Below are 72,089 nucleotides of genomic sequence, written 5' to 3' on the forward strand. Positions count from 1 at the left end.
GCCAAGATGAACAGCAGGTAGCGCGCGTGAAATACAGCAACATTGGTGGAGCTAAAACACAGACAGACGAGATTAACCGATTTCTGGGACTCTTATCTCAACGGAGGCCAAAACTAAGCCTCACCCACTTTGCCAAAACTAAGAGAGAATCGAGAGCTAATGAAGTTAATTACCGCATCATTGTGGGAGGTTACAGCCTCGTCTGAAAGAGGCTTAATCTGAGGGGAAAGCTGCAGTGCGGAGGCTTGCCTTCCTACCTGCCCTCGCTGTGCAGTAAGTGTGCTAATTAAGGTTGGTTTGAGCCTACAACCACCCCAGTTAGCTCACTTAAAGGGCCAGGCACCGGGGGTTTAGAACAACACGCATAAGGACTCTGCAAGTAGGACACTGAGTAAATGTGTGCAGGAAAAAGAGAAAGAGGCTGTATTTCCCGGTAGACAGGTGACTTTTTTTTCTTGAAATGCAACCTATGTGGTTTTTCTAATGGCCACTGTTGAGACACGCCCTAGCTCCCCGTTGCCTCTCTTATTTATTACGACCTAATTATATCAGTGTGTCAGCTAACGCAACCAGCTCCTTGCCCTAAATGCAATGCTCTCGTGGCTGAGCTCGTTCTTGCAGACCTTATGTTTTCTGAGGCGTGTACCATTTAACCACGGCTTCTCCAGGCACACAGGGTTGTTTAGCCTGCACTTTCCCTCCCCCACCCCCCCACACACTCAGTCCATCAAGAATGCAATGGACAAGACAGATGAGCACCCGCAGTGAATAAAAATACAGTAACAACATGAGCTGAAGACTGGCAGGAAGAGGAGGAGGAGGAGGAGTGAGTCTCGGACGAGTTCCCCTCCTCATCATCAGCGTGTCGGCCTGAGCGGGCCGGCGAGGTGCCGGAGCTGGGGCCCTATTAAAAAAACGAAGCCCAGCTTGCCGGAAAGGATCCGTCCTCTCACCTCGGAAAACAACAACCCCGCTCGCTCCGACAGCGAGACAATCAACCGTGCGCTGCTCGGGGTGAGGCGGCGGTGACCCGGCGTGCCGAGTTGAGGCCGGTTCTACACACTGATGAGCGCTTTCGCAGACATCAAACGGGGGGGGATGGAGGGGAGGGAGTGCAGCAGACCTCCTCACGACCTGCCTGCGCTGCCTTGTCTCCTGCTCTCTGCCTCTATTTGAGGTTGATACGGGCAGACGGATCGGCAAATATCGATCAAGGAGTGCTCTGTAAAATTCTCCCTCCAGGTTTGAGAGGTGATTACAGGCCCTGGACCCAGCTGATGCAGACGGTGTGTGTGTATGTGTGTGTGTTTGCATTTAGGTTTTTCCTACCCTACCTGTCAGACAGGCCGAGGACAGCAGCCCCATATTCTTTGGTTCGAGTGTCTCCAATCATCTGCAGAAGAGAGACATCTTTAGAAAAAAAAACAGAAGGGAAAAAAAAAGCACCCAGACAGGCAGGCGGGCACACTGTACAACACAGAAAATAGGTTATAAAGCGCGGAGAATAATGCATGTGAATCCCAATCATCGAAATTCAAATGATTTGGATGCATCCCCAACCAGCCCTCCTCTCCTTGTCTGCCTTCTGTCGCGGCCTCAGAACTCACCAATAGGATCGGAGGGAAACAGGCTGCAGATTCAGAGGGTTTGCATTAGGAATGGCCCGTTATTAATTAAGCTTGTGAGGGGAAGAGTTTTTTGACAGCGGCTCCCGAGGCGGCGAGCGGTGTGGATCTTGGCGCTGACCTGGCCCAGCAGGGGTAGGAGCTGTGTCTTTGAGGTGGTAGTGGTGGTGTGTGGGTGGGTTGGGAGAGGGGGGGGAGTAGAATGGGTGGTGGGCGGGAGAGAGGGGAGGAGGGGGGGGGACTGGCTCCATGCCGACAGCCAGGCCTGCCACGTCTGCGTGCCCGCTTTGAAGTGTCACCTTGAGGGAAGAGCCGATGGCCGGGAAGCCGGGAGGGCGGGAGCCGCGGAGAGGAGTGGCACGGTTGGCATTGCCAGACATGGCGCTTTAATATTGCATGGGCTCCCGTCCATCTCTGTACACACTCAGGACATTCCTTCTGCTTGATTTAGTTTGAAAGTAGATCTTTGTTTGTTTGTTTTTTCCCCCCCACCCTTCTCTCTCCTTTCCCCCTCCTCTCTCGCCACGCTGTGGCTCAACACCTGTGCCTGGATTTGTGCTCATTCTTTGCCTGAGCAAATGTCAAGCGCTGCAGTCGGAGGAACTTCAGCAACTCCCCGCGTTATCAGAGTTGACAGTGTTGCATTTGGCCCGCTGAGCGATGTAAAGTGGATGCATACGGTGTCTTATAATCACGTTAAATAATTACACTGCAAAAAAAATACATAATAATCATCTCCATCTCATCGAGTCAGTTCTATCTAAAACTGATTTGAGAAGAATAATGACAGAAATAATGAAAACATTTACAGATTTTACTTTTTTTTTCTTCTCTTAAAACAAGTCAAAAACTGCAGTCTGCTGAGAATATTTAAACAAGTTTCCATTAGAAAGCCAACCTTTAAAAAAAAATCTATTTGTATCTTGAAACGCTCAGGAAGGCATAATTAAAAGCGCCTGTTTCTGTGTCGAACATAGAAACTGAAAGAATACTGCAAAACTAAAATGCCATTCTGACTGATTTGAGTGCACAAATGTTTTGTACTTGTTGGACTTTGAGTTACACCCGACTCAACTATTTCCCTCTACCTTCAAGCACCGTGCAACAAGAAAGAATAAGACGGCAGGAGATAATCTGCAGAGGAACGTGACAGACTTCCTTCACTCCTTTCAAGAAAATTAAAGATTAAAGATTATCTTTTGCCTCTGAATGAAAGTGCAGAGATTGGTAAATCGATAATGATGCGCCTTGAGGAAATATCCACTCTGGTGTTGCTAATTGCTAATGCTGCTTTCATCACTTCCTTCAAATGGCATCTTCCTTTATGAAAAACGAAACCGTACCACCGGAGACTAAACTTAAACTTTGAATATTCCTTTCCAGTCGCGCCGTGTTTGCCTGACCCGCTGCCAGCGCAGTTACGCAGAGCACGGCGGAGAATCAAACATGGCGTTAGTTTGAGGAGATGCATGAGAGGGAGCTGATCAACAGAGGCTGCAGGAAGGAGGTGTTTTGAAGTGAGGAAAAACGTATCAAAAAAAAAAGAAAGGAAACACAACACTCGCACTGCACGCACTTTCTACCCACTTTAACAACCGTCCCAGTTCACAAATAGCAGTTTTAACTCCCCTGATTAGCGCTGACATCTGCAGCCTTTCATCTCTCCCTCCATCTTGTTTTTTTAATCAGATTAACCCAAACGGGCATCCTTTAATGGCCTCTTTCTTTTTTTTCAGGAAAGCTGAAAGAGGAGAGATAATTAAAATAATTAAACCGCAGGGACCGGTCTGTGCGCACTCATCTCCCGCTCTTTTCTTTTCTTCTTGCCTTTAAGTTTTGATTCCGCCTTGCTTAGCGATTCAAGCAGCACACAGAGAGAGAGACTCATCATCCTCACTTAATTGCATTAAGTTGACTCTCGGAGGTCCAATTTTTCCCTCCGAAAGCAACAGCCAATGTAGGATCTGATCTTTAGGTGCATGTCAGCTATCTAAATGTGGAAGTAGAGGGGGGAGGGCACGCTTCTAAACAGCCTTTATGGAGCATATTTATTTAGTCAGTGAGTGTATTTTGCATAAGGCCGAAGATAAAAAAATAAAAAAACGGGGGAGAAAAGTATCCTCTTTAATTATTATTTATTCATGGACTTTTAAGCTTTTAATGAGGACAAATGAAGCCGTTTTCCAGAGTGTCAGTATGTAGTATGCTTACCAAAAATATTCTTGTTTAGCATTTTCTTTTGCACTGCGTGCCCATGAGGAATAAACACTAACATTTAAATATAACTAGGAGTTTGGAGCAAGACTTTTTAAGCGATCAGTTTATCTTGATTTTGCATGAATATAAAATTCCCCACAAGTTTTGATCAGACTCTGTGACGACGATGATGATTTATTAATTCTCACTAATGCTCGTCGTAATTGAAGCTTAAATAGATCAAATGTAATTAATGACCACTGTATTTTTTGAAAAATGGGTCAGTCTGGATTCCTTTTCAAAATAAAAGTGTAACTTCTTTCAAACTAAAAACATACACAGCAACTTTATCAATCAATGATCTCCCGAACTTGACAAAGGTTTGCTTCTTTCAATCAATTATTCACCGCTGTGTAATTTATTTCCACTCATACGAACACATGTGTTGTACGATTGTACCTTCTAACTTCTACGCTTCTTCTTTGAACCCGAGTAGAGCAAGAAACAAAGTAGGCTATACGGCACAGTCTGAGTTTTATTTTTGCGCTATAGGTGTACATATCTTGAATATTATAATTACAAGTCTTCAGATGAAGTCTAACTTTACTTCCTGTCAAAAAGAATCTAATGAATTCTTGCATGAGGATTTTACCAAGAGCAAGAGCCCCGACATCATCCTCGGAGTGCAGCCCCAACTTTACACAAGCTCGCATGTCTTACCCCCTCCCTTCATACACTTTCACTTCATTCAGATCATTTTCAGAGGGCTTCATTTCAAGTTGGCACAAAAAAAGGGGGAAGAATCCCTTTGCTGGAAATACTTAAGATTTATGTTTAAATTTTCATGGAATCTTTGAGAACATTGAGGAGCAATTTCACATTTGCACTGACATCTAATTTCTCAAGTAGAGTCTGAAAGCACAAATTGCCAAGGATTCCCTATGTGCCCAATTATCCTGCATCAATTTCCTTGACCCTGCGGAATGCTGGTAAATTAATCATACTACTTTTTTTTCCCCTCTTTTTTTTTTGGACTCTCTCTCGTGAAATACATATGCACACGTTTGATAAACTAATCATACTTGGTCGGTTGTACTCACAAAAAATGATTCAGTCCTGGAAGCAGGATGAGAGTTAACAGCGAGGCCCAGGGAATTGAGAGCTGATATAAAAACACACACACACATACATACACACACACACACACACACACACACAAAACAAACACACACATACAAACACAAAAAGACAGAATGCTGTTAGTGAACAAAGTGTTTAAAATTCTCTTTTCATACATATTTGTATAAAAAAATAACTCATGATAAATTCATGAATTAATAAGACGGATGTAATTGTATAAATCAAGGTGAATTGGCTTTTGTTGAAGCATCAGTAATATTGCTGGTTTTAGTTTACCGTCTGCTGTCGTTACAGAAGGTGTTTTGTTTTGTTAAACCGGTATGATACTATATGTCCTTTAGTATCGAAAGTAAACTGTAATATTGAAGGAAAAAAAAATACATGGACTCAGATAAATAAATGAATAAATAACACATAACAGCATCGGCAATATAATCAATTCTGCCGTCATACATTGCACAGCACCGTTAGCAGCCTAAGCATCTGAATCCTCTCCGATCATAAACACCTCACCAGACCGCCTGGCGCACCTGTTGGTCCCGCAGAGCCTCGGCTGCTGGTCCGCTGTTTCTGGAGCAGCAGTGTCCTCTGGTGGCCACGGGACAACGAACCGGAGACCAGTCGACAAACATGGGAACGGGGACACCTGCAGTATCTGTGAAGAACAGACATGTTCCCTTTCTTTACAAGGAAAGTGAGCAGGAAGTAATGGGGGCTGTTTCTTCTAGAAATGTCAAACAATGAACCTTTAACTTGGAAGTCGACACATTTCAAGCACAACTTTCTTTGGTACAAAAACAATTGCCATAAAAGGCTGGACTGCAGAGACTTTTATGACTTAGCTTATGTCCATATTGGACGCTGAACCAAGATAATGCACGTTATGTAGCTAGCTAAACACGTCGGACTGACGCACCTCTGTTTTTAATGTGTTTACTTAAGGAAGAACTCAACATGCGCTTTCCTGTGCTTAGCTAACGCTAGTTGAGAAGACATACCTTTGTCATATCTGCGCATTAAATATGAAGCTACAAGCTAGCTAGCTTGTCCAGCCACGTGACGCAACACGCTAATTGGCGAGCTGAAAGCAGCTGCTGGTATCGTGGATGGGGCTAGTTGATGCTAAGCTAACGGCGGTCACGCGAGACAGTGCGAGAGGCCCAATGTTGCGCTATAACTGGTCACGACAGCAATTCTTCACAAATTACTTTTACTAGTCTTATATATTTGTTACTGTATGTTCACATTTTGGAAGTATTTTACAAGTGTGTATTTTCCTTCTTCTATAAAGCGCTATGTAATACGGCAGGGTTGGCCACCCTTAAATTGAGGGTCATGTACAAGACATAGATCACGTCATCCGAAGATAATTTTATTTTATTTTTTTAAATGGCCACCCTAGTCCTACCACATCTACAAACTACTTCTAATACCTGTTATAGCGGTAATAATTAACATTTAGAGCTGTTTTGGTGTTAAATCGTTCTTAATACCTCCCCTCTGAACCCTGATGGCCTCTAGCCAGTGTTAAATGCATATGAACACGCTTTTCTTAAATTAAATCTAGCAAACTGTAATTGGAAAGGTTTACGGATTTAGATTGGGAAAATCTAGTCAAAGAATGTATACAAACCTAATGATCTTTAAAAAAAAATATTTTAAAATAAGTGAAAAATGACCCATATCAATTTCCCCAGCGCCAGACGGTCCGACCAACAGTCCAAAACCAAAGATATTCAGTCCAGCATGTCATGTGACGAAGACGAGCAGCAAATACTCACATTTAAAAAGATGGAAAGCAAATTAAATAAGCTATTTTTGGTTGTTTTTTTTAGCTCCAGGGCTTTTGGGCCTCAGTGTCTGTGTGTGTCGGAGATGACCACTATCATGCGAGAAATTAGACATTCATTCCCTTTTCATCCGTTTTTCTATCGAGCTGTAAACCAACCACAGTTTGGGAGGATGGACTGACTTTTTAAAAATCTACCAACATCTGAAAATGTTGATAGTTTGTCTTCCCAAAAGACAAACTCGACCGTCACTAAACAGAATGACAAACACCTTGATGCTGCATCGTCCACAGGAGGTACAAAGGGGCGACTTGCATTCAGAAGAAGAAGAAGCAGAACTCAGAATTGTAGTGCAAAACATTGAAGACGATCTTTATTGTTCACAGTTAAACACAAGCCACTGCTTTAAGAACTTCCTTTTCTCCGGCGTTTGATCCCAGATTCTCCAGCTCCGGTCAGAGTCTTGGTTTCTTGAGTTTGTGCTGATTGTACCTTCTGTCTTGGTTTGCGGTAGTTACTACGGTTGGAATTTAAAGTGGATTGTTGAACATGCTTTAGATAGCGAGGCAAAAGGAAGTGACAGCAGCAGTTCCCGGTGGACAACAGGATTTAGGCGGCTTTCGATTGCCGCGGTTTACTTCTAAGACTCAGAGGAAACTCCCTGTTTTCTCAGACCTGCACAAAGGAACATGATTGGACAAGATGTTTTCTTTCCCACGCTGTAGCAGCTGAGTGTACAGGCAGCACGAGAAAACAACACTCCAGTCCAGAGATGTTTGAATTCAGCCAGAACACAAACGTTTGCATGGGACTTTGAAACGGTCGGCCGGTCGTCCTAAACAGAAAAACATGATTTTCTTTTTTTTGTAAGCTTGGGCTTGTGTCATTTGTCAGGTCTGATTCAAATTTAGGATATGTACTTCATGGCTGAATAAATACAAAATAATATAGGAAAAAAAAAGAAAAAAAGTGTACAACAGATTGTGGAAAAGAAATGCATACAATTTCATCAGTTTCAAAAATTTTAAAGCGCTTTCCTCAATGCATCGTTGCTGAAATGCCAGAACCAACACGACCGCATCGCCGACGCGCTTCCACAGTCGCAAAAAAACTCTCAGTGTTTCGTTTGGAAATCTTTGTTTTCCCCAATTGAGTCCACACCCAAGGTTTCCCCAGAACAAACCAAACACCTCCCCGTGCTCATCCCCTCCACCGCTCTGATGCAACGCTCAGCATGCACATCAAAAACATATTTCGGTCCCGTGGTCGACGCCAAAGCGCGCCGAACAGATGATCGTGACAAATTATAACTCCTGCTCCTCTGGTGTTGATTTGGTTTTAAAGGGCGGATACACCCAAACTACAAAAAAAAAAAAAACCTAAACACTTAGTTTCAGTTTTATTCGTCCAAATGTTGAGATATTGGAGATTCCCGTCTCCACATGTAACAGAATGAGGCGGCTTTACTGGCGGTGCCAACAGCATTTACAGATCACATTAACATTATGCGAGCAACTTGTCTTTCTGGAAAACGTGTCCCGATCAAAAGGGACTATTTCCTCAGTAGAAAGTAGTGCCAAAGAAAACGTTGGTTTATCCACGGTAACAGTGACACCGATTTTTTACTTTAAAGATCGTTCAATGCTGCGAGCGCCACAGAACTAACCTCCATTCATTTCCATTGTGCCAGCTGTGCAGGCAGAAATCTCAGAGCGACTTCTCACGGTTTGGACAAATTAAAGTGAAACTATCCAACCAGGTGGGATGTTTTGCAGTTTGGATGAACTGACCCTTCAAAACATCGTGCTCCCCGTGTCACATGCAAGTTATTGATCACTTTGATCACTGTTCGGCGTAGTTTTGAGCGTCTGTCTCATAATCAAATTCATAAGACTAGCATCTTCACTGGTAACATCAAATCCACTTTGTATCCCTGTCAAAATTCATCGGGGGGGGGTAATGACTCGGTAGAAGAAAAAGAAAAAGAAAAAAAGTAGAAAAACATTGTGGGAAATCCTGTTGTCCACTCAGAGGAATGGAACAAATAACACTGAAATCCAAAGAGTTGCTGACGCGTTACTCTTTTCGCTGATTTGTAGCTCTTCTCCGTCGTTAAACTCGTCTCTGGCCTTCCGCCCTGCGTCCCGGCTCAGTCCAATGTCTCTAACTGGGCTCCTGATGCGTTTCGTTGTAGTCCATGATCTTTAGCTGCTGCTGCCGGGGCCGCCCCCCACCCGCCTGGCCCCGCCCTCCACCCGACCCGGCCTTCCTGCGGGGGCTTTCCTGGCTGGAGGCCCGCTGCTTGGGCTCGGCGGGGGGCTCCTTGGTGGGCACAGTGAGAGGAGTGCTGAGGGCGTGGGCGGGAGGAGGGGCCGGGACGAGGGAGTGCGCGGGGGCGGCGGGGGCGATGCAACCCGGGCAGAGCGGCTCCACGCACTGCTCAGTCTTCAGGCCGTGGGCGAGGCCGGCCAGGCGCGACGGCGGCAGCTGCTGCTGCTGCTGCTGCTCCTCTTCGTCGTCGCACTGGCTCTCGCTCTTGTTGCGGAACAGCTCGCGGGCCCTCATGCCCAGGAAGCTCTTGGCGCTGGGGTAGGAGCCCACGGTGAGCGGCGCGTCGGAGGTGGGCAGCGGCGCCAGCGACTGGGCGTAGGGACAGGACAGGCCGGGCTCCACCAGCCGGGGCGGGGCCAGGTCCTGGCTGCCGTTGACGGAGTTGGACTTGGTCTTGGAAGAGTTGCTCGCCTTTGGTTGCCGTGACGATAAAGTGCTGGTGTTGCCCCGAGGGGAGTCGCGCGGTGGTCTACTGCCCACTTCTTCGTTGGTGTGAAGTTGTCCGCCTGGCGCCATGACACTGAGGACAAGCAAAAAAAAAAAAAAAAAACACTCAAGTACTAAGAAATGAATTGATAGATCAGATGATGCCAAGTATTTGTGTCTGTCAAGACAATAACAGTAAGCGATAAGATACATAAACGCATGCATTACATTTAGAGCTTTGGTTTATCAGGCATCACTTATTAGACACCTAAGCCTGGAACAAGTTGCACTATTCTTTGTGACCAAAAGAAGATGGTTCTTTCTCTCTCTCGTACACTTGGATTAAACTGACCTGTGTCTACTTTTGTCACATTCCATAAAGGTTGGGACCATTGTAAACATGTAAGTTACGAGTACATTTGGCAGTCTAAATGCAAACGAAACAGCTACACACAAAAAAAACAAAACAGCGCTGAGCCTGACCTGGAGCCGCGTGGGTCAGCTCTGCCCCCTGGTGGCGAACTGCTGGCGGTGCCGGCCGGAGCCTCCGTCTCCACTCTGCTGTAGAGCTGCAGGAGTTCAGTCTGCAGCAGCTGAGTGATTCCCCTCTGAGCCTGATACCTGCTGTCTGAGGCCTGCAGCTCCGCCCTGCAGAGAGAGTAGAGAGAGCAGAGAGAGGAACAAAAAGATGAAGTCGCACAGAGAGAACAAGAGGAAGCTTGTGCTGAGGACTCGGGAGGTTCGCACTCACTTCGCTTGACACTTCACGTCCTCGAGGAACTTCTTCTGCTCGGTGATGAGGTGCTCCTTCTTGGAGTGGTGAGTCTCCAGCTCGCCGACTCTCTGCTGCGCTGCCTCCAGTTTCTGACCCTGAACCAGCAGGCTCTGCTTCAGCATCTCCACCTCTTTCCCATAAGACATCTTCAGCATCTGGGCCTCCTAGGTGGTGGTCGTCGTCGTCGTCCACACAGAGGTACAAAGCGCAGGAAGCAACGAGAAAATTAATGAGGGGGCAAAGAAGACACCGATAAGGATATGGCAGCTTATAAAAATAAAGTGGGAAAGCTGCTTGTTCGGTCTACGAGGAGTTTTCAATGTGGGTCACTATTTTTCTATGCAATAAATGCTACTACCTGAATGTGGTTATACTCTGAGGTTTAAAAATTATTACATTTAAAAAAGTACCACAGGCTTCTCCCCGTCATTCAGTGAAGCTCTGGACAGTCGAAACTTGCGCGTCAACGGAGAATGAAATAAAATACTAACTGTTCTGCAGCAAACTGTTGAGCAGCACCCGGAGTGTAGTTTACAATATGACAATTAAACAAGTGACCAATTCACTTTTAATCTTTTGTGTGGAGTACAGGATTCAAAACTAGAAGAAAAAAACTAAACATTCTCAGCTCTCCTAAACCTACCTGGTAAAAAGCACTGTTACTCACATGTGAATAGTTGTTCACTAAGATGGAATAAAAAGCCAAAAAACAGAGGTATTGAGAAAATGTGTAGAACGTGAAAGGATAACATCTTGTTGCATGACGAGTAGGGCGGCAAATATACACGACTTTCAATACCATGCCAAATATATTTTATAACTCAAATGATTACTCTCGTCAGAAAAAAAAAAAGAAGGCAAAAGGGCACTCAAATGACCTCAAAAGCACGAGCTGAAATTATGATTATTTTGTATTAATAATGATATTACTAATACTATTTTCTATTGAACTTAATCTTTGGATGATTAACCAACAACCAAATCGCATTCAAAAGATTAGAATATGCAACTTAAACACGGACGTTAGTTCATTTTAACACACCTGAACTTGTCGGGTGATTTCTGGATTTACTTTCCTTCCTTTTACTTTCGGTGTAAGAAGTAAGAGGAATTTACAGAGCAGAATATATTTTACAATAGACTGAAGAAGAGTCGTTTTCTCACACTTTTGTAAATCTATGATGACCATGACCTCGACAGATGATCTTACAGTGAAGCTAAAAACACTTCAGTGGGACGGTGTGACTTGGTGCCCAGCAAACCCAATTAGTGTCCCTTTTTTCACCTCAGTAAGTCTTCTCCACAGTTCCCCTACGAACACACAGACACACACACACACTTGCTCCCACCGTACCTTCGCATTGTTGGCGCCTGCGTTGGGTAACTCCTGCATGGACAGCTTATGCGCCTCCCCGAGGAGCAGCAGCTGCTTGTTCAGGAAGCTCATCTGCTGCTGGGTGCTCTCACTGTTGCTCAGCTGAAGGACACACGAGGCAAACAATGACGCCGGAGGGCAAAGCAGCAATTAAGCTACAAACCACACCTGTCCGGGAATATCTTGGAGCGCATCGTCAAAGTGCGCTGCGGCATTAGTCATTGATGATCGCGCACGGAAACCAGGCCGAATGTTAAACAAGCTGCGGCCAACGATCCGTCTAAACGTGCCAGAAGCAGATCTGCAGATATTAATCCACGCACCATGCGGTCTATTCGTTCTGCCTGAGCGTCATAAATGAGGACATTTAGTCATCTAACAGTCCGTCATCCTGAATCAACGGCTCCACGTTTGTCAGGATTTTGGGTCCAGCCTGGGTCAGGGGAGGAAAACAGACTTCAGAGAAGCTCCAGGAGGGAAAAAACACCCGGACCCCCCCACTGTGCTGCTGACCCAAAAATAGAGCGGGAGAGACGGCATCTCCAAGGCAACCGAGCGCTGGCACAGTCTACGGAGAGGTGGCAGGGCGGGGACATTGTTGTTGTAACCCAACCAAGAGAGACCCAACTGTCCTTCAGCGCCATTCCTCCGTTTAGAAAGGCAGAAGGGAGCACTCAGGAATCTTTTGGGATTTAAATGTTACACTAGATGAGCCAGAAGAGTCCTGCTGATTTAAAAAAGGGATAGCTCAACATGTCTAGATGTCTTAAAGCGGGGTTGTAGGTACTCATTTATAACAGTGTGTTACCTACAGTACATGGCGGTCTACGTGTCTGGAACAGCCTTTTAATCAACGACCTGAAACAAGTGCACTCAGACCATTAATCAGGTCTTCCTTTACCTTGATAGTCATCTGGTTGAGGAGGTGACCAGTGTGGCAGACTTTGTTGTTGGCCCTCTGAAGCTCCGCCTCCAGTTCATCTATCCTCTTCTGACACTCCTGCAGCTTGCTCTGGAGACCCCAAACAGACCCAGATTAAACAGAGTCGCATTACGTTTTATAAGAGATACTACAAGGGACAAATATAGGTGTACTGCATCATTATCATGATGCTGCATGGATAGTTATTAATACATTTGTGTGTGTGTGTGTACCTGGAGCTCCTGGTTCTTGGTGTAGTAGTCGTCCCGCCCCTGCTGCAGCTGTCTGATCTGACTGTGCAGCCGGGTCACCACCGTCTCCCGGTCGTCCCACAGCTGCCTGTACCGCTGCTGCTCCACCTGCAGACTCTCCCTCAGAGACACGATGTCCACACTCTGCAGGTTCAGCTGGTCCTTCTGCACGCACACACAAACACACAAACACACAGAGAGATGCACAAGTTAAGTACAAAGTGTACGGGAGTTTCTAAACGTCTGTCAGAAAGAACGCAAGTAGTAGGAAGTGCAGGACGCCCTGGCATCAAACCTGTGACTCTAGTTGCGCGACAGACCCTTTAACTGTCCTGCATCTCAAAAACTATATCCGTTTCTTTTTATTCATTGATTTTTTTTTTTCAGTTAACAAAATGCGACAACATCGTAAATGACAAAAAGAGGCCAAAATAAATAAAGTAAATTAATGGGGGGTCACCAATCGCTCTTTACAATTTTTGATCCATTCTTTTCAGGTCAGCTGAGAACATTACTAATCTGTTACTTTTCAACCGGCTCCTTGTGATGGCCTTTTTACTTGCTAGTATCAGGATTTTAAAAAGAGGTAGCCGTCCTTCTTTTGAATTAAGTCGCCAGGTATCAGTCCCAGGTACACAGTCCGTGGGTCCCTGGGGATCTTTTTAGCATAAGATCTCCCCCAGAGTCGGAATAACTGTCCCAGAATATTTGTATTTTTATAAATGTCCAGAAAATGTGTGTACTACATCTGTTTTTTTGCTAATCTGTGACAATGAGCGTGCGCCGACTTGCCATCGCGTTGTTCTGCTCCTCCAGAGCGGTGGCGTTGATGATGCGTCGGAGGAGGCGTCGGTTGCGGACGGCGTGCTGCTCCCTCTTGTAGCGCTCGTACAGCAGCTGGTTGTGCAGCAGGAGCAGCTGGCTGCGCAGCGTGTGAAGCTCGTCCAGCGGAGCCGAGCCTGGGGAGGGCACGGTAATAACAATGTAATTAATGCGGTCATGCGCCCTGACACACACACACACCACTACAAATCATCCTAATTATCACAATAGCACAGGTGATGCAATGAGATTTCGCCAAGGCAGGAACGCCAATTCTGGTCCAAATGTACATCATTCGCCATAAACAAATTTCTCACTTCACAAAAGGGAACATTTGCTGAGGAAGGAACGATACAAAACTATTCTAATAGCTGTGTGTAATCCCTTGAACCCCAAATAAAAAAAAAAAAATCTAATCTGGATCCTTATAACAAACACAATGACAATCATGTGATGCATATATATATTTTTCTTTCAGATTATTGCTGTAAATCATTTATATTACTTATTTTCACAAAAGCTGGTCTAACCTTAAATGGGTACAGTTGTATGTGTTAGTGTGCCTTTGATGAATCCAAACTAACCAGATAAAACACCATAGACACAGTTCAGCAAGGTAAAATTACTGGTTTTGTCCAAAGGAGTCTGGTAGCTTTGACAAGCTTGTTATGGCTTCAGCTCCCCGTTTGAAAGCGCCGTCTGACTGCGAAGCAAAGCGCTGAAAATATACTAAATCCTGTCCTATCCTGTGCTCTTAAATAGAAATTATCATGAGAATTTGACCCAAGAGCTCCAAGTTGAGTTTTCTTTGAGGTGCAATCGAAATGACGTGACTCTTATCAGCCAACCGGGAGGGGGATAATTCAATTCTAGGGTTGTAATTGCAAGTTGGTCAAGAGTTTTAAACAAAAACAGGCTCAGACTGTGGGAATTTTGTGTGTTCCAATAAACTTTCGCTGAACAAATTGCCTGTCTGGACGGGAAACATTTCAATATGCTGTTCACATCTCGGAGCTCGTGACGAATCACTAGTCATGCCTGAATAACGCTGTCTGCAGTCTTCATAATGGCTTCTTTTATCAGTGTACGGCAGCGCTATGCGGCCAGCGTTTTACCTCCAAAGTGCGTCCAGTCTGCTGACTTACTTGGCAAAGGTAATCTGGAAAAGGAGAGAACGAAGAAAAAGCATTTTTAGAAGGACGATCTCCCTGGTATGTTTGCCTCCCTTAAGTGACTCATGTCAGTCTGGATGTGTAATATATGACATCATCATTTTCAGCAAGCAGAAGCACCATCAAAAGCAATTTAAATATGTGTATACAAGTTTCTGGTGTTGCGAATGGGGGGATAAATATTCTGTTATTTCATTGTTGTTGCTTGCAAATTCAAAACATAGTGCATCTCAAACCAGGTTTTACTACTTAAAGTTTTAAGTACTGAGGTGTTCGTAAGGAAACACTGCAGCGGCTGAGGTCAGCTTTAGACGGGACCATACTATGTTGAGACAACTTGGGTGAAAGATTGGGGAAACACAGGTTAACACACAACAGAAATATAGGCCCCATGTTTCAATGCCTGGCTCTGTCCACACATAACAAAATCCCCTGACCAGCACCTCTAAAAAAGGTCCCTAATATTTTAGTAACTCCAAAATATCGTTGCTTTTAAAACATAAGATTTTGCTCTCCTGAAATACACTTAGATCCATGATTGTAAATAAACTGCCCTTTCCGCTGATTTTATTCCCTCCATCCAGCCGTGTTTGTCTCCGATGAAGACTGACATGGTGGCAGGTCACTGCAATGAGGGACGCCAGACTGTTCTGTGCCCAATGTTGACTCTGCTGACACGGTTGTAATATTGGCCCGGTGGACCGGCTCACTGTGCGTGTGTGGGATAAAGAAAAAAGGGCCGACGGATTCTGAACAATGTCGCACTTGTTCTAAACTGGGTGTTTCCTTTCGGCCGCAGTAACAGACTGGAAAAACCCCCGGCAGGCTGTGCACAGTGACCAGCACACCGAAAACTCACAACACACTTTTTTAACACCGACAGCTCAAAGTCTAGAGAGCAGTCGGATAGCAAATTGCCTTCTCCGCGGTTACACAGACCTCTACATGTGTTCATTTATTACCGGGAAACTCGACAGCACATGAACAAACTGATCGATCGCGGGTGAATCATTAAAATAAATGGCTAATAAATGAGATGAGACGCTGTGACCTCTTACCTCTTCAGAACTTTATCATGGGTGTCGCTCCCCTGCTGAACAAGGCGATCCAGCACCTCCAGTGGCGAAGCGGTCGCTACCCCCTCCTCCTCCCCGTCCTCCAGCCCCTCCTCGCGCTGCAGCAGCCTCTCCAGCGCCGCCTTGTGCACCGCCTCCGACGTCTTCTGGCCCACGAAGAGCGAGGCCGCCCTGGGCAGGGCCAGGTCGAAGAACGATTCGTAGGGCACCGCCGCCGGGGTCGTGCCGCACGGGGAGAACATGCCGAACTTGGCCACGGTGTCGTCGTCCGGGGCCGAGGGGCTCCGGTGCAGGTGGTGCTCGATGGGGGTGAACCCCGACTGGAAGGACCAGGACTGCTCGAGGCCGAGGGCCGAACTCCGGCTGTCCCCTGCCACTCCTCCTCCTCGGTCACTCCCGGCGCCGCTGGTACTCGCGGTGGTCTCCCCTTTGTCCGGCGTCGATACCACATGATGGGCGTCCCTGCCGGCCCCTCCGTGCCGGGTGTCGATGGTCTCGTCTTGCGCCTGACAGCCGGTCAGAGTCTCCGTGGTGAGATAGAACGGGGAGTCGAAGCCCCTCAAACCCGACAGCTCCTGCGTGTCCTCTGCGATCTTCTGCAGCTCCTCGGTGATGGCAGCTGCAGCAGAAACAGTTAGAGAGTTGGACTCAAACCTGCGTTTATGCTCCGAATGCCAAAGTCTCAGCTGAAATACTTCAAGTGCGAAGTACAGATAAAAACAACAAGGTGTCTGGGATTCTGGGCTTTTTTCCCCCCAAAGAGAGAAGGGAAGTGTTTAAGCGTAAGCAGCCGGCTTCGGCAGCAAGAGCTTGTGCCATTTGGCAGGTGCTTCCACGCAAAGGGCTTCACAGCACTGTAGGTGCATTTATTTTTAGTTACGAGTGACTCAAGTGGGATTTAAAACCAATGACTGTGCAGAGATAGCTGAACACAAGCAGGGATATAAACTGAAGTGCGTTAGCATCCTGTATGTTTAGTCAAAGTGCATGAGCGCAGGTTCATTTAGCTCATGGGATCCAACTCAAACAAAATACTGTAATGAATGACTCGCCGATCTTAATCTCATGTATGTACTCTGCACAGGATATCTCTTTGCCTCAGGCTGTTTAATGTGGAGCCAAATAGTTGCATGGAGTCAGCTAAAGAATGAATTTTGGCACATTGGTTCATCTATACTGGAACAGGGTGTGGTTGTTCTTGTCGTCGTTCTACGACAGCCTCATGTGCAGCATATTTTGGTTGTTTGAAGATACCACAATGTGACCGGTGTGTTCCATACCGAGTCAGATACCGACTGCATTTTGGTTCTTGGATCTGCAGCAAGTCGACACTCACCTTCTTCCCTCTCTTTCTCCGTTCTCAGCTGAAGCTCCAGCTCCTGTTTCTTCATGAAGACCGACAGCTCCGTCAAAGTCATGGTGACGTTCTCCGCAGCGCCCGCATCTGATGAGGGAGGGTCACAAGTGTCACAACCGTTACTGAACCTTTTAACCACGACTGTGAGTTCACTTCCTATCCGGGTTAAATTATCAATTGGTATGACATTGAAAATTGAGGCGCTTTGGAGACCTTTACTTTGAAATTATGAGTTCTGAGACCCGTACCTCTGTGTGTGGCTACTTCTGCACTCTTCTCCGAGTCTTTCACTGGTTCCTGTCTCACCAGTGAAGGCTTGCCACTTTCTCCATGTCGACGATCCTGGAAAGTCACAGTTTATAGTTATTAATTCATTTTCATTAACACCTTCACGTTGTAGTGAATGATGTGGGATTAAAAACCTCAAGGGAAGGCTCTTATTGCCCATTTCTACATTTATGCACAAAAATAAAGAACATTTGAGACAAAAGGCCCCTTCAAAAATAAATATAAATCAGAATCCTGCTGAGAACCAATATATTACACGGTGATATTATAATAATAATAATATCACGTGTTGATGATTTCAACTCTTTACTCCCAATGCTTCGCTTCCAATTCAAAGCATGTTTGATTAATCAATTTGCCTCCCGCTGACTAGGAAATTAGTTTTCAAGCTGATGCAAGTTAAGATAATTTGAATTGGCTGACATGTTTATTTGCTTGGACGTTCCTAATTAAGCAACATAAGAGGAATAGTCTCTGAATAACTATTGTGAAATTCAGAAACGCAGCAATTGCAACTCTGTTGTGCTGCAAAAAAAAAGTTTTTGTGAAAGTACAAATATGCTATAATGAGAATTAGAAAGATAGAGGGGCGAGAGCATACCTTTCTTGGTGGACTGGACTGGACTGTGTTGGCTGGTAAGGAGATTATGGGGAAGTCGTCTGATAGGGAGGGAGGTGGGGAAGAGGTGGCTGGAGTGCTGGAGGCCGGCGTTCCTTTTCCTCCTGCCAAAAAACAAATCAGCGGTCATTGGAAAAGAAAAATTCCAGACCAGTACACCCAACGGCTCTGTCGTTAACGTGCCAGTGCTGACCTGATGTGCTGTGGAAGCGGCCGGGAAGGTGCGAGGCACTGTGCGAGAGCTCCGAGTTGGGCGACATGCCTCTGGAGGAAGGGGGCGTGGCCATGCCGCACAACGAGGAGGGGCTCCACAGAGGGTCCTTCCCACCGCAGGAAGAGTTGAGTTCACAGGTGGAGTTCTGGGAAGACGGAGACCGAATGGTTACAGCTCTGACGGAGAAACCATCACAATACAGACCGTGGCTGCCAACCTCCATCGCCACAGTTACAGCTGCATTTCCACAATAGCTAGTTAGCTCGGTTGCGTCGACGTAACTAGTAACTAAACCCATCACGGGACGACTGGAGTCGAGATCTGGGTGACTCAACACCTCAGCTAAACAGCTTCTTGGTGGGAAACTCTGAGTTAGTATTTAGGAGTCTCTCTAATTTCCAGATTTGAGGCCCTTTGGCAGAAATCCTGAACTCCCTCCAGAAGGCCAAAAAAGGATCCAATTTACTGCCGTAACCGTTATTTCTGTAATGATTGTAACTGAGAGAGGACTACGTTCTACTTCTTATACTCCATTTAAAAATGTAAACAATGTGAAGTAATGTGATCTTGGATACCGCCGATGAACCTTTACTGGAATACGTGACTTTCAATATGAACTTCCCCGGCACGACATCATTTCACTCAATGTAAAGCAGGGGAAGCACTGGACTCACTACGCCTGACCGGTGACATATGGCGTGTAAACATGGCCACGCGTCCAAGAGCAGCTCGGTGACTAAAGCCCTGCCGCCACGACCCCCTGATCAGGCCCTCGCGTCTCAACCAACGTTCTGCGCCGTTATGGATGATCTTACCTGCCGTCTGGAGGTCTGTGGGCTGCGGGGGGAGGACTGCGTCCCTGAGAAAGGGGGCAAGGACAGGGGCGGGGGAAGCGGCTGCCGTGGAGTCGAGAACGGGGTCGAAGAAGAGCTTCCTGTTTTCAAGAAGACAAAACAGACAAAAGTCTGATCAATCTTCAACAGGATGCGCCCACATTGGTGTTTGTCCTTTATACCAGTTAGAATATACAGTGTTTAATATAAAAAAAACACAAGGGCTACACTACTGCAGCACATACTCCTGTGGCGCCACAACCAGTACTTAATATTAATAATATTGTAGGATGAGTCCTTTTATTTGCACTAGATCTAACATACAATTTACACGTAGACAGAAAGATGCACCGGATAACTTAAAATTCAAGATGTTTATCTGAATGTACATCAGATTTATACATCTTGTTTCTCCAGAAAATGTAAAACAAATTATGAAATAACATTCTTTATATGGACGCTTTCACATGAGTTTTGTCTCTGCCAAAATATACATCCAGATGTGGCTCATAAACTGTCTAACTCTCACTAGATGTCAGATACAGATAAACAAACTGTATTAGTTCCAGTATAAATTGAATCAAATGCTTTTTACATTGAAAGCTTCTATTGAGGTTTTTGAATGAAGTCTTGAATGTCTGTCATATTTGATGACGTCATCATCTTAAGAAATTACAATAAAAAAAGAGTTTATACAATAAAGTTTTGGCATTCTGGTGATATAAAAAACAGAATTCATGGCGCCGTTAGTTTGCTGCTCGACCGTCCAGTTAATTCCAGTCAAAGCTGAGCTTGTGTTTTTGAGTATGTTGGATATTATGATATCAAGATAAACACAATGATGACATCCAAGTAGCCAAGTCATCCTGTTTCAAGGATCATGACTGCAACGCCCCGTCATAACACTACAGATAAGCTTAGTCTCATACTGACGTATCTTGTGGTAATCACTGATTAAATAGTCAACTGGTTTGTAAAGCGAACTGATGCATTAGCATAGCATGTCCAATATTATCGGCAAAACATATACATACATTGCATCATTGTATTTATTGGCTGTTAGTAATAGAAACCGTTTCCCCATTGCATAGTTTTTTCCCCACCAGAGAACAATGACAACTTAATTTCTCATTTTAAAATAAAGCAAATGTTTATAGCTATGTGCTTCCACATGGTTGGGTCTCTGCTGGGCGTCGCATGTATGAGGGCGTTACTGACCGTAGCTGCTGTGGAGGTCTGTGTAGGGGCTGGAAGTGCAGTCTTGTGGTCGCAGGTGGACTTGGGGGTAAAAGTTCTCAGGCATGTTGGTGTAGCCCTCCTCACAGGAGGCCTCCTTGGGGTCGAGAGACACTTTGGCACATTCGATGACGATGTCGTGGATTTCATACTTTTTCCATCTGTTTGCAAAAGCATAGCGCCATTCGTCAGGGAGATGCGGTAGACTTGGAGAAGAAGATAAAAAAACACCACATTGTCTGCCAGGCAGAGCAGGACGAGGGTTACCTGGTGGGGTCCAGCTCGTGGTCCTTGGTTCCCGTCACCAGCTCTGGGTGGATACGAACGTGTTCGAGCATCGGCTGAATGGACACAAAATATATTATTAGAAATGTGTAACAATGTAGAGTAACAAAGCACGGCAGCAGGGGTGAGATCCTCACCTTCACTATTTCCTCAAAAGTTTCCATGTTCTCCTTCATGCTGTAATGGGAGCGCAGGTAGGACACAAAGTTGCAAGGGTACATGCCGTAGAGACGGTGGAAGAGTGAGTAGACGCTGGCGTGCAGGTGGATTAGGTAAACCTCCGAAACGTGCCCTGAACGGGTCAAAAATACCCAAGGGGAAAAACTGTAAACAGTCTCACACAATCAACGAGAACAGCAAGATCATTAGCTACAGTTGTTGTTTGTTTTGGCCCACTTTGCCGTCCCAGGCTGCCTCCCCTTTCACCAACATTAGATTTCCGCGCTCCAGTTAACTGCCTGCATGGTTGCGAGTTTGAACATTATCTCGGGAGCCTATGAGTGATTCACTCTTTGGTAGACATTATAAAATTTTTTTTTTTTTTTTTTTAAAAACACAGGGTTGGGAAATATTTTGAACGATATTAAAAAAAGATCATTTTCCACTCGCAATATATCATATAGTATTATCCTCTGCTGTACAAGAGGTTAGTATGAGAGTAGTTGCCACCCCAAAGACTAGCTGGGGCGACCCGTACACACACACACACACACACACACACACACACACACACACACACACGGTACTGTGAGACGAGACAGGAAGCGCCTACCGGGATTCTTCAGGTTCCAAGACGCCAGGCGGCCGAAGATGTCGAAATACTCCCAAAGGTGTTGCTTCCCGGCTTGAGGGATCATGGGTAGCAGAGTGATCAGCACCAGCACTCCGGTTATCAGCACCACTACGTCCGTATCCGTCTGCCATTTGACAATAGAGATTGGAAAATGTTGAAATTAAGAACTTTTACCGGCGTATTGCAGCATCCTCTTCGGACGCACTGAGCCGTAATTACCAAGCGACGTCCTGAGAGCCTCCTGTCCGGTAGGAACCACGGTTTTAACGCACTAAATAGCCCGTCAGCATGAGATTTCAGCTCAACCAATGCTTCAAGAAGTCTACCCGTGCTGAGCAGAGTGGGTCGTCGTCCACACGTCTGCTCAGTTTGCTAATTAAATAAATCCAAAGAAATATATACTGTTTGACACAGAACCGAAACCTGCAATTAATAAAAGACTCCGCCCAAATATCACCTCTCGGTGTCTTGACGAGGAGAGGTCGTTGCTCACAGAGTCAGACCTGGGCGGTTACCTTGAGGCATTTGAGCAGCGACAGCAGCAGAGGGTATCGGGCGATCTTGTGGATCCAGGACGGCTGCTTGCGGATCACATGGCCGAGCAGGGTGAGGGTGGGCAGCCGGCAGGCCTGTTTGGTCATACACTCATTCATCTTGTCCAGAAGGTGCTGCGAGGGAGAGATGGGCAGGGTTAGTTCTGCATTTAACACAATAAGGTGTCTTTTCTTATTAGTAACTGATAAGGAGAGGAAACTATCATTAACTTAAATTAGAATTGCACTTTTTACACAAAAAAGTAGCAGCTACAAATCACCACTGTGATTCCACACCGACCTCACGGAGGTTGCTATGAGCGTTTTAATTAGATGCAAATAAATACAAAATAAATTTAAATCACAGGAGACTATAATGATAATGACCTCAAAGCTAACCCCGCAACAAATCCACGTCTTAGTTTGCTATGGCAATATGCAAACACAAAAACAAAACAATGAAGCAGTGGAACACATCACTAAGAGCTGCGGACAAGGCCGGCAACACAATTAAAGCCAATGTTCTCCCAGATTCAGAATTGTGAGCGTCCCGTCCTCTGTTTGTATCAATAGTGCTTTCATTTCACCCCAGCCTTTTTTTTTTTTTACTTGAGCCTTTTTTTGTTTGTCTCAAAAATGAGAATCCAAAATGAATGACGCTACTGTGGCTTCTTAACTGTGTTAAACCATTCACTTGTATTTGACCTCCTGTCCGAGCTGTCACAGGACAAGTTGGTGACTGAGCTGAGCCAACGAGCTTCCTTCTCCCTTCTTCATTGAACACGTAACACAATCTATTCAGCTCGTACTCTTTTTAATAATTGTTTTAATTACGTGCTCGAAAGAGAATACCTTTTAAGTGCTATATGGAATATCAGTGATCATGATAACCTTACATGAAGGGCTAGAATTCTATTTAAAACTCAGATGCACAGATTATTCATCAAAGCATGAATCAGTAGTCACAGGGAGAGAAACGCAAGAGAGAAAAAACACGCAGATCCTCACCTTATCGTGTGGCTCTCTGACTGAGGAGAGGATATGCATGGCCTGGGCCGAGTTCGTTTCCAAGAAGTAGTCCACCAGCCCGTTCAGCAGCATGGACCCTCGCTCTTTAAAAAGGGGAAACAGGAAGGATCATTGGGATGACTTTGTTTATGAAACAGCATTAAGCATCCAAAAAAAACTAGAAAATCCCACCAACCCAAATCTGTGAAGGGAATTAAAAGCACAATGGTCAAACGGACGAATACAGTTACAATTTCTCAAAGCTCTCCAGGTATCGGTTGGCGGTAAACGAGCCGCGCTGCCCTACCAGTGCTGAGCTGCTCGTTGATGAGGCCTCGGATCTCTTCTAGCTGCTGGAGGTCGGAGGTCTCAAGGAGCGGGAGGAGGTCCCCCACGTTGGGCTGCTCCCTGGCCATGGTGGTGGTGGCAGTGGAGGCAGCGTCTCTCTCGCGGTGTCCGTCCCTGCCTGCCTGGAGGACTCCTGGGGCCACCCACCAACACGGTCTCCAGGCACCTCTACAACGCGCCGAGAACCAATTCATAAACATTCCCAGAATTAGTAAGAGCTGTGGTTTAGGATTAGTGGTCACATGACAATACCCACTGAGTACTGGGAGACAGGGCTTGGTGCAAGTGGAATTTCTTTAAAATAAAGACAAACGGACATGTTATCCAAACCGGTAACTCATTGAATTTACTCTGATACAAACAATAATGGCTCTGGGGCAGCGGAGTGCAAAGCACAAAAAAAGGACAGTTATTGTTGGACTTTCATTTACAAAGTGGACGCAGACAGGACTCCAAATTAATGCTAATGGCGCTCCGTGTCTCCTGGGTGAGTAAACAAAGCAAGCCCTCTGTCAACACATTAGCCGTGTGAACTATACATGGTGAAAATATGTCAACGTTGCGTTTACAGCTTGTTGCACTGCCCCCAAGTGGCCAAAGGAAAACAAGACCGCAGGTGTAAAGATGTATGGTAACAGATTAAAGGGTTCCCTTCTATGTTTTTTTGTTTAACCTCTACGAGCGCTACAACTATAGGAGGCGCACATGCACACGGGCGACGAGACGATCTTCCCTGGCAGTAGGCCCTTTTCGAAGCAGCCATTGTTTTGACTGTCGTGGTAAACACAGCTGCAGTTGATCAAATTAAATTACAGGACCATTCGGTGTTCGGGAAGAAGGCTTACACGTCCTGTGACTGAAATGAGAAGATAAATCAAACTCGGTAAAAGCACAAACCCAGGGGGTCTAATGACACAGCACATATCCAGCCATGGTGTTCAACATCTCCATGCAACATGTGGAGCACACTTAAATAACTAGAATGTATGTTTACGTAACCCACGGCATGAGACACATTTTTATCACCCGCTTATGCCGAACATATGTACACACACAGACCCACAAACAGAAAAGGCCTCCGCACTTGTGCAATGTAGAACAAACCAAGAAAAGTTCAGGGAACACAATGACACCAACAGACAAGGTGGGTAAACTTCCTAAGAAGCCATTAGGATCAATGTATGACCCCTATCTTATGTGACCGCACTAAAGATGACTTCCTTCGATCTTACCCAGCATTGAGAAGTTGAATTCAAGAGCTGCCTTTACTAATTATTATACTCAGACAGGAATTTGCGTTAACCCCCCTCGCCCCCCCCCCTGGCCTAATGTGTTTACCAGTTCAGTTTATTGGTCCATTTATGTTGTCTGTGATGCATTTTGGGCCAGACGGAGAGTCAGTCATTCAAAGTAAAAAGGAGGCCAGGGAGAGCCGCGCAAATCTCCATCTGAAAAGCAGGGAATGAATAATCCTGACGGGCGTCATTATCGTCAGGGTGTCTGCACCCAGCAGCTTATTCTCTAACGGGAGTAATGAATCAGCGCCGAAGATCTCCTTTCAACACTTGGGCCAAAACACTCAACATGCTATGAATCCCACCAAGTTGTCCATTAGCGCGGAATACTGACGGCATAGGGACGAGAAGGAATCAATCAATAAGTATAGTCATTGATCTTATCTCCAATGAAGTCAGCCAAAAACCTTCCATCGCGAGAAGGTTATGCAACGTCATGATAACGATATATCCCAATAAACCATGTTTTATGGTATATCAATAAATAGTCGCACAGTGTTGTATACTTCAATGTGAATTAAATACTTGACAAATTAAAAGTATTGAACTGGGCAGAGTTAACTATTGTTAATTGAAAAATAATCAGATTTGGGGGCTGAGAAATTGTAGTGTTTGTCATTAATTTAGTTGTGGATCACGATATCAAACTGCCCCATTTTCATTCGCGTAGAGGTCGCGGTGCAATCGTCTCCCTGCCATCAATTAACCGCTCGGTCCCGGGAGTTTGGGATTCTTCTGTGAGGAAAGTGGACTTGAATGACGCGGCTGGGTGTTTCCCCCCCCACCCTCCGAATCGAGCGTCTTCGGTGGCACAACCGTGAACCCGGCTCAGTGTGAACCGAGAACAGGACACAAAGAACCTCTATGCGGCCCGAGCGCTTCCATGTGTACACACACTGGAAATGACATTTGGCAGCGGGAGAGCGGTTTACCAACAGCTTCTATTTTTCTCCTGGGTGAATATTCTAAAGCGGTTTCATAAAGAGAAACAAACAGCCCGCTCGACCCAACGGAGCCTGTTCAGTTGGCACATTTCCTTGTATCGGAGATAAAAAGCAATTGTTGAAGTGGTCAGCTGGCCCAAACAGGGCTCAACTAACAGTTATTTTCAGTACAGATTACGTCATGTTCAGAGCTATTTTTATCAAAATGACAACTTTCTGGTCTATGACATGTCAGAAGATAGAGCAAAACCCCCGTCAAACAGTTTCCAGAGCCTCTTGCTAAAGATGTTAACAATTAATCCATTATCAGCTAATCAATTCATTGACTTCAGCAACATTTACTTTGAGCAGTATTCAATTTAGTCAGAAGCTAAACTTGACCTACCTTCATAGGAATTAATATCTAAACTTAATACACACAAAAACTTAAACAATACGTATATTTATATATTAGGAGCAAAGGGACTACCACACCTATCTTTCTGAATAGACACTCAGTCAAACGAGTGCAGTCCCAAACCTCAGAACTGTGTTAAACCGAGAGGCCTTTCTAATATTAGTGTACCCTGACTGATGTACACATGGTGGATGAAATAGAAACACCCCTCAGTCAAATGCAAAACGCAACTTTAAAACAGTTTCTGCAATAAAGGTTGCAGTATTTCCTTAATATAATACATAAAATATAGGGACACTGTGAAACTGGTGTCCCTATATACAATACAGCAGACTAAATAAAATACAAAAGTATTTGAGCATTTCAGAGACATAATTTTGGGGGTTATCTGGTCAGACTTTGAACATGTGACTTCAGTACTCCTGTAACCCTGTCTAGCTACCGCCCTGCTGCAAGACATTAGTGTTTCCTTAAAAAGTTGTGACAAACAAGACAAGGCACGTGGGGATAGCAAGCCCAGCGTGACGTGGCAGGAGGGGTCAAGAGGTCAAACTGGGGAAACTAGCTGTGGTGAACTATGTTGTTTGCAGGAGAGCCTAATGACGGATGAATGAACGCAGGCTAACAACGGGATATTAATAATGGACATTATCACAGAATGAAACACTGGCGACATTAGTGAGGGATTTAAAGCAAAATGAGTATGACGCAGACAAGTTGCACGAGACATGGCACTGTGATGCATTACGAGGCAAACAAATAAGCCAATACAAAAATGTCTCACACACACACGCACGCACAAGGCCATAAACACAACATGTAATGCCGACGTGCACAACGAGAGCCCCGGCCAGAGCCCGGCGTGAGGCTGGACGAGGACTGACCGTTGGCTGCTGCCTGTCGTAAACAACTCGCTGAGAACAATGGGCAGGGTTGGGTTTACTTTACCCGAATAAACAAATACGCAGGCACATTTTTTACCCTGGCAAAGACACAACCTCTTCATACACAACAATAAAAACGCAAATAGAACCACGACGAAACGCTCAAAGCGTCAACGTCTGCACAAATCCATCACCGGGTCTTTCCACAAAACAAGTCGGTCCCAACGCAGCGTGAGCTAACGCTAGCTGGGAGCAGCGACCCAACGGCCGGGGACTCATCTTGCCTGTCAGTCGCGTGCTATCGGCGGAGAAGCGAGCCGAGTGTCTCGTGCGCAGGGACACCAGTCGCGTGCGTTGAGAGTCGCTGTAAGATAAAAGCCAGAAGACGCGAAAAATCGGACCTGTTTACCTGTTAGAGTAGCTGCACTCCACAGGGCGCCGCCATCTTGAACAGCTCACAGCCCATCCCACCGCAGTCAACCTCCGCTGTCGGGCAGCGTGAAACTAATCCCACAAGTTAGCGCCTCGCAACTCTTGCGAGGTGAATAACTTTTTTTACCCGAACAACATTTAAAATAGACGGGGGTAAATTACGTGTTTTGACGCGGAAGTAGTGTGGCATCTGTAGCCCGGGATATATATATGTGTTTGCTCTGCTGCAAAGCTAAGATTGTTTTTCCCATCTCCCCATTGGTGGAAGGATGAAATGTGTGTAATGCGGTTTCGCGTGACCCACATGTGAAGAGCGCACGCGCAAATTAGTTTTTTCATTTATTTATTTTTACTAGGTAGTGAGGAGATGAATATGGAAGCCCATTAGTACTCAATAAATTATAATATATATTAAAAAGAACACATGCAAAGTTAGGATGTTGAAACGAATCTCTTATCTGAGATACTGATGCAACATTTTAAAAACAAGTCAAAGAATAATGTCTATATATGTGTGTAAGTTATGAAGTGATGATTCAAACTGTGTTATTGACATCCTTTCACATAATTGGGAGTTTTTTATGTAAAAGGTTAAAGTTCTAGAATAAATTTGATGCCAAAATGTGACCTAAAAAATCCTGAGTATGACATATTATGATTATGGATTTGTACGTAACATGAAAATTTGATGTTTGCCATTCCTGTCATCATATCTATTTTATTTGGTCTTTTGCTGTCTTCAATTGACTCCATTGTCACTACTATGAACTGAACATTTATTTCACATTTTGGTATACATTTAACAAAAGATAATATGGTAAATATCTGCAGTCAGTCTCTAGGAGATTTATTCTGATTGAGCTGCTGACTCGACTATATGTTGGTTGCTGCATACAGCGTCAAATGTACTATAGTTTATTAGATTAGATTTAATTGCCATTAGACAAATGCAGTTTAGCATAAAACCAGAAAGTACAAATAGTAACACACATGCAGGCTTATTGGTGAAATTTCAGAGGCCCTCATATCACGCAATATCAACTCTATTTAAACACTCTTTGGATTGTGGGATAGGTTGCTGTGTGTGTGTGTGTGTGTGTGTGTGTGTGTGTGTGTGTGTGTGTGTGAGAGAGAGAGAGAGAGAGACAATAGAGTGCACGTCCCTTAAGGCTAAAGGTAAGCAGTTGTTTCAGACCTTGATATATGAACAAGTTTAATCTTAATGGGTCCACATTAACAAACGTTATCTTATTTAGCTATTAAGCTAACAAACCAGTACGTCTTACTACAGCTGCTTTTCATTTATTGTACTTTGTAAAACTAATTGTTTAGATATAGCAGTGGATTATATTAGTAAAATAACATTATATTTTAAATGTAGTTAATAAAATAGTTGACCATGGCTTCACATGAAGCTATATGAACTTGCCCATCTGACAAGTCAGCTACTTTCTTTTTTTTATATACATAAACCAGTGTGTAACAAAAATGAAGGACACATTACATAACATATTTCCAAAGTGCGTATTAAAACAAGCAGGTCAAACGTGTTGTGAGATGGTCACAGCTATAACTGATTAATGCATTGATCAAATGTATTGATACAATAATTTACTGATACATAAATAAAATTAAATATTATACATGCATTTTGTATCAACGTCCAGGAAATATCCAAAGTGTCAAACTCCAATTCAAGCGTCAAGACTTTGAGATGCGCACACTCTCCACCAGATGTCGCACTTTCCCTTCCTTCCTCGTGTAAATCCTCTCCTCTTCATCAAAATGTTTTTAGATTCTTCCACTCGATGTTATTTTAACATGATTTGAGAGAAAACAAGTATTTTAAAAAGTAATTAAAAATGAATAAAAAACGTATTGTTTTAAAGCTCGCTAATTATGTCATGTCAATCTATCCTGTCACTGCGCACATGCGTGACACAGCATCCTCACGTGTCAAGAAATCTCTTGTCTGAATATTGACATGCTTTAATACATAAAGACAGAGTCAACAGCGTGGATCTCCCGGACTGGTTTGGTGTGTGTGTCTTTGGAGGAGCTACAGTCTCATGATGTTTTGTTCCTTCAAATCATGCACACAATACACAGCGTTACTCCGAATAAATCCTGTAAATCAAACATTGTGAGGTGGAAATCATTCTGGTCGGATTTTTTTCGTTGGATGTACTTCCTTGTGTTTTTGTGCTTTTAAAAATATATAGACATTATCAAAGAGAAAGTAACTTAAATTGATGTTTGGTTTGAGTAACAGCGCAATTAGGCAACAAAAAGAAAAGGAAACTAAGTTTCTCATTTACAAGGCTCGAAAATAATATTTATGAGGCTCAATTTTATCTTTTCACCCCGAACGTTTGACACAGTGTCACTTTGTTTGGAGTAACTGTTCCAGCGACAGCCAGGGCCCGTTTACGCAAACGTCCACCTGCAGGTTGGCCCTCATTGGTTGAAACCACAGTCAGATTCCGCTGCGAAATTATCTGATTGAAAATCAGGGCGGGGAGAAAAAGAGAGAGCAATAAGTGTGATGGGTTTTGGGGTTGTTTTTTTTTACACTGCTTTACTTTTCGGACGTTTAGGAAAGGATTTTAGCGACGCATTTTTTTTTCCGCTTCACAACCCCAAAAGATACGAGGACAATATTATTGTTGCAATAACTGCACTTTTCATTTCGACGGGAACCCGCTCGGTTAACGGTGAGTTGCGTGTGTGCCGACTGACAGAACTTCTACTCCACTCGGGAAACTTTTTGACAACTTGTTTTATAACCTGCAAACTATAAGTAATATATGCAAACTATGAGTAACGTTAATTTAAACATCTGAAATATGTAAACTTTATGTCTGTGGAACCTATCGACCGAGTAGAAATAAATAATAATGTGTAGTCATCCATTAGCGCGTGACTTTAATGCAAAATTCAATAATAACGGAGTAACACACCTGCAATAAAAGACTGAAAATATAATATAAAAGTAACCTGACTGAAATTATATATATATATATATATATATATATATATATATATATATATATATATATATATATATATATATATATATATATATAGATCTATGTATCTCTCTCTCTGTTTCTCTCTCTCTCTCTCTCTCTCTCTCTCTCTCTATATATATATATATATATATATATATATATATATATATATATATATATATATATATATATATATATATATATCTCTATATCTATATCTATATATAGATATAGATATAGAGATATATCTATATATATATATATATATATAGAGAGAGAGAGAGAGATATATATATATATAAAGAGAGAGAGGAGAGAGATAGATGATAGATATATATAAAGTAAGATCTTAGATAATACATTGTAGTGACCTTTTATTTATTTTTTTACAAAATATGACATGAAAAATATTGTATTGATAATCATGCAAAATACTTTATTGTGTCATGAGGATTGTTATTCTACTTTTTATGTAATTTTTTGGGGTGTGTGTGTAGATCAACATGCCTCGGTCATTCCTGGTGAAAAACAAGAGGTGCTCGTCCTATAACGTTCACCGATCACATGAAGATGAGCCTGAGGCCCCAACGTGTAAAGGTAAGACTCGGATCAAAGAAACAGTCTCTTATTACTCCCTTGTGTCGTTTTTATAATATTCGTTTTTCTATAATAATGAAATCATACACAGTTCTCTATCTTAAGGTTAAATACTGAACAGATGTTTCTTACTTAAACAAAAATGTCCTCCAAAAGGAATTATACAGCATCTACTTGCTGTGTATTTTTGCTTGGAACTCAATCCCACTTCTATTTGCTGCGGATTTGCAGAAGAAACATTAGAGGCCCAGAGCACGGACTCCGAAGACAGGCCTCAGTCCTGCCCTGCGGACCGCTGCTCCTTTGAAAAGGAGAAGCCAGAGCTTGAACTACCCTTTCCTGCTCACCCGGAGCCAGCCAGACCTCCCGTGGCCCCCACACAGCCATACTACCTAAATGGTGAGCTGCCAGTTCATTCATCTCTCACCGTTCTTCCTGCCGCCTCCATGAGCTCTCAATCCGATGGGTGATTTATTCTTCTTTCCTTGTGTGTGTGTGTGTGTGTGTGTTCACCCCCTGAAGAGCCCCACATGGCCGGATTCGCTCCTTACTTCAAGCCGTCGTACGGCTGGGAGCCGGTGCCGTCCTCCTACAAGCTCCGCCAGATGAGTTTCAGCCCCACGGTGCTGCAGCACACCAGCAACCTGTACGGCGCCCACATCAGCCGCAGCCCGCAGCCGCAGCAGCCTCAGCAGCCTCTGGACTGCAGCACGCACTTCTCCCCCGCCTCAGACACCTACCACTGTATCGCCTGTGAAAAGGTGCATAGAACATTGTTTTTTGCCATATTGTGAAACAGGAAACTCTGCCGTTCGGCTGGAGGTTCAGTTGAACTTGTCCGCCACCTCCATTAACCGGCCGCCACTCGTCTAGGTGTTCTCAACGCCCCACGGCCTGGAGGTTCACGTCCGGAGGTCGCACAGCGGGACCAGGCCTTTTGGCTGCAGCATCTGCAGGAAAACCTTCGGCCACGCCGTCAGTCTGGAGCAGCACATGAACGTCCACTCTCAGGTATGTTGCTGGAACAATACGGCCCACTGCAGGCTTCGGTCTAGGGGGCTACTCCAGTATGTAAAGGTTGCACCACACTTCCCATAAGTCCCGGTAAGCGGCCACATCTTTCGATCCCGACGCAGGCTCTGCGTTAAGAGCTGCTCCTCTCCATCATGCCCAGGTTGAGGAGACCCTGGTGACATCACTGTGACATCACCGGGGGTTATTGTGCATCTGTAGGGGTCGTTACGGGCCATTATATCACTTCACAGTCTGAGCAGCACTCAAGGAAGACGAGTGAACACAACTTGATGTGTGAAACGAGTGCATTGCCCCTTTTTAATACAAGTTGCTAGAAATTCATAGGGGAAAGTAGGGCCTTTTGAGCGTTTATTTGTCGTACAACAGAGTTGTTAACCTTTGTTTTAGTTGCGTGAATCTATAACGTTTGACTATACATTTCACCGCCTGTCATCGGGTCAATTTCTGTTTTCAAGGCTACAGTGAACCGCGCCGCCTCAACCTTTCTGTACATGTGTGCTTTCGTCTTTCAATCAGGAAAAAAGCTTTGAGTGCAAGATGTGTGGCAAATCCTTCAAGCGCTCCTCCACTCTCTCCACGCACCTGCTCATCCACTCGGACACGAGGCCTTACCCCTGCCAGTACTGCGGCAAGAGGTTCCACCAGAAGTCTGACATGAAGAAACACACCTACATTCACACCGGTGAGTTTATGTAGATGGTCTGTTTCGGCAGGTGGCCCGATATGAATCTGTCCATGGCTCCTCTTGCTGTAATCTTCTGCTTTCCAGGTGCAGCGAGCAGGAACTGTTTCCAGGAGTAATATAACTACTGATAAATCAGAAAAATAAAACTTAACCAAATGTCCTGTGGATTTTGCATATCTGGTTTTCCTGCTTCATGCAGAGCTCTGTAAAAGGAAGTCTGTGTGAATCTGAACAATGGCATAAGTCTTCACCTGTAGTCATGAGTGCTTATCTTTTTTTGATGGGGGAAAAAAGCATACCTCTTATGGCGCGCTTAACAAGCTATTTGGAAATGATTTCTCGCTGGTTTATTTGTACGTGTGTGTGTGTTTTATATTTGTAGGTGAAAAGCCGCACAAGTGCCAAGTGTGTGGCAAAGCGTTCAGTCAGAGCTCCAACCTGATCACCCACAGCAGGAAGCACACGGGATTCAAACCTTTTGGATGTGACATTTGCTCCAAGGGCTTCCAGCGCAAGGTGGACCTCCGCCGGCACCACGAGAGCCAGCACGGCTTGAAGTGAAGAGGAACCATCGTGTGTACGATGCGTTTTTATATAAACAATATGCCCGTATTGAAGGCGATAAAAAAAAAAAAAGAAGACAAAAAAGTCACCTGTACAATGAAGAAATTGCGTATGAAAATGTATAAATGTATGAGATAATATATTGGAAGTGATCTTTCAGAGAAGTGTTTACATGTGAATGAATGTGCCGACGTCATTGAGATTTTAAATATGCTTTTGGCTTTTGAGGACTAAAAGGCAACAGGGACAATATGTTTGTGTTTCCTATAATTTATTGAAGGGATATGCTTGATGCAGTGTGTTATACTGGCTGGAGTCCGCGTGTGAGTTGCTAAAAGCGTGAAATAAAGAGAGAGGAGGAGGAAAATCTTTGGTTGTTCTTCTAGAATAAAGACATGCAAAATGAAATGTGTTATAAAATCCTTTGCACCTTCCGGGCAAAACGCTTGCCTGTTTGTCTAAGACGAGCACTGCAAACACACTTTAACTGTAAAGTTCTCCTCTGATGTGTGTGTTCTCCTCAGCCACTCTCACGTCGGTAGCAGGATGTAGAATGACTAGCGGCTAGTGGCTAGTTTAATGGAGTAACGCTGCATTTAAATGGCGCGTCTGGAGCGCCATACAAATCTCAGGCCGGAGAGCAGAACAGTTAGCATCCCTTCTGTTCGCTTTGAGGCTCTGCAACTTCCTCGACAGAGACGAAACCGGCTCTATAATCTCAGTAGAAAACACAATTAAACAAGCTGTCAGAACTTTGACCACACACCCTTGCGTGTAAGCGCTTGGCCTTCCCAATGCATTGAGTCCAATGGGATGCAGGGACTAGTGCGAGTCTGGGGAAAAGGGATTGAGTCGTTACCACACCCAGCCAGCCTGCTGGATTAACCTCAACAAACAACGAAGACTCACCACCTTCCTCAAACACCAAACCTGTTAGGACATTAAGCTGCTCGAGGCAAATCACATCATCACCGGCACCTTTTAAAATCTGACAGCAACCGGATGAACGGTTGTCAGAGTTTGCTCAAATGTTTGGATCTTTTTCCGATTGATTGGCCCCGTATTTTATTCAGCCGCATGGTTCTAAAAAATACTTTGATACATATATAGAGGGCTAAACGGGACGAGAAAACACATTACACCTGTGCAACAAGAATGGAAACTAAACTGGGTGCATTTGGTCCCTATGATGCTGTTCTCTGGAACTGATGACCTGAGATCTGCCGTAACTGTGTCTTCTTTGAAAAGCAGTCTTGAACCAGTGCTTTTTCTCCCAGGCTTTTGGTAGTTAGAGTGTGTGTTCTCCAGTTTGGTAGAGTGTGTGTTCCTCAACTTAGGCTACCTTCTGGGGACACATTTCAGACTGAAGACCAGTATATTGGGGGCGGCATGTGCAATTGGGGACAAAAGCCGTGTCAAATATACATGCCTAATGTGTGCGCGTGTGTGTGTGTTTGTGTGTGTGTGTGTGTGTGTGTGTGTGAGGGGGGGGGGGGGGGGGGGGGGGGACTTGCCTTCATTATTGGGACGAAATGCATGTCTCCATGTTGTAGATCTTTACAATTTAGGGTGAAGACATGGTTTAAGGATAGGGCTAGGTTTAGGGTAAGGTTAGTGGAAGGGTGAGGTAAAGGTTAGGTTAAGGTTGAGGTTTAGGTTAAGTATAGGATGAGACTGGGAGAGTTTATGGCTAGTCAACGTCCCAGAAGTCATGAAAACCCAACCGTGTGTGTGTGTGTGTGTGTGTGTGTGTGCATTGTATGGTTGGCTGAAAGGTTATTTTCAAATAAAGTATTTTTTATAAATGTTGCTTAATGTTTACTATGTTTTGCTGGAAAGCCCACTGAGTTGACCTGCTATACACAGACAATTGATTGATATACAAATGACAAGATGGGATCATAACTTCACTAAAAGTGTATTATTCACCCCTGCTGTGCCACTGGGAGCCTCCGCTGCAGAAATCAGTGTCTGCATAGGGAACAGAGGAGACGAGAGGGCTTACGGTCCGGCAAACAAATCTGAGGTCTTTATGCAAAATGTGTTGATTTTACCAGGGCAACAGGGTCCGCTGTGATCCACGACGGTTAAGATCGCTGCATCCTGGTAAGAGGAGATGGAGCAAATCACAATCCTGCACAGGTAACCAACAGAAAGAAAAGACACGCAAGGGTGGGACTTAACAAACAGGACATGGGTCCTGAAAGAGGAGGGGCGGTGATGTTTGTGTGTGTGTGTGTGTGTGTGTGTGTGTGTGTGTGTGTGTGCGTGTGTGTGTGTGTGTGTGTGTGTGTGTGTGTGTGTGGGGGTGAACGAAGAAATCCCCCCTGTAACATTCTTTCACCTGTGTACAGTTGTATGAGCATGAAAAGATTGATGTGGAGTCCTTTTTATGAATTATTTTGTATTATTTTAACACAGATGACAGAGCAAATAGCAGATGAGGACGGTGCTGGAGCTGTTCATGTGGTTTTCCAGCTTTTGTTCATTTGCATGAACGTTGCCTGAGGCATTGTTGTATCCTGAAAGTTGCAAATTTACTTGATGGTTTTTCCAACTGTTAAGGCTCCACCTGGGAACTGTTTCTTAGGGAAGTTTCTTTTTTCCTCACAAGCTGCGCGTCGAATATATTTTTAAAGTTTTGTTTGCAGTATGACATGTCTGAAACGTTGCTGCATAAAAGTGGAGCGACGACGCGATCTGAGACCAGAAACAGTCTCACAACAACACCGATCCACACCGATCCACATTCAACAAATACAATTTTATTTTTTTCAAATCAAGTTTCCAAACATCAACATTGTGCCCCAAAACCAACACACTCCAATCCAGGCGCGGCTCCGTCTCACACAAACACGGACATAACAAACACGGCAGAAATTTGTCTTGCAAATTGGCTGCATGCAAATGAACCCTGGCCGGTACTGTGGAAACACTGCCGGATGGAGGGACGGCCCGAGGCCTCTGTGGCACCTCCGTGGAAGACGGAGAGGAAGATCCGCTCTCTCTCTCTCTGAGATCAAAGACATGTCACTGGAGTCTGAGTCATCATTCACCGTTGGAAGATATATCTGCCACTAAACACACACCTTTTGTCACAACCCATATCTCCAACTGCTCTTTTTAAATACGCCCCCACTTCCCCCAAAAAAAATCACTTTCTCAGTTGTGGGACCCAGATTTGATTCCATGTCAACTTTTTCAGCTGTTTCAGCCATTTCCCAATGACTTGTGTTTCATGTTCCTGAAACGCAAACCTTTCCTCTCCTTCGTAAGACTTTGCATTTGACGGAGCAGCACGTTATGCGCTTTCCATAACATCCTGTGAAATGAGAGCGTTTGAGTCCAACTGGTTCATTGCGTTACGCTTTATACAAAGCGAGGCGGTTTGGAAGTTGAACTCAGGGATATGTTTATGTCTTAAAAATAAAAACACACTTATTCAAGTTGCGCCCAGGGAATGGGTCAGGAAGCTGCAAATACTGTAAGTTGGCCGACACATCTGTACAAGAGGTGTGATATATATGAATATATATATATATATATATATATATATATATATATATATATATATATATATATATATATATATATAGATAGCTAGAGCTGCTGTTTTTTAGTGCTTTCCCAGAATACACCAGTGCTAAAATACCCCAATTTCACAAACAATTGAAGCGTGATTTTATAAAGAACGTAAATATGTGATGTAGTAAAAACAATTCTGGCATTCGAAAGTGTTTGCAAAAAGATGATGCAAAGACATAATGAGTGGAAGGACTCGAAGGAACAGGGCTGCTAAAGATGCAGAACACGTTTGATGAACACAAAAAACAAGAAACATGTAGGCGAAAAGTGAAAGGTACGGGCCCTGAAGTGACAATAACACAATAACAACCACGGGTAAGCTACGGCGTTGCGTGGCCTTTGTGAAGTCAGTGTTGAGTAACATGCCAGCCGTCCATCACGCTGTTCTTTTGCACCGACAGAATCATCCAAACAGAAATATGAGCTGTCAGCATGACTGGACACAGGGAGATGCTGCGTGATCACATCCGCTGCTGTCACTCAGTGTCGGGGGTGAGATACCATTTGACTGTCGGTGACACCGTGTTGTGGCCCAGCACGTCCTGCCCTCCAATAGATAAGCGCAGCGACGGGTCGCACTACCGGCCACGCCTACAAAGAGTCATAAAAAGACCAACGCTTCCTGTGGTGGCCTTTCCTGGGATGTAATCGTCCATTTCACAAGAAAGCAACTCAACACGATGCCGTCAACTTACATCCAGCCTGTTATCTTCACAAGAAGAGACGCAACACTCCAATGCAGGAAACAGAAGAAGAAGAAAGAAACGTAGAAGCAGCTCATGAACGCTCAGGAATGATGATGTGGTTATGAATGAGAGCCCCAGAAATCTATTAGGTTTAGGTTTACTTTCTAAAGTGTGACGTTCAGTGACCTTTGGACTCTTTGTGCAGCCAGTGAAGGCCCCATTTACATTCATTCCTCGCACAAGGCATTTGCATTCGTCGCAAAGAGATTCATTTATCGACATGCCTAGCGCCTGGCGTGCCCATGAAATATGTCAAGCGTGGCGAGTGCTGATACCGGCTGGGGCGTCCTGGGTACCAAGCGGTCTTGGATCTGAGCCATGTGGTGAGCGGTATCCCAGGAACCACATGCCATCCCTCTCACGCCGTCCCCGTGTGTCCCTGTCGAAAACTGTCCGATAAAAGCCAACAATGCTGTACAATTGGGACGAGTTGATTTAACGAATAATATATTTGTATTACCTATTCATTGATTGTGTTCGCTCAATCGCGTAAAGCTGAAAACTTAGCGATGCAATTTTAAAAGAGGCACCATAGCAAGCAGATTGTCTGCAGCAGCGGTTCCCAACCTGAGGATAGGGTCCCCTCCAATGGACCCGATTTCATGCATTTCATGACATCTGGAGGTTCATGACATGATATGGAATATGAACGGGATATGATACACTTATGTTATTGAAAATGAGGTGCAATTCTTCAAACAAAATGGGATGGATTGTCTCGAAAATGTTCACAGACATTCATGGTCCGCAGAGGATGAACCCTAAAGACTTTGTTGGTTCACCAATGTTTTTTTTGCTCTAGCGCCAACTTTAACCTCAAAGCAACACAGTCTATTTTACTCAGAAATGACTGGATCCTTTTTTATTTCCAGGCCAAGATAATCAAGTAAAACAGGGAAACAAAATCCCTCTTTGATTGTTTTGGTCACAGACTTATTCAGCCAGTGGAATGTTGATTTTTGAGAGCTAAATAAAAACAGCTTGTGCAGCGACGTGAAACTTGTGGGCGGATCTTCACGTCGAAGCCGCTTGAATAAATTACAAGACTGCCACAAAAGCAGTTGCTGACACTGATCTTTAGCTTTGCCTACGGAGAGTGACGAGGCTTCGTAGGCGTGGCCTAAGATCTACGTCACGCGTTCAAACATGGCCATGCATACAGAAAGCCTGTCCAACCACAGAACAGCCAGCTGCAGGCCGCGGAGAGAAGGGATGACAGGAGGGGAGATACATGCTGGGTGAGAAGTCAGAGGGAGTGGGAGCAAAAGGGGGGGAATCTGAGGGCAGCAGGCTCTTTCAGAGTAAGAGGCTGTCTGATAAGCTTATCACGGCCTCTCCACACTGCAACTGCCGGAACACGCCAGCAGAGCCGCAGGGAGGAGCGGACAGGCCCTCGGCTGAGATAGCACCAAGAGCACCAAACGAGACCAAAAGAAAAAGAAAAAAGAAAACAGAAGGAGAAAGATCATGAAAATCCTGACTTCACCACAGCACACTACAGATTGTCAGTCAGAGCCGTGGGTGCTTTCTGTCCCCACCCACAAAACACATGATGGGCCGGACCGGCCCTCACCATGTATGTCTTTATTGAAGCCCTGATGGTGTTCACAAAGCAAGCTGCTGCAATTTATCCATGAATGGAATCCAGTGTCACAGAACATGATAAAAACTACAAGAACAAGAAGTGAACTTATATGTCAGAGTGTGTATGCAATTCTCTCAAAAAGAAACCTGACGAAGGAGGTCCAAGGTTTCCCAAGATCCTCAAGGATTTTCTTCTTTCAAATGTGGAGGGTAGCCGATAAATCTTCACCTTGTCATAGCAGGACAAGCACAGGTGTTGCTGATGGTGTTACCGACGGCTCCTTTCTCTCCAGCTATCGCGTGAGCCTTGCGTGTCCCTCTGGTGAGCCACTATTAATGTCAGAGATTACACCTGTGCCGTAACTCGGCTGCCGTGACGAGTCAAAGGCTCGAATCAAAAAGTCAAAGAGGAATTTGTAGCCCTTGATGCACACTTTGCAAAAGTTTGCATTTCTGCCTTCCAACCCGCACGTTTAGCGCACAGTGCGGCTGCCTTTTACAAAGTAGGTATACTCTTGCATGCAGTATGCATTTAATTGGGACATACTACTTCCTCATAACGTGACAGGATGTAGTGGGACATCCTGGTATTTTTGGCATACTGCATTTGACATATGATGTATTGGGACATGTTAGGTCTTTATTTCCTGGCATACGAAATATGATCTTAGTATCCTACTGTGGGTGCTGGAACACACAGAACGTTTGGATGAGGGAATTCCCCACAGTTCAGAGCGATGTGACTTTAAACACAAGGGGAGGCTTGCAGGTAAGCAAAGAGGAAGGTGCATGGGTTTTCACCCTGGCATATTGTCTTTACTCAGTAATGAAAGAAATATTACTATTATAGGATTTAAGATTGTACATAATAACACATGAAGTCAGAGGAACACAAACTTCAGGTATTTTAAACACCTGGTTTATCCAGATTACCTGCTTACTGAAGTTGTTTTGATAAAAACATAGAGAAAATACATTATTTGACCATTACAATAAGAGCCTGGAAAACGTTAAGATAGGTAGTAAAAAAAACATTTTCTAAAAACCCTGCAATTGTACATAACATGTTTTGGTCGTCACGGTAAGGTGTCCAATCAGATGGGAAAATCATAACTTGAATCTCTGCGTATCCTGTACAGTATACAGAGATTGATGCAGCAGCCGCTTAGCCTAGCTTAGCACAAAGACTGGAGGAGGAGGGGAACTGTTAGCATAGTCCACCAACACATCCAAGACACACATGGAATTGGTTCAGAAGTGCATCCAAGACAGAGGCTCAGTGTGCACACACTGGAACCCTAAACAACAAAGTACACTCGTTGCCAGCGGGCGCATGTTTCATCTCTTCATGTGTGAACGAGACAATGAAAAAGACAACGTTTTAGTTGTTTAAAAGGCATGTTGTTCACCAGGTAACCTACGGGTTTATATTGCACTAGTTGCAGCTCACCATCCAGCAAAAAACAGAATCACCATTTCCCCCCTACAACTGTACATGAACGCACCATTCCAGCAGCCTTTTCAGTTGTTTTGAACGTTTCATGGGACATAAATATTAAAATATTTCACCATAATGTCAGGTGGTTGTTCAAGAAAACAATAAGATAAAATAAAAATAATATTAATTAAACAAAAACCTAGTTCTTCAACTCAAATAAAGGTGATTTAAAAAAAAAAAGTGAATATGAGACGGTGACTGGCGGTGACATTGTAAATGTTAAACCTTGCACATCCTTAAGGCATGCGAGAAGAAGACAAACTAGAATCTAAGTAAACACAGCATCACATCAGACTATATGATTACCTAAATAACAGCATCTTAAATGATTTGGCAAACACAACTGTTTCTTCAAAGTCCTCTGTCTTCTCTGAGGGGATGACGGTCTGTTGACAGTTTCTGGGAGGGACAGCACATAAATCCTCTTTACCAACAATGGATGTCACCTTCTGGCAATACAAATACAGCCGACTATTAGTGACTGTTAGAATACACAATCCTTAATATGAAGTTGATGAATCCACAGATGATTCACATAGACTCGGGGCATTCAAGATGATTCAGTTACTTGAGTTGATCAACTTTGATGGGGTAAAGCTTTTACCACACACACTATGTTCCTCCCATGCTTTTCCCACAGACAGAATTTCCTCCCATGACCGCATTTCTTTTGGTTTTACATCGCCACCACGTGGCCAAACATGTGCATTGAATTCGGTGTGACTGCTACCTTAAAAATAAAAATAAATTATAAATATAAGAGGGGGACATAGTGAAAGTACAGGTGTGACGAGATGTTACTTGCATAACGCCTCTTCGATAGCGCAAAGGAATAACACAGACGAGCCTGACGTGTTGAGTGAGTCCCGGCGGAACCATACGAGTGCACATTTGTTTCCGCCCGGCGTTATTTTGCACTTGGACACTAGATCCGCCGCCGCCGCTGAGCGCCGTCTTCCTACGTTAGCCGGGTGTTAGCATTATGGCCGCGTAAATAGTAAAACTAATATAGCCAACATGGCGGACTCCAAGGGGCCGAAGCTGGACTTCACCCTGAAGCAGCTGACTCTCTCGTGCCCGACGGAAGACGTGGACGTGCCCGGCAGCTCGTCCCGCGTGGAGCTGTGGGACAACAAGCTGGTGTGCGTGGAGTACCCGGGAGTGGTCAGCAGTGCGGACAAGATGCTGGAGACTCTCGGGGGGGAAAAGGCAGTGTCCAGAGTAAGCGGACCGTGCTTCACATTACGCACGTTAATATCATTTTGTAATAGGTAACATAATACGTTTTCCAATGACACATTTCATATCTTGATAGTCAGACACAAAGCTACATGACAGGCTGCCAGAAGAGCAAAATGCAAATATGGGTACTGATTTTATTGTTGTTAATAAAACAAATTCCATGTGACAACTACTTGTTTTGTGACGTGCTTTATTTTTTAAAATGTCTAAAGCACTTTGGGCTGGATGACTTTCATAAAAGTTGCTCTACAAATAAACATAAACATTTATGTCGGCCCAGGCTGACAGTTTTCCTTTGCAATAGATTCCAATTCTTATTAGGTCTTTTTTTTAATATTTAAACATTTCAGCATGAAAGTATATTTAAGAAATAAAACAAAGCAAATATAATATTAACAACCCTGAACTAAATTAAGTAAATAAGACAAGGATATAAAAAATGAAACTACACATGTGTTACACGCGCTATCTTACATAGACAAATACCGTTTATTATTATTATTATTAAGATGGTTCCTGCTTTTTATCTTGAGGAGGGCTTAAAATAGGTCTGGATGGTTTGTAACACAGTTTTTTTTAAGTTAATTGAATAAAGTGAAACGTCAAGTGGCTGTTTTTTTAGTTCATGGCTGTCAACATCTTTGCTGCACTACTCTGACTCCTGTCTGCGTTTCCTGTGACTCCCACAGACCTTCGCTCACCCCAACAGGCGTCTTGAGCTGCGCTTCCGACCTCAGGACCCTTTCTGTCACTCTCTGTGCGGAAACCGCTTCCCATCGAGCAACCTCGTCCTCAAAGTGCGGCGGCGTGTGCGGAAAAAGGACCCCAAGGACGCAAAGATCCACATGGAGATACTCGGAGTCATAGGAACGACATACAAATTCCAAGGTTAGATTTAAAGTCCTCATCGTGCGTGAAGTTTGTTTCCTTTCACGACCGTCAAAGATATGTTTCTTGAATTGTGTAATATTTATTTTTTTGTTGTATTATTTGCCTTTTTCAATAAATACAATACAAATTGATTGTGCTCTTTGTGATACATACATTATTTTATCTATTTCTATTTTTTATCTATTTAATTGACTGATATAGGAAGAAATTAAAAGATTACGCTGTTTTTTTGTTTTTCTACAGGGATGGCAGACTTTCAGTGTCTCGCTGTGCATTCAGAAGATGGGAACGACATGTCTTTGTACAACAAGATCATCCTCCGCAAATCAGAGAATCAAGAGTTCTTTGAGCAGCCCATGCCCTTCTTCCTCCCACCAGCAAGCTTCTCCCGCCTCGACTCTCCTGTGGACTATTACTACCGGCCCGACATCTATCAGAGTTCACCGTGAGGGCATATGTCGTGATAATTTCACTGTGAAGCGGCTTATCGGGAATCTAATACATATATATATATATATATATATTATATTATATAATGTGTCTCCTCCTTCTCTGTTTACAGCCAGACGCCCATCAGCAAGAACAACTTTATCGGGTTGAATCGAGCTCGCCGGCCACACAACGCCATTTTTGTCAGCTTCGCAGAAGCCGACGTGCCCACCGAGTGCCTCGAGGCAGCCACGGCCAACTGGTTACGAGTGTGCGTGAAGGAGAAGGACAAGCAGGCTGCGGAACAATTGAAAAAAGTGCGTGTGTGTGTGTGTGTGTGTGTGTGTGTGTGTGTGGTTACTAGGAGTGCAACAAGCTCTGTGGTTACCAGGGTCATTAGTGTGACCAAAGAGTCTTTTAGAAACAGAAGAAACTCTGATGTTAGTCCCTTGTGAAGCATAACTGTTTTGGTTCCAGCTGGTTGGTTACCCATTGGGAGGATTTGCTTCTTTTATCTGTTTCACATCGTTTAAAATGAAATCTTTCTTGGTTTTAGACCATGGGTCGCATTTTAATGACATGTCGCTTCTCTTCGGAAATAGTGAATATTTTATAGAAGAAAATTGGAGTATTAAAAGTATTAAATGATAAAATTAAAAAAAGGCAATCATTAGGTGAAGCCCTAATATTTTTCTCCCCCTGTTCTGTTCTCCATAGAAATAGTTTAAACATTATTTTTGTCTCTCAGTGCGCATACTGGGAAATAGAACATGTGAAACGTGTCGGTTTCAGTTTACTTTCAGTGTTATTCATCAAAACCCACTGTGTGTCTCCCTTGAGGCCCAACGAACGCGCCTGTTCCTTTCCTCCCTCACAAACCATTTGCAAATGCTGAAGCCTGCGTTGATTATTTCCACGTTTGCCGGCTTGCAACCTTCTTCCTCTCTGCTCTTGTTGGTGCAGTGCTGCTGTTTTCAGTGCACTCGTGTGTGAGAGGATTGATGCCTTTTAATAACTTAAAACTACTGTAGCCAAACCATCATAAATACCGGTTTTCATTCAAGAAATGACTGGTTGATCTCGGAAAATGTTGTTATATAATATTACACGGGTATGACTTTATCTTATCTTATTTTTTGTTTGTTGCCTAGATGTTTGAGAGCCGACCCATCTGGTCACGTAATGCGGTCAAGGCCAACATCAACATCCACCCTGATAAGCTGAAACTGCTGCTGCCCGTCTACGCCTTCTACATGGTGAGCTGAGGGGACACGCTGGCCTGATAAAGAGCGTGGGGGTGCATTTAAGGTCACACGGAAGTGACTAAGCATCATAGGGAAAAATGGAAAAATCCACAGCTGAAATCTATTCATCTGTGAATATAAAGGAAACTTATGACACTGCTTCAGACTGTGGAGAATGCTCCAATAAAAACATCCTTTTGGTAAAAGTGCAAAGCTACTATTTGTATTTGATTGTACTTCTTAATTTTAATCCACTCCCCGTACATTTGTAGAGTTACTCCCACATTCTGTTATCTGCTTTCACGAAATAATGAAGTCAATTTATATCACGACTGAAATGTTCTCAAATTAAAAAGGAGAAGCAACCTTTCCCCCCGCCTAAATGTAAGTTAACCCTGAGATTTGCTCTCGAAGGTGACGGGACCCTGGAGGAGTCTGTGGGTGAGGCTGGGCTACGACCCCCGAAAGACACAAGACTCCAAGAACTACCAGATACTGGACTTCAGGATCCGCTGTAGCACCAAGCACGGTAAGAGCCGGAGGCAGTTACTGAAATGTATCATCTCCTGACTTGTGTTCAGAGTTCCTTTGAGTTTTCTATTTTTGGCATCGAAGGTAAAGAAAATGGAGGGTTTGTGCCGATTCAGTGATATCCTTCATCATCTTTATGAAAACGCAAGACCTGTCTGCCTGACACTGACTGTTGGTTCCTCTGTCTTCCTACTTTTAGGGTATTCATTATCTGACATACCAGTAAAAGCCAAGAGGAGTGCCCTGAACTACAGTCTGCCGATCACATTCAACAAAGCAGGTGAGTCTGTGAATGTATTCAGACCAAACTTACACAAAGAAGCCACGGGAGACTTTACCGCTTTAGTCATTTTCTCGGTCACATAATTCATACACAATCCGGTCACGTATGTACACCACCTGTCTCTCACTATTGACAAAGTCAATATAAACATTTGGCACTCAGTCACTCTGCACATAGTCTCACTCACCCAGGCATCAACATTTCGGTTCGGAAAAGTGAAGCCAATGTAGAAGCGCCTTAAACCTGCATTATTTCTCATGACCAGCAGGGGGCGACTCCTCTGATGGCAAAAAGAAGTCAGGTTGTAGAGAAGTCTATGCGGAAATTACCCAACATCTCTCTTCATTTTATTCCCTCAGTAAACATTTTAAACAGAGTTTTTGGCCCTAATCACTTGTTTCAAGTCTTCTTCCATACGGCATGAGGTTCAGTTAGTACATTATTGTCCAGTTAGAATCAAATAGACAGGCTCTTTATCAAGTGTGCTTTTAAAAATGTAAACGCATACCACTGCAATAAACGGTTAAAACCGTGATGTGAGTTTGTCTCCTCGGTAATGTTTTATTGTTTCTCTTCTAGGCCCAGTGGCAGCTAGTGTGATGGAGCTTCCAGCTCAGGAGGGTCCAGGCTCCAGTCGAGATCCAGTCCCAATCTCTTACCAGCTGAAGGTCGGCGATAGTCCAGTATCACCTTCTGTAGTTGTGTTGCAACATTTTTGGAGCACAGCGCTAACATGCTAGCTTCAAGCTCTTCTTGGGCGAACCAATTTAATGCCACGATTTAATATTTTGTCTGTATTATTCAAATAATAATGTCATGCCTTGTGTTTTTCTTCATCCAAGCATTCTGAATCTCTGTGAGCCTAAATGTTCAAATGAGACAAGTTTAAAATGGCCTATCATAGTCATGGAAAACTTTCATTAGACGATACTGACTGACCTTAGTTTCACCTCCACAGGAGTCGTCCTACATTTTCAGAGAGGGCATGCTGCCTCCTCACAGACAGATGTTTTACCAGCTCTGCGATTTGGATGTGGAAAGGTACGTTACATAATGCTAATTGTATTACAAGTACTTGAGGGAAATCAAACCGCTGTCAGGGTGTCTGCACGTGCTGAAAAAACATCCTAACAATTTGGAAATGAGGTGTTTGTCTCAAATATAAGTTTAGTGTTATACATTTAAAAATGCCAGGGATCTTTAAAGAAAAATGGCGAATTGTTGACAGTAAGAAGAAGAACGTGAAGGTGATTCAAGTGATAATAAATTCTTGCAAATTTTTGTCCGAGCTTTTGATTCATTGATTGCTGTCTGGATGTTATGAAAAATGTAACAAATATAATATAATATTTTGTAAGTTTAACCCTGGCTTTAATGTTTACAGCTGATAACGATGGGGCTAGTTTTATTACTTTATACACGGCTTGGGAGCTTGTAAATTCACCCCATGGAACAATAACATCATATCTTTACCTGCATTAACAATACATCTTCATTTATTTTGTCATATTTATTATCATAAATATCTGACTCTGCGAAGAAACTAAAGTTATCAAAAGACAAAGAAAGCACAAGTACATTTGACTTAAGTGTCAACCCCTGTGCGTCTCCAGCATCAAACAGGCGGTTCAGCAGACGTGCGATGAGGAGCAGGTATGCGACGAGCGGGACGGCTGGTGTGTTCTCGGCACCACGGACAAGCTGAGGGACATCATCTCAGCCATGATCAAGACGGTCATCCGAGCCAGTAAACCATGTAAGGGAAATAGATTACCTGCTGACAGTCGCACCGATAAAGCACTTTTCTCTTACCATAGACGCACTATGGCCGGGGCGGGACTTGGGCACCTGTAACAACTGAACGCCGTGTTTAAAGGCGTCTTATCTGGTGCGCCTTTTGGTTCGTTAACTGAAGTTATTTCTCTCCCCCAGCGTTGCCGGAATTCCCCAAGAAACGCAGACGCATAGGCCTCAATTCAAAATATGCTGAGAGAGAGGCGGAGGAAGAGGTGTTGGATGACGAGAACAAGGACGACGAAGACGAATATGAGGAGGATGAGTTTGAGCCGTCGGAGGGCAGCGAAAACGAGATGGAGACAGAAATTCTGGATTACTTGTAACAAATCTCGGCCATTTTGATGACATTGATCTTGAATGTGTTAGTACTTAATTTGTTTCTGTTAAAGTTGATATGTTTGAATTGTTGTTGTTTTTTACTCAAATGGAAATAAAAATGGAAATAGTTGTAGTGGCTTGTGTAAGAACTGTATATTCTTTGTAATTATGAGAAACTACACTGGAATACGTCACGGATACCAGTCAAGACACAAGAGATGCACAACATTGTCAAAGGAAATAGCTTGGAAATGCCATGTGGCGGTCACATCCTGTACATACTGTCCTTTATTTAATGGTAATAAGAAAACGGTGAGAAAACCAATGAGCATGAGAGTAAAAACCCAGACAGGATAGATAATTTCTAATCTAACAGCTCTGCTGTATTGCGTCTTCCTGGTGGTTCGAGTCAGAGCATGCCTGTGCTTCCATCTCGTGATGAAGGTATTGGAGTCCAGCTATACTGCGTTCGGGAAAAAGGTCAATCATGAAACAAGGAACTACTTTCTCACTCTTTGGATTGGCTGCAGCTGTGTGACTTTGAGTCCAGTTGGACAGCTGTGTCAACTCAGCAGAGGTTATTTTAACACAGTTTTTTAACCCACTAAATGTATCAAAACTTTCCTAAAGCCAAAACGCAACACCTTGGGCTTTGGGGATGCCATCATTTCCATTTTGTTAAATTTGTACATGGATCCTCTTAAGTGAGATCCATCCTGATTTCACCTTTCAATTATAAAGAGATTAATTATGTTATATTAATTATATATAAAGATTGATTGTGTATATATATATATATTTTTTTTTTAATGGGACTTAAAACTCACTAAACACCAGCGCCCCCAAAACTGAGGCCAGAATTCTTCATCAGGAGCTCTTCCTCACTCTCAAAGTCCTCGTACTCCCATGAATCGATACCAAAGCCACTGATGTGACATTGCAAAAAAAACTGCCTTACAAGAGCATATAAGTTCATTTTATATGTTTATAACACAATTCAACCATAAATAATAACATAAACCATAAATATGACTCGAGAGGACTTGAAAGTGACTCGAGAGAGCTCAGTTATGTAAATATCTATTTTCATACCCTAGCTTGATGCCACACATGATTGGTACCTTTCTGAAAAGCTTACTACCTATGGAATCTGCCAATTGTGCCAAAACCACTGTCAGACAACGCCTCAGCAAGATAACCACATTAAAGCCAAACAACTGAAATATGACTCACTTATGGATGAAACAATATTCCACACAGCATTGCTTGGTATGTATTGGTGCATCTGCTTGAGCAGAGCACCTCTGCTGTGGAACCAGAGGCGCCCAAGGTCCAGGAAGAAAGTTGGGGCATTTTTGCTTTCAGGGACCTAAATCTACGGTACACGAAATGGGTGTGACGTTACCTAAAGGATCTCCGGAACCATAACATTGATTAACTTCATTTAAATTGCTAAAATATAGTTAAGTCTTGTGGGAATAATAAAAAACGTAACTTACCGTTAGGTTTATGTAATTACATAAACTAAACCCTGTAACCTCGTTGACACTTCCGGGCGGCAGCTGTATCGTTTCACTAGATCGCTAATAAGTGCACTTTGCAAAGTCTGATTTCAATAAAAGACACCTCTTCGTAACCCTACGAGCTTGTATGAGTCTAATAAAGCATTACGAATCATTGTGTGTAGTATGTTAGTACCTGAAAAATATCCAATGCGGCCGGACAGTTTTTTCTTCCTACTCCCTTCGACGTTTTTGACTGTGCCGGCTTCCGTGGTCGGGGGAGGTTTCTTAGAACGCGTCACACGTCTTCAGCGGAAGTTTATGCACAGTTGGATACGCAGAATGCCCCATGTTTTGGCATAAAGGTTATAACTTTTGGTTCAACAATTGTTGAACCAAACGAATGAAACTCCTTCGTAACACCCCAATGCTTTGTTTTATTGTGATTTGTGTTGAATTCTGATTCTTTAAGTCCTAATCTTTCCAAAAAGGTGCCATACTAGTATGTGGGATGTTGTTAAGGCCCTGAACCATACAGTTTGAAAAACTCGGTGACCACTTGAAGAAGCATATTTGGGAAATCTTGCTCATATCATGCTGGATGTTCATATTTATGATCAAAATATGTTATAAAAGTATTTTTTTTTTAAATCACAAATAAATTCTGAAAAAAAAGATATAAAATAACACAAGTATTATAACTCATGTGGGGTTCGTACGACTACTTGAACAGACCTCACTAAGGCCTCTAGAAGGGCTTAGACTTTGGGCTCAAAAGTGAGTAGCCTACTTACTGCTCTTTACTGCACCTTGGCCAGTGGCATGGTAGCCTACTTCTTTCTCTCTTACATTGGCCAGTGGCATGGTAGGCCACATAGTTCTATATACCAGTGTTAAGTGTCTCATACAGGTTCACACTGACATCTTTATGACATAAGAATCCTTCCATTTTGGTTCTTGAGACTCAACCACTGAGTAGCCAGTTTAGTTTCCTTTAAGAACAACTAACTTTTAAAATATTTCTGGGGTTAATCGCCTCCTGTGCGGATGGAATATTATTTCTGCAAACGAGAACAGTCTCTCAACCGGAGCTGAAGAAGGGAGGGTTGTGTTAAATCGAACAAAAAGGAGCTTGATAAGTGAGCAGTTTTTTGATTCGTGGAGAAAATATTTAGAGTATTTTAAATACAAAATTACTCCACTACAAATGACGTTTGATTTTTTTATCGCCCCTATCAAACACAAATTACTCAAAAGTAATTGAAATACCGTATTTCAAATACAAGTAATAGAAATACTGCCCATCTCTGCCTGTATTCACCGTCTGTCTGAAACGCTCCGTTTAAAGCTCCTGTCTCTTTAAGCCCAGTCTGCTCTGATTGAGAAATATGTGGTGCGCCTTTGCACAAGGAGGGTTGCATGAGGTCATATCATTGTGGATACAATGCATTCACGGTAAAATCTATAAGCAATCATGAATAACATATTCTAATGAGCTGATGTGACAGAGGATCCAAATCGGAAAGGCTTGTTGAATCACATGTTTCCACAAAACCAAAACCAACTGGTTTGTCTGATTTCACAGTTTGTTGGTTGGTGTGCATTCCACACACCCAAATGTACAGCACAAGGACTGACAACGTGAGTTTTTATGATGTGTCCCTTTAAAATGTTGATTCTGACCTCTTGATCTTTGTCGAGTGAAAACCTTCAACCGAGTCAAATGGCTTCATCAAAACACAAGAGAAGGTCGCCCCCTTTCTTTCTCCATTTTCATTTGAATTACTATTTAACTATTGACTACTTGACTCTTTGGAGAAAGAGCATTTAAGGACAGGACAGGGTTGGTCCATTGCCACGGTTGATCCTCACACACTTCACTGTTCGGTTGCATGTTGGCAGTTGTGGCGACCATGTGGGGTGAAGGTGTTGAAACTAGTTCATCATGTGTGATAAGAAAAGTACGGATTAATGAAATATGTCACTGTTTATTCACATTTCCTTCTACCAATATCCACTAAAAAAACAATATGTTTAGAAGTTGGCTTGAATCTTTGTTTGATCGCTACATATGTTAGTTTGGTTCAGCCAGAGAGGTTTTAATGAGTTTGAGGTAATCGATATAAAGTGTGATGGAAAGTGCTGTGGACACAAGGTGATTAAATATTACGTGTTATCTAACAGTGGAAAAAGGAGGCGCACGGACTGCACACTGGTCAGATGTTGTTGAGGGGAGGGGTCTCTTTTTATAAAAGCCTAGACGTCCATCAACTTGGTTGTCACAGTTTAGTCATGATGGCGAAGCTGGGCATTTTGGTAGCGGTTGCCGTGTTTCTGGAGGCGGTCTCTGCGGCCTCCGTAAGTATCACAAAAATGTTATTCCATATATCTATATATACATATATATATATATGTATATATAGATATATATCTATATAGATATATATCTATATATATAGATATATATAGATATATACACATATATATCTCTATATATATAGAGATATATATATAGATATATATGTATATGTGTATATAAAAAGTCTTCATACGGTTGTGTCACAATATATTTCTAACCCAGTTATTTTAAATAAGTGTTCTTTAAATTGCTGTATTACATACTTTGAATCTAATTTTTTTTTTTTTTTTTTTTACAAAACATGCCAAAAGGAAATCTAAATGGAGCATTCCACACATAATTTAAAGTAGTTTTATGTGAAAATTAAAGTAAAATAAGATGTTTGTGTTCATCCTCTGTAGCTCGGGGTGGTGCACACAGAGGGAGGTATGGTGCAGGGAAAGAACATTCGTCTTGGGTATCGCCATCACATGGACGTCTTCAGGGGGATTCCCTTTGCTGACGTCCCTGGAAGGTTTGAGAAACCAACACGTCACCCGGGCTGGGACGGTGGGTAGAATGACTGGACTTCTCACCCACTGTGTATGTATGTCTTACCTGCTCTCACACTGCGCGGGTCTCTCGTCAGGTGTTCTGAAGGCCACCGAGTACAGCAACAGATGCATGCAGGTGAACATGCTCATGAGCGATACCAGAGGCAGTGAGGACTGTCTTTACCTGAACATCTGGGTTCCTCACGGCCGCTCAGGTAAAGACTGAGAGAAGTCTACAGAGGGGCATCCTTAAAAGATCCACACTACTTCTAATTCCCATTCTCTCTGTCTTCTAGTGTCCACAGGTATGCCCGTTATGATCTGGATCTATGGGGGAGCCTTCCTTGCCGGAGGCTCGATGGGTGCCAACTTCCTGGACAACTATCTGTACAGCGGGCAGGAATTTGCAGACAGAGGAAACGTTATTGTGGTGACGCTGAATTACCGTGTGGGCAGCCTGGGCTTCCTGAGCACCGGAGAATCTGACTTACCTGGTAGGAGCCATTTTCTTTTTTTCACAACAGAATTAGAAGATGTTGGTCCTCCCGCCAATGTTATGTATTGCACCATTAAAATCAAAGTTCCACGACTGAGTGAAAATTATGATACTCGGCAGGAAACTACGGTCTGTGGGACCAGCAGGCCGCCATCGCCTGGGTTCACAGGAACATCCGCTCGTTCGGAGGAGACCCCGACAACATCACCCTCTTCGGAGAGTCTGCAGGCGGAGCTAGTGTCAGCTTCCAGGTCAGCTTCTAGCTCTCTTGCTTCATTCTGGGTGTAGACAAATGATGGATATGAAAATTTAAGTTTTTAAATTTGAATCTAACTTAAAAAAACATTAAAATACTAAAATATGTATTTCCCACAGACTATCACTCCCCACAACAAAGGGCTGATCAAGAGAGCCATCTCCCAGAGCGGCGTCGCTACTTGCCCATGGGCTATCAACAAGAACCCCCGCAGGTTCGCTGAGGAGGTGCACAACCACTACTCTTGTGTGTTTTATTTCTTAGCGTGGTAGAACTTCAGCGCTGGTAGACAATTCAAGCAAATTTAAACTCTCCCCAGGTTGCTGTGAAGGTCGGCTGCCCCACCGATCAGACTATGGCCTTGTGTTTGAAGATGACTGATCCTGCGCGTCTCACGCTGGCCGGCTCTCTCAATTTGTCCAGTTCACCCGATAGTAAGGACAGCATACAATATACTTTACGTTTTAATTTGAGACATTGTGGCACTTTCTTCCAGAACAATGCATAGATGAAAAAGTCAGTTCCCTTCTTCTGCAAGGGTTTATTGGATCCTCACCGGAGAAACTGCTGATGTAGCCAACTCATAATGCTCACATAACAGAAGTGAATGGCAATAATTAGCATTTTCTTTTTTACGTTTTTCTGGAAATTCATTCAAAATGTGCGCTAAATTTAAAGGGGAACTTGGCCCCAAAACACCGTCTAGACCTCAAACAGCTTGTGGCCTAATGCATTTGAAGCCTACCAACAGCAGATCTAAATCCAATTATGTATAAAACATACAGTTAGATATATATCTCATTGTATCTGCTTCTGTCAGACCCCATTCTCTCCAACCTGGTCCTGTCTCCTGTGATCGACGGCGACTTCGTGCCGGATGAGCCTTCGAAATTGTTCCACAATGCGGCTGAGATCGACTACATCGTTGGCGTCAACGACATGGACGGACACCTCTTCACTGGCTTAGATGTTCCTTCAATCAACTCCCCCCTGGTGAACACCCCTATGTGAGTTTAACCTTCCTCTTGTGTTAGCTTTCCGTTACCATCTTATGTTAACGGGTCGGTTTTGACCCATGTCTTAAATCAATCTTAAAATGTAAAACACACTAAGAACAATTATCTATCATCCAATTTGTCTCTCATCTCTTGGTTACCTTGTTAGGCTTCCTTATCCATGAAAAGATTGTTGTATGTTTTACTATTTTTGTTTTGGGCCTCTGGGCCTTTTCTTTGTCAGGATACCCCTCGATTTCAATAAAAAAAATTATAAAATGAACCTCAAGAGAATCATATAAATAAATAAAAGGTTGTTGTGTTACCTGACTATTACTGAGGCGTATTAGAACACATCTGATAAATACATTTGTTTTATTTATTTTTTCATTTTAATATCATTAACTATAGTAACATCTATGGTGTTACGGGTCAATTTCGACCCATATATATTTACTTAAAGAAAAAGGCTAAAAAGTCTTTTTTTCAGGGATATAACTTTAATACAAACACAAAATGAAAAGCAGAACAAGTCATAACACAAAATATAGATTTGCAAAGTCAAACAAACAACAACCAATCACGCAAATCTTATTTTTATATCTGGGTTGAAACTGACCCTAATAACACAAAGGTCATAATTTCAACCAGAGCATTTCATATTTTGTTGACATAGAGGTTCCTGACAAAGTCAAAAAGCCTTGATGCAATAAACAAATGTATGTGGCTCTTTTATCCATTTAAAAACCACACAAGAGGAAAGTTAGCCGTGTGAAACATTGACAATTCTACAACGAGAGCAGCATGTCGTTCTATTGTTACCATTGTTAGAGCTGTGGTGTTTTATCAAACCTAATTTTCAAACCTTCCGGATCTCAGCGATGACATGAAGAGGCTCCTGGCTGCGTACACTCAGCAGGGCAAGGCTGCTTTGGACCACGGTTTCTCCACATACACCTCAACCTGGGGCTCAAACCCTAGCTGGGAGACCATCAAGAAAACCATTGTGGCGATTGGAACGGACTACATCTTCCTGGTTCCTACTCAGGCTGCCCTCTACCTTCATGCTGCCAACGCCACGTGAGGATAAGATCTTGTTATTCAGACGTCTCTGTCAGTTTATTTAGAAGCCCTTTTGTTCAACACCTTGCTTTTGAAGCTGGGGAATAAAAAAACATGATTTATATACAAATTAAGTTAATTATTTAGAATTATTTTCTTTTTATCTATCAAGTAATGAATAAGCCCTGCTGTATTTCATATTTACGAGGCTCACTCGTAAAAATAGCATCAAGCATCGGTACGGTGTCGTGCAGGGCATGAAATAACTTGCACTACTCAACATCTGTCATTATAAGTAGACTTCTGAGAACCTGCAGAAAAATTCAGCTTTTAGAGTGCTAAATGTGATCTTTATTTTTGTCGCCTGCCTCCTTGGTGTAGTCGTTGTCAGATACCAATTATTTTCTCATCTCTCCAAAGAACCGGTCGTACCTACTCCTACCTTTTCTCTGAGCCCAACCGTATGGGCGGCATTGCCCGGCCTTACCCCAGCTGGATGGGAGCCGACCACGCTGATGACCTGCAGTACGTGTTCGGAAAGCCTTTCACCACACCGCTGGCGTACTGGCCTCGCCACCGTGACGTCTCTCGCTACTTCATCGCCTACTGGAGCAACTTCGCCAGAACTGGGTATAATTCTGCAGACACGCGACATGGGAACTTCATGACATCAAACACACCTATGGGTCACACTTCAGTTGCCCTTTTCTCTTCTTATGTCCACAGGGATCCCAACATAGGAGAGTCGGGAGTGCCCACTGCCTGGCCTACATTCACCAGAGATGGACACAAGTTCCTGGAGATCAACTCTAAGATGGACAGGAACTATGTGCAAGAAAAGATGAGAATGCCTTACGTGCATTTCTGGACCAGTGTCCTACCCAGTCTTCACATGACCATCTCAGAATAAAGACCCGTGGACCTTTAGATCTGAAGTATCTAATCACTATTGGTCCATGAAAAAATAAATTGATGATAAATACAATTTATATTTCTATGGTTTCCTTTTTGTGTTGACTTATTTAAATTTACAACAAATTATGTACGGTAGTGCTAAATTCACTTTGCATGTATGGAACCTTTTGGCTTTGTTTATCTTTTTTTACGATAACAGATGCTGTTAGCCTTCTACTAGATACAATTTTGGTGTTGATCCTAATGTACAATATGTTATTGGTTGTGCAGAAGAGAGTGTTCATTTTATAGTATAAAAATAAACCAAATATAAACAAACAAAAAATGGAAAATATGGATCTATTGATATTCAGACTGCACTGCTGATTTGTTTCCAGTTTATCTGCGTAAGTGAGAGCGGGGGCTCTCAAACTTCCATTTGTACTCTTGGATTCCATTTGAACTATTTGTACTCTAAAGGTGTTCTACCATAATACTTCAGACCTATTTCATAATGATAAACAGAAACACATTTCCATTTCAATCATGATGCAGAAGATGAAATAATCCTTTATAAATTCTACAGCTGGGAAATTTGCAATGTTATTGAAAGGTAAAACCTGTTATTTACCTTTAAACAGAGTGATTTAATCCAAATTGTATTTTGACTCAAACTGACAGCATTTGTAGCCTACATTTCAAATAATTGATCTTAAAATCTTTCAGAAAATGAACAGTTGAAAAACTCTCTTGATCCCAATCAATTCAGATATTTAAACTCATCAGTCTAAAGTTGACTTTCAGTAAGTGCTTCAGCTTAATTTTTAAAAATTCATATTAGAGTTTCTATTCGCTAGAGCTAACATGAGCCTGAGTAATGGACACAATATATGATCCCAATCTGTAGAAAAGCACATTTTTAATGATACAGCACCGTTTTATTATTTATAGCTAATTATTTTTTGCTGAAACGGTTAAAACCGTGATGTGAGTTTGTCTCCTCAGTAATGTTTTATTGTTTCTCTTCTAGGCCCAGTGGCAGCTAGTGTGATGGAGCTTCCAGCTCAGGAGGGTCCAGGCTCCAGTCGAGATCCAGTCCCAATCTCTTACCAGCTGAAGGTCGGCGATAGTCCAGTATCACCTTCTGTAGTTGTGTTGCAACATTTTTGGAGCACAGCGCTAACATGCTAGCTTCAAGCTCTTCTTGGGCGAACCAATTTAATGCTTAGATTTAATATTTTGTCTGTATTACTCAAATAATAATGTCATGTCTTGTGTTTTTCTTCATCCAAACATTCTGAATATCTGTGAGCCTAAATGTTCAAATGAGAGGAAGTTTAAAATGGCCTATCACAGTCATGGAAAACTTTCATTAGACGATACCGACTGACCTTAGTTTCACCTCCACAGGAGTCGTCCTCCATTTTCAGATCACAGACAGATGTTTTACAAGCTCTGCGATTTGGATGTGGAAAGGTACGTTACAGTTCATTACGTAATGCTAATTGCATTACAAGTACTTGAGGGAAATCAAACTGCTGTCAGGGTGTCTGCACGTGCTGAAAAAACGTCCTAAGAATTAGTTTAGTGTTATAAATGAAAAAATTGTAGGGAACTTAAAAAAAAAGAGGCTCATTGTTGTCAGTAAGAAGAAGATATTGAAGGGCAATCAAGTGATTAGATAACACTGCAATAAAAAAAAGTCTTCATTGATTGCTGTCTGGATGTTAAGAAAAATTTAACAAGTACAATACAAATATTTTTGGAAGATTACCCACCTGGCTTTAATGTTTCAGCTGATAACGGTGGGGCTAGTTTTATTACTTTATACGTGGCTCGGGAGCTTGTAAATTCCCCGCCGGGGAACAATGCAATCATATCTTTACCTGTAATAATGATACATCTTTATTTATTTCGTCATATTTTGAACCATAAATCCGACTCTGCGAAGAAACTAAAGCTATCAAAAGAAATATATGAGGGAAGTAAAAAAACTAAATTGGTTCTGAAAAGTATTGGAGTAGAATATAGAGTATAAAGTATCAGACAATGAAAGTACATTTGAATGAAGTGAAATTTGTATTCTTGACAAGTGAGAAAACTAATGAGATTGGGAGTAAAATCCTAGATAGGATAGATAATTAAAAGTGCTATAAACTACGAGTAATCTGACAGCTCTGCTGTATTGCGTCTTCCTGGTGGTTCGTGCCCGTAACCCTGTGTGAAAGGCGTCCTCAGTAAATCCACCAGCAAGTCCGTTTCTCAGGCTCCAGCCTGGGATTCTAGCTTCTTCTTCTTCTTCTTTCATTGACAGATGTCACGCTGAGCCACTGACCACTTCGTCCACGCCATTTCGCAGGCGCTTGCACATCAAAGAATACACCCACATCCACCCACATCCACGATAACGTCCACTCCCTGTGTACTTTAATCTGCAAAGGCCTGCTTGAACTGCTTTGCTTACATAGAGACACCGGAGGAAAACATGTGATTGGATACAACGATCCTTCAAACCAGCTGCACTCATAGCAGTGCTGCTGGCTGAAGGTAGAGGAACAGAGGAAGACAGGAGCTGTGCAATGAGAAAATGAGCTAATAGGGAAACATTATTATAATACATGTAGTGTATTTGTGAAAAACAATTCAATTATAAACTAGCTATAACTTTTTGATTCTGTTTAGGCCAGCAGAGAAGGCTTAGCAGGCCCTGACGGCCCACCACTGCTGTATTCACCTTCCGTCTGAAACGCTCCGTTTAAAGCGCTGTCTCTTTAAGCCCTACACACACACACACACACACACACACACACACACACACACACAAAATAGCCCAGTCCGCTCTGATTGAGAAATATGTGGTGCGCCTTTGCACAAGGAGGGTTACAAAAGGTCATAATTGTGGGTACAATGCATGCACGGTAAAAACTATTAGCAATCATGATTACAATATTCTCTGATCTGAAAGGCTTGTTGAATCACATGCCCCCCCCACAAAAAAACATGGTTTGTCTGATTTGACAGTTTGTTGGTTGGTGTGCATCCACACACCCAAATGTACAGCACAAGGACTGACCAAGGGAGTTTTTATGATGTGTCCCTTTTAAATGTTGACTCAAAACTTGTGGCCAAGATTCTGACCTCTTGACATTTGTCGAGTGGAAACTGTGCTGCTCTCTTTGTGTGTGTGTGTGTAACTCGGTACACAATTCAGCCGTAAGCCAAACTCCATTTAAATGAATACGGGAGTCAGGATGTAGCCTCCAAGCTCCAGATGCTTTATTGTGCAGCATCGACGTACACAGTTCAAATAAGAGTAAAACTAAAAACAAACAGAAGAACACAATGAGCAAGAATCATATGAATTACACATTGCAGATTGAACTTTATGTAGCTCTTACGCTTTTGTAGCAGTCAAACTTCTAGCATAACGATAACTGGCTACAGATACAAAATTAGCCTTACAAATATACTTAAGAAGAAGATATTACTAAAATACTATTCTGTAGTCTGTACTAAACAAATACTTACAGACTATGCTTTTGAAGGCGTAAACACATGATGGATGGCAGTGGATGATTTTCAGAGACCATCTCCTTAAAACTACCACATGTTGCTAACTTAACTTCCTGTTCCTGTTCATAGTGCATGTCAAAATAAAAGCAGTGCCCTGGGGGCAGAACAAACTTCCTGTTCATAGTGCATGTCAAAATAAAGGTAGTGCCCTGGGGGCAGAACAGAAACCTTCAACCAAGTCAAATGGCTTCCTCAAAGCACAAGAGAAGGATGCCCCCTTTCTTTCTCCATTTTTATTTGAATTACAATTTAACTATTGACTAATTGACTCTATGGAAAAAGAGCATTAAAGCACAGGACAGGGTTGGTCCATTGCCACGGTTGATCCTTACGCAACTTCACTGTCAGGTTCATGTTGGCATTTGAGGCGACCATGTGGGATGAAGGTGTTGAAATTAGTTCATCATGTGTGATAAGAAAAGTATGGATTAATGAAATATGTCACTGTTGAATCACATTGCCATGCATGTCAAAATAAAGGCAGTGCCCTGGGGGCAGAACACTCCCCGCCTGGTATCTTTAAAGATGCCATATATAGATACTGAACAAATAGAAAAGTCTCAGTCCTATTCCTTCAGAAGAAGAATAATCTCGGACACAGGTCTGAGGAATGTCTTGCTTGATCCCTGCTTGGTCACTTTGAGCTATACCTTGCGGACTCTTCCATTATCACTAGGAAAAGTGCTCGCAACAAGTGCCATAGGCCAGTCATTGCGGGGTGCCTTGCTGTCCTTCAGTCGAACAATATCACCTTTTTCGACGTTCGGGCATGACTCTAGCCATTTGCGACGGACTTGCAATGTCTGCAGATATTCTCGCTTCCAGCGAGTCCAAAACTGGTTGGCTAAGCTTTGGACTTGACGCCACTGCTGTTTGTAGACATCCTTCTCTGTGAACTTTCCAGGTGGAGATGGTACACTCTGCTTCTGAGTCAGGAGCATGGATGGAGTAAGTATGAGAGGTGAGTCTGGATCTGCAGAGACTGGTACTAGAGGCCTTGAGTTGATAATCCCTGTCACTTCCGCCATAAGAGTGCTCAGCACCTTGTGAGACAAGTTGAACGAGTCTGTACGCATAAGCATAGAATCCAAGATTCTGCGTGCCACTCCAATCAGGCGCTCCCATGCGCCACCCATATGTGAAGAGTGTGGAGGATTAAAGTCCCATGTGCATCCTTGACTGTTGACGTACGTCTGCACCTTTGACTGGCCCATTACTCTTTGGAACTCAAGTTTATTGCAGGCACCAACAAAATTTGTTCCGCAGTCAGAATGTATCACTTTGGAGGGGCCGCGAATGGCAAAGAACCTTCTGAGAGCATTAATGGAGGATGAAGCATCCATTGACTCAATCACTTCTATGTGGACAGCCCGAGTACTCAAGCAGGTGAAGAGCACTGCCCACTGTTGAGCACTGCCCAACGCTTATTGAGAATTGAGAAAGAAGAGATTCCTCCTCTAGTACGCCTTGCAGTGACAGTCCAAGGGCCAAAAACATCCAGGCCGGTGTAGGTAAAAGGTGCTGAAGTGCTTAGCCGTTCTTCTGGCAGATCTGCCATCTTCTGCCTCTTCATTTTACCTCGAAGCTTTTGGCAAATTACACATCCATGGAGAATGCCGCTTATGCACCTTTTACCACCTATCAGCCATATACCGGCGGCTCGAATGGCTCCCTCTGTGAAAGTACGCCCTTGGTGCGCAACTTGCTCGTGATGATGTCGTATGATCAATGTGGAAACATGATGCTTACCAGACAAAATGATTGGGTTTTTCTCTCGGTTGCTCAGGTCTGCCAGCTTCAGTCTGCCACCCACTCTGAGCAGACCGTCCTCATCTATGAGTGGATTTAGCTTTGCCAGTGGCCTCTTCTTGTTGACGTTACCTCCCTTTGAAAGTGTGGTGAATTCTTCAGCAAAGTTGGCTTTCTGCACTGAGAGGATTATTGTGTTCATTGCTTTAGACAGCTCACTGACGGTGTAAGGTTTTGAACATTTATGCCATCGACTGCATTCTGCAGGGACTTTGGTCGCAAAATGGAAAGAGTGAGCTATGTGGATGAGCATTGCAATTGTTCGTTGCAAAGAGTTCCAGCATGAGAATCTCTCAAACCTTTCAGGGGTGAGTGACTTGTCCTTAGTGTTAGTGGCACAGCTCGACACTGATGGTCGGATGTCTTTATCCAAGTTGGGGTCAATGAGCTCAAAGGTGGCTTGCTGTTCACTGTGGGTTTTGCGTGGTTCATACAAGAATGCCGGTCCTGTAAACCAGTTGGTGTTGGCAAGATGAGAGGCTGCAACAGACCTTGAAGCGTGATCAGCAGGATTATGCTCTGTAGGTACATACTTCCACTGCTCTGGCTGTGTAGAACGTTGGATTCTCTGAACACGGTTGTGAACATACACATAGAACCGTTTTGCTTCATTATGTATGTATCCAAGTACCACCTTACTGTCGCAATAGAAGGTGACTGCGTCAAGCTGCAAGTCGATTTCCTGAACGATAATCTCCGCCATTTCCACAGCTAGTACTGCCGCACAAAGCTCTAATCTAGGTATGGTGGGCTCACTTGGTGGAGCTACCCAACAGGCTAATTGCTTCCTTTTCAGTTGGCAAAGAAATTAGCCCATCATCGACATAGAACTCGCGTTCTACGAAGCGTCTTGTGTCTGCACCATATTGTTCTTCTCCCTTCGCAGCAGCTCTTCTGAGGCCGTAAGTGGCTACAGCTGGTGAGGGGCTGTTGCCGAATACATGGACCCTCATACGATATTCTATCACATCCTTGCTCGGGTCATTGTCGCGATACCAGAGAAATCGTAAGTAGTCTTGGTGATCCTCTCTCACAACAAAACAATAGAACATCTGTTGAATGTCTGCCGTCAATGCCACGCGTTCCTTCCTGAAGCGAATCAGGACCTCAAATAGGCTGTTATTTAGGTCTGGTCCAGTGAGCAGGACGTTGTTCAGAGAGATGCCATTGTATTGTGCACTAGAGTCAAAAAACACTCTGATTTGGTTGGGCTTTTCGGGGTGATAGACTCCAAAGGTAGGTAAATACCAGCACTCTTTTCCCTTGTACAGTGGAAGTGCCAGCTCTGCATGGTTGCTGTCAAATACTTTCTGCATGAAGGTAAAATACTGCTCCTTCATTTTTGGTTTTCGGTCTAATGTGCGCCGTAGAGAATGGAGGCGGCTGACAGCTTGCTCCCGATTGCCTGGCAGAGGTGGCCTTGGAGACTTGAAGGGGAGAGGCGCGACCCAGCTGTTTGAGTCGTCCTGAAAACCTCTCTGTCCATTGTCCTTAAGAAGTTTTCATCCTCAAAGGAATGTGCACGTTTATCATCGTCCATCGTTGTCCTGAAGACAGTGAGGCCAAGGGAGTCTTCCTCTGTTCTACTATTCCAAAGACCTTGAGAGAGACCCTTTGGTGAGCTGGAACTGAACTTTTCTTTGAGATGGATGTGACTTGTACAGGGTCTAAACAGTGAAGGTCTTCCATTTTCTAAGATGTTTGTCTTAAAGCTGTGGACAGTGGGCGTATGAACGTTTCCTAAGCACACATCACCAACTAAGACCCACCCTAAGTCTAGTTTCTGAGGAAAAGGGTGTATCGCCGGGGCCGTTGATCTGTTCTCTCACTTTATGGGCTCTAAGAACGTCTCTGCACAGCAGAAGGAGGATGTGGGCTTTATCATCTAGACTTGGGATCACAGCAACAAGACTCTTGAGGTGCGGATGATGTAGAGCAGCCTCAGGTGTTGGGATCTCTTCTCGATTGTCTGGGATGTCATTGCATTCGATTAGTGTCGGCAATGTAAGGGTGATTCCACCGTTCAGTGCTTCAATCTGATAGCCAGTTGCTTTTCTGCCTGAACTCTCTTTCATGCCGGCCAATGTCTTCAAAGTGTAGGGTAGTGCATCCCCTTGGATATCAAACAGATCATAGAATTCAGATCTGGCTAAGGACCTGTTGCTCTGATCATCGACCATAGCATACATCTTGAGAGCATTCTTAGGGTGTCCATCAGGATAAACTTTGACGAGGCATATCTTAGAACAGGACTTTGCCGTAAAGTTGTTGCCACAGACCTGAGTACATAGAGAGTTCACAGCAGGTGTTGGTGAAGTACGCTCTTCTCCCTCCTCTCTTCCGTGTTCTGTGTCGCTCTCCTCGCCGTGTGATGGGGAGCGTAAGGCCCGGGTAGCCCACGGAGGTGGTCCAGGATGTAGAGCTGTATGATGACGTTCACTGTTGCAGTCGTCACACTTCAATGTGCTTTTGCAGTTTCGAGCGAGATGCGAAGATGATGAGCAGCACTTCAGATCCCCTGCTCCTTCAGGTAGGCTTTCCGTTCTTCGATGGTTTTCAGTCTGAAGCCACGACATTTCCTCAGAGGGTGGGGCTTGTCATGGATCGGGCAGTGTTTAACTACGTCTTCTTTAAATGCTGTCTCATTCTGAGCTGCAATAGGGGAGACATTAGTCTTATGCACTGACACTGGAGTTTTAAAGTTATTGCGCTTTGAGAATATTTTTTTCATTTGAGGGGAGCTGTCACTCAGGAGTGCAAAGCTGGGGTAATTTCTCATTTTGGCTTTGTGACAGATGAAATGGGTGAAGAAAGAAAAGGGGGGATAGGAGACATGATGTTCCTCCTTAAACTTTGATCCTTGGGAAATCCATTTCTCCTGTAACCCATATGGCAGCTTTTCAACAATGGGTGCGACACCACGAGCGGTGTCCAGATATGTTAAGCCTGGTAGATAACTATCTTCCTTTGCTGCAAGTAGCTCCATTAAAAGATCCCCTAATTCCCTTAATTTGTAGTATTCTCTACTTGATATCTTCGCAAGGCTGTCAAGCTTCTTAAAAAGGGCACTTTCTATGACCTCTGGGGAGCTATAACATTCTTCGAGCCTGTCCCAGGCCTTTTTGAGAGCTGCTTCTGGATGTCCTATATAAACTGCCCTCATACGCCGGACATGTTTGGAGGACTCCTTGACAAGCCATTTCAACAGTAAGTCCAACTCTTCACTAGCAGTAAGATCCAAGTCTCTTATTGTGTTGAAGAAAGATGATTTCCAAGCTCTATACGTTTCTGGCGGTCATCAAACTGTGACAGACCGGTGTTCACAAGCTCTTTGCGTGCCAGATACTTTGCCATGTCCATAACAGAAGACTCTAGTTGGCGTGCAGGTGAACCACCTGCAGACTGAGGTGCATTATAATTTGGCTGTTGATGAAAAACATCACTGACTGGTCTTTGCAGTAATTGCTGTTTTTTAGATTGACCTAGATTTATATTGTGTTGCTGGAACAATGAGTGGGGCTTGTGTGAGGTCTGGGGCTGGGCATCATCGACAACATACTGGTTGTCCTCTTCCTTGAAATCATTCTTATACTGTTCAGAAGGAAACCGAGTGGGATTATTTCGTTGTTGATGTGGCAAACTGAAGAATGACTCAGACTGAAGGCTAAAATGACTGGCTTGGTCCTTGATGTAATCACTTACACGTTGATGTGTGTCTTTTGCCATTGCTGGGTGGCTTTTTCTGCTACGAAGCTCATCACCCTCATACTCTGCAGCTAACTCCAATACCTCTGCCTGGGCAATAGCAGCTGCAGCCTCCCTTTCAAGATCCAGGGCTTCCAGATTAGCTTCTAGTCTAGCTTTGTCAACTTTCATGGCGATTTCCCTCTCTGCAAATGCAGTCCGTGCTCGTGCAGCCTCTGCCCTTGCTTGTGCTGCTGCAGCACCAACAGATGATCTAGAAGATCGTGATAAGCCAGAACGTTTGGAATTGCAGATGGATGCTCCATCTTGTAAACTGTGTGCTTTTCATCCATGATGGTTGTTACTCACTGTGTTCCGTTGCTGTAGAGTAGTTTAGCCAGCTGTGTGCTAGTCTTTTAACTGTGCTGCTCTCCTTGTGTGTGTGTAACTTGGTACACAATTCAGCAGTAAGCCAAACTCCATTTAAATGAATACGGGAGTCAGGATGTAGCCTCCAAGCTCCAGATGCTTTATTGTGCAGCATCGACGTACACAGTTCAAATAAGAGTAAAACTAAAAACAAACAGAAGAACACAATGAGCAAGAATCATATGAATTACACATTGCAGATTGAACTTTATGTAGCTCTTACGCTTTTGTAGCAGTCAAACTTCTAGCATAACGATAACTGGCTACAGATACAAAATTAACCCTACAAATATACTTAAGAAGAAGATATTACTAAAATACTATTTTGTAGTCTGTACTAAACAAATACTTACAGACTATGCTTTCGAAGGCGTAAACACATGATGGATGGCAGTGGATGATTTTCAGAGACCATCTCCTTAAAACTACCACATGTTGCTAACTTAACTTCCTGTTCCTGTTCATAGTGCATGTCAAAATAAAAGCAGTGCCCTGGGGGCAGAACAAACTTCCTGTTCATAGTGCATGTCAAAATAAAGGCAGTGCCCTGGGGGCAGAACAGAAACCTTCAACCAAGTCAAATGGCTTCCTCAAAGCACAAGAGAAGGATGCCCCCTTTCTTTCTCCATTTTTATTTGAATTACAATTTAACTATTGACTACTTGACTCTATGGAAAAAGAGCATTAAAGCACAGGACAGGGTTGGTCCATTGCCACGGTTGATCCTTACGCAACTTCACTGTCAGGTTCATGTTGGCATTTGAGGCGACCATGTGGGGTGAAGGTGTTGAAATTAGTTCATCATGTGTGATAAGAAAAGTATGGATTAATGAAATATGTCACTGTTAAATCACATTGCCTTCGACCAATGTCCACTAAAAAACACATATTTAGAAGTTGGCCTGAATCTTTGTTTGATCGCTACATATGTTAGTTGGGTTCAGCCAGAGAGGTTTTAATGTGTTCGAGGTAATCAATGGAAAGTGTGATGTAAAGTGCTGTGGACACAAGGTGGTTAAATATTATGTGTTATCTAACAGTGGAAAAGGCAGGTGCACCCGGACTGCACACTGGTCGGATGTTGTTGAGGGGAGGGGTCTCCTTTTATAAAAGCCTCAACTTGGTTGTCACAGTTTTGTCATGATGGCAAAGCTAAGCATTTTGGTAGCGTTTGCCGTGTTTCTGGAGGCGGTCTCTGCGGCCTCCGTAAGTAGCACAAATATATACATATATTTATGTTATATATATAATATATATATATGTTTATATAAATATTATATATGTATACCTGTCAAATATATATATTATACCTGTCAATATATATATTATACTATTATATATATATATATATTATATTGGGGGGGAAAAGTTACAAACTTAATGTTCTTAAGAAAGTAGAAAGATGAATTTATATATACCTACTTTTCATATATATATATATTATATATATATATAATATATATTAAATTATATATGTGTATATTATATACATACCTGTCATATATATTTTATATACATATCATATATATTATATATATATATATTATATCGAGGGGAAAAAGTTACAAACTTAATGTTCTTAAGAAAGTAGGAATATATATACATATACCTACTTTTCTATATATACATATATATACCAGTCATATATATATTGTATATATATATATAATTATATATATATATTTTATTGGGGTGAAAGTTACAAAGTTAATGTTCTTAATGAAAGTAGGAATATATATATATATATATATATATATATATATATATATATATATATATATATACTTTTCTTATATATATTTATGTACATATTATATACATTATATTGGGGGAAAAAGTTACAAACTTAATGTTCTTAAGAAAGTAGGGATATATATACCTACTTTTCTTATATATATATATTATATAATATTATATATATAAAATATATATATATATATATATATATATTATATTGGAGGGAAATAGTTACAAACTTAATATAATATAAATATATATATATAAAATATATATCATATTTATATTGGGGGGGAAAGTCTTCATACATTTTTGTCACAGGATATTTCTAATCTAGTTATTTATAATAAGCATTCTTTAAATTGCTGATTGAATTCAATTTTACAAAATTTCTTCAAAACATGCCGAAGGAAACGGATAATTACAATCTAAATGTAGCATCCCACACGTAATTTGGTTCATTGTAGCAGGGCTCTCAAGTTTTTAAGACAGGTAAGAGTGACATCTCTTGGGGGGGGCGGAGGCGCGGCCGGATTACATTTCACCCAGATACAACAGATACGTTTTTCTGATTGGCTATTCGTGTAGCCCATTTATTTTTATTGATTGGCAAAGGATTCGGGGGAGACGTGCTTGATTCCTCCATGGTGAGGGCAGCGCGACCAGGTAATGTTTGCGCGCTGCGGCACATTAAATAGCTTAGAGTTTTTTTTCAGCGTGAGAAATACGATGTGTGGCGGGGGGGGCGTGACTTAAGACCGAAATGCGTGACAGTCACGCTCAATGCGTGACACTTGAGAGCCCTGTTGTAGTTCCATGTGAAAAAATTAAAGTAAAATAAGATGTTTGTGTTTATCCTGTGTAGCTCGGGGTGGTGTACACAGAGGGAGGTATGGTGCAGGGAAAGAACATTCGTCTTGGGTATCGCCATCACATGGACGTCTTCAGGGGGATTCCCTTCGCTGACGTCCCTGGAAGGTTTGAGAAACCAACACGTCACCCGGGCTGGGACGGTGGGTAGAATGACTGAACTTCTCACCCACAGTGTATGTATGTCTTACCTGTATGTCTCACACTGCGCGTGTCTCTCGTCAGGTGTTCTGAAGGCCACCGAGTACAGCAACAGATGCATGCAGGTGAACATGATCATGAGCGATACCAGAGGCAGTGAGGACTGTCTTTACCTGAACATCTGGGTTCCTCACGGCCGCTCAGGTAAAGGCTGACAGATGTCCATACACTGGCATCCATAAAAGATCCACACTATTTCTAATTCCCATTCTCTCTGTCTTCTAGTGTCCACAGGTATGCCCGTTATGATCTGGATCTATGGGGGAGGCTTCCTTGCCGGAGGCTCGATGGGTGCCAACTTCCTGAACAACTATCTGTACAGCGGGCAGGAGATTGCAGACAGAGGAAATGTTATTGTGGTGACGCTGAATTACCGTGTGGGCAGCCTGGGCTTCCTGAGCACCGGAGAATCTGACTTACCTGGTAGGAGCCATTTTCTTTTTTTCACAACAAAATTAGAAGATGTTGGTCCTCCCGCCAATGTTATGTATTGCACCATTAAAATCAAAGTTCCACGACTGAGTGAAAATTATGATACTCGGCAGGAAACTACGGTCTGTGGGACCAGCAGGCCGCCATCGCCTGGGTTCACAGGAACATCCGCTCGTTCGGAGGAGACCCCGACAACATCACCCTCTTCGGAGAGTCTGCAGGCGGAGCTAGTGTCAGCTTCCAGGTGAAAAGCTCTCTTGCTTCATTCTGGGTGTGGAGATAGATGATGGATATGAAATTCGAATTAAATTCACAGTTTCAAAATTTTCTTTGAAAAAAATAATTATATATATATATAATATATAATATTGAAATATGTCTTACCCACAGACTATCACTCCCCACAACAAAGGGCTGATCAAGAGAGCCATCTCCCAGAGCGGCGTCGCTACTTGCCCATGGGCTATCAACAAGAACCCCCGCAGGTTCGCTGAGGAGGTGCACAACCGCTGCTCTTACGTGATTTATTTCTTATGTGCTGCACTTTTGTGGAATAGTTACTTAACTTCAGGGCTGGTAGACAATTCAAGCGAATTCAAACCCTCTTTCCAGGTTGCTGTGAAGGTTGGCTGCCCCACCGATCAGACTATGGCCTCCTGTTTGAAGATGACTGATCCTGCGCGTCTCACGCTGGCCGGCTCTCTCAGTTTGACCAGTTCACCCGATAGTAAGGACAGCATAAAATATACTTTACGTTTTAATTTGAGACATTGTGGCACTTTCTTCCAGAACAATGCATAGATGAAAAAGTCAGTTCCCTTCTTCTGCAAGGGTTTATTGGATCCTCACCGGATGTGGATGGCAATAATTAGCATTTTGTTTTTACGTTATTCTGGAAATTCATTGAAAATGTGCGCTAAATTGAAAGGGAAACTTGTTCCCCAAAACACCGTCAAGACCTCGAACAGCTTGAGATCTAGCAAATGGAAACTTTTAATTCCAGTTATGTATAAAACATACAGTTAGATATATATCTCATTGTATCTGCTTCTGTCAGACCCCATTCTCTACAACCTGGTCCTGTCTCCTGTGATCGACGGCGACTTCCTGCCGGATGAGCCTTCCGAATTGTTCCACAATGCGGCTGAGATCGACTACATCGCTGGAGTCAACGACATGGACGGACACCTCTTCACTGGCTTAGATGTTCCTACAATCAACTCCCCCCTGGTGGACACCCCTATGTGAGTTTAAGCCGCGTGAAACATTGACAATTCTACAACGGGTGCAGCATACCGTTCTATTGTTACCATTGTTAAAGCTGTAGTGTTTCATCAAACCTAATTTTCAAACCTTCCGGATCTCAGCGATGACATGAAGAGGCTCCTGGGTGCGTACATTCAGAAGGGCAAGGCTGCTTTGGACCGCGGTTTCTCCACATACACCTCAACCTGGGGCCCAAACCCTAACTGGGAGACCATCAAGAAAACCATTGTGGCGATTGGAACGGACTACATCTTCCTGGTTCCTACTCAGGCTGCCCTCTACCTTCATGCTGCCAAAGCCACGTGAGGATAAGATCTTGTTATTCAGACGTCTCTGTCAGTTTATTTCGAAGCCCTTTTGTTCAACACCTTGCTTTTGAAGCTGGGGAATAAAAAACATAATTTAAATACAAATTAAGTTAATTGCTTTAAAATGTTTGTTTTTTTATCTATCAAGTAATGAATTCAGGATAATGAGTATTCCTTTGGCACAATCCAGTTTCCATAAATATAAGCCCTGCTGTATTTCATATTTACGACGCTCACTACAAAACATAGCATCAAGCATCTTTACGGTGAGGTGCAGGGCATGAAATAACTTGCATCTGTCATTATAAGTAGACTTCTGAGAACCTGCAGAAGAATTCAGCTTTTATAAACGTGATCTTCATTTTTGTTGCCTGCCTCCTTGGTGTAGTCGTTGTCAGATACCAATTATTTTCTCATCTCTCCAAAGAACCGGTCGTACCTACTCCTACCTTTTCTCTGAGCCCAACCGTATGGGCGGCATTGCCCGGCCTTACCCCAGCTGGATGGGAGCCGACCACGCTGATGACCTGCAGTACGTGTTCGGAAAGCCTTTCACCACACCACTGGCGTACTGGCCTCGCCACCGTGACGTCTCTCGCTACTTCATCGCCTACTGGAGCAACTTCGCCAGAACTGGGTATAATTCTGCAGACACGCGACATGGAAACTTCATGACATCAAACACACCTATGGGTCACACTTCAGTTGCCCTTTTCTCTTCTTATGTCCACAGGGATCCCAACATAGGAGAGTCGGAAGTGCCCACTGCCTGGCCTACATTCACCAGCGATGGACACAAGTTCCTGGAGATCAACTCTAAGATGGACAGGAACTATGTGCAACAAAAGATGAGAATGCGTTACGTGCATTTCTGGACCAGTGTCCTACCCAGTCTTCCCATGACCATCTCAGAATAAAGACCCGTGGACCCGCAGTGTGGACCTTTAGATCTGAAGTATCATATTGGTCCATGAAAAAATAAATGTATATTTCTTTTGTTTTCTTTTTGTGTTGACTTATTTAAATTTACGGACTACGTACGGTAGTGTTAACCAAATTCACTTTGCATATATGGAACCTTTTGGCTTTGTCTTTTGTTGGGTTTTTGGATGATAACAGATGCTGTTAGCCTTCTACTAGATACAATTTTGCTATTGATCCTAATTTACAAGATGTTATTGGTTGTGCAGAAGAGAGTGTTAACTTTGTAATGTAAAAATAAACCAAATAAAAACAAACAAAAATCTGAATATATGGATCTATTGATATTCAGACTGCACTGCTGATTTGTTTCCAGTTTATCTGCGTTAGTGAGAGCGGGGGCTCTCAAACTTCCATTTGTACTCTTGGATTCCATTTGAACTATTTGTACTCTAAAAGTGTTCTACCATAATACTTCAGACCTATTTCATAATGATACAACACAGGAAATTCAGCAAAGATATAAAAAGTGTTTTCAGCGTTAGGTGCAGCAGCTAGCTCCCCGACAACCACCAAAGTTAGCGGGACCAGCCCCGGCTCGACCAGCAGCAACAACAGCGCCGTGGCTTGTTGATGATTAAATACGACTGCAGATGTAAAAATAGTAACACAACAGGCAGTTAACTCACCAGATGCCAGTAACCCACTGTGAGAAAAGCGTCATCAGTAAATCCACCAGCAAGTCCGTTTCTCAGGCTTCAGCCTGAGATTCTAGGTTCTAGGTTTTAGCTTCTTCTTCTTCTTCTTCTTCTTCTTCTTCTTCTTCTTCTTCTTCTTCTTCTTCCGTTGACATAAGTCACGCTGCCCCACTGACCAATCACAGCACATGTTAATGGTCACACCAGGCCACTGACTAATTATACGTCCACGCTATTTCGCAGGCGCTTGCAAGTCAAAGAAAACACCCAGCTTGTCAAACTAAAGATCTGATTTGTTGAAGTCTATGACAATCAACGATAACGTCCACTCCCTGTGTACTTTAATCTGCAAAGCCCTGCTTCAACTGCTTTGCTTACATAGAAACACCGGAGGAAAAAATGTGATTGGATGAAACTATCCTTCAAACCAGTTGCACTGAAAGCAGTGCTGCTGGCTGAAGGCCAGAGCAGAGGAAGACAGGAGCTGTGCAATTAGAAAACAAGCTAATAGGGAAAACATATTATAATACATGTAGTGTATTTGTGAAAAACAATTAAATTATGAAATAGCTCTAACTTTTTGATTCTGTTTAGGCCAGCAGTGAAGGGTTAGCAGGCCCTGACGGCCCACCACTGCTGTATTCACCCTCCGTCTGA

General features: G+C 43.2%; 5 protein-coding genes across 5 annotated transcripts; 4 read left to right on the top strand and 1 right to left on the bottom strand.

Moving 5' to 3' along the window:
* Positions 1–8,402: 8,402 nt before the first annotated feature.
* tsc1b (TSC complex subunit 1b) lies at positions 8,403–23,483 on the bottom strand (the record flags this gene model as incomplete). Its single annotated transcript, XM_079235068.1, has 21 exons — positions 8,403–9,602; positions 9,992–10,156; positions 10,260–10,447; positions 11,638–11,760; positions 12,560–12,670; positions 12,814–12,996; positions 13,624–13,790; positions 14,769–14,812; positions 15,884–16,520; positions 17,238–17,345; positions 17,507–17,600; positions 18,148–18,269; positions 18,359–18,485; positions 19,195–19,309; positions 20,427–20,609; positions 20,716–20,789; positions 20,871–21,025; positions 21,506–21,650; positions 22,042–22,194; positions 23,068–23,171; positions 23,375–23,483. 21 exons carry the CDS (start codon positions 23,481–23,483, stop codon positions 8,915–8,917), a joined length of 3,795 nt encoding a protein of 1,264 aa, XP_079091194.1. The 3' UTR covers positions 8,403–8,914.
* Positions 23,484–29,976: 6,493 nt separating this feature from the next.
* Positions 29,977–33,570, top strand: gfi1b (growth factor independent 1B transcription repressor). Its single transcript, XM_079235453.1, has 7 exons — positions 29,977–30,081; positions 30,876–30,975; positions 31,207–31,374; positions 31,498–31,736; positions 31,849–31,986; positions 32,527–32,692; positions 33,078–33,570. Exons 2-7 carry the CDS (start codon positions 30,882–30,884, stop codon positions 33,254–33,256), a joined length of 984 nt encoding a protein of 327 aa, XP_079091579.1. The 5' UTR covers positions 29,977–30,081; positions 30,876–30,881; the 3' UTR covers positions 33,257–33,570.
* An 8,119-nt stretch (positions 33,571–41,689) lies between these two features.
* Positions 41,690–47,510, top strand: gtf3c5 (general transcription factor IIIC, polypeptide 5; the record flags this gene model as incomplete). The annotated part of the gene is made up of 11 exons (XM_079234768.1): positions 41,690–41,893; positions 42,604–42,802; positions 43,049–43,250; positions 43,368–43,551; positions 44,386–44,490; positions 44,893–45,007; positions 45,209–45,289; positions 45,872–45,960; positions 46,251–46,333; positions 46,906–47,048; positions 47,225–47,510. The coding sequence occupies 11 exons, from the start codon at positions 41,690–41,692 to the stop codon at positions 47,410–47,412; spliced, it is 1,593 nt and encodes a 530-aa protein (XP_079090894.1). The 3' UTR covers positions 47,413–47,510.
* Positions 47,511–51,201: 3,691 nt separating this feature from the next.
* LOC306751984 (bile salt-activated lipase-like) lies at positions 51,202–55,520 on the top strand (the record flags this gene model as incomplete). Its single annotated transcript, XM_079235672.1, has 11 exons — positions 51,202–51,267; positions 51,670–51,817; positions 51,897–52,016; positions 52,098–52,295; positions 52,418–52,548; positions 52,673–52,780; positions 52,873–52,987; positions 53,374–53,560; positions 54,428–54,628; positions 55,031–55,240; positions 55,337–55,520. 11 exons carry the CDS (start codon positions 51,202–51,204, stop codon positions 55,518–55,520), a joined length of 1,668 nt encoding a protein of 555 aa, XP_079091798.1.
* A 10,619-nt stretch (positions 55,521–66,139) lies between these two features.
* LOC306751985 (bile salt-activated lipase-like) lies at positions 66,140–70,730 on the top strand (the record flags this gene model as incomplete). The annotated part of the gene is made up of 11 exons (XM_079235673.1): positions 66,140–66,205; positions 67,602–67,749; positions 67,832–67,951; positions 68,033–68,230; positions 68,353–68,483; positions 68,630–68,737; positions 68,852–68,966; positions 69,297–69,483; positions 69,607–69,807; positions 70,241–70,450; positions 70,547–70,730. The coding sequence occupies 11 exons, from the start codon at positions 66,140–66,142 to the stop codon at positions 70,728–70,730; spliced, it is 1,668 nt and encodes a 555-aa protein (XP_079091799.1).
* Positions 70,731–72,089: the final 1,359 nt, after the last annotated feature.

The sequence above is a fragment of the Taurulus bubalis genome, assembly GCF_910589615.1.
Source record: "Taurulus bubalis genome assembly, chromosome: 19".
NCBI classification, from domain to species: Eukaryota; Metazoa; Chordata; class Actinopteri; order Perciformes; family Cottidae; genus Taurulus; species Taurulus bubalis.

Coding starts and splice junctions, on each gene's coding strand:
- gfi1b (XM_079235453.1), top strand. CDS start 30,882: ATGCCTCGGTCATTCCTGGTGAAAAACAAGAGGTGCTCGTCCTATAAC. Junction 30,976..31,206: donor TGAGGCCCCAACGTGTAAAG/GTAAGACTCGGA, acceptor GCGGATTTGCAG/AAGAAACATTAGAGGCCCAG. Junction 31,987..32,526: donor ACATGAACGTCCACTCTCAG/GTATGTTGCTGG, acceptor TCTTTCAATCAG/GAAAAAAGCTTTGAGTGCAA.